Source organism: Rhopalosiphum padi, chromosome 2, assembly GCF_020882245.1.
Source record: "Rhopalosiphum padi isolate XX-2018 chromosome 2, ASM2088224v1, whole genome shotgun sequence".
NCBI lineage: Eukaryota > Metazoa > Arthropoda > Insecta > Hemiptera > Aphididae > Rhopalosiphum > Rhopalosiphum padi.
Genome location: NC_083598.1, coordinates 35548259 through 35620347, shown reverse-complemented (window position 1 = coordinate 35620347; position 72089 = coordinate 35548259). Strand labels below are relative to the sequence as shown.

General features: G+C 27.5%; 2 protein-coding genes across 2 annotated transcripts; both read right to left on the bottom strand.

Annotated features, from left to right (window-relative positions):
- Window positions 1-17433: 17433 nt before the first annotated feature.
- Window positions 17434-20271, bottom strand: LOC132920150 (putative uncharacterized protein DDB_G0282499). The gene is made up of 4 exons (XM_060982314.1): window positions 19832-20271; window positions 18544-18774; window positions 17678-18136; window positions 17434-17599 (listed from the first exon to the last, which is right to left on the bottom strand). Exons 1-4 carry the CDS (start codon window positions 20269-20271, stop codon window positions 17434-17436), a joined length of 1296 nt encoding a protein of 431 aa, XP_060838297.1.
- A 31384-nt stretch (window positions 20272-51655) lies between these two features.
- Window positions 51656-52867, bottom strand: LOC132920458 (cuticle protein 7-like). The gene is made up of 2 exons (XM_060982863.1): window positions 52725-52867; window positions 51656-52184 (listed from the first exon to the last, which is right to left on the bottom strand). The coding sequence occupies exons 1-2, from the start codon at window positions 52734-52736 to the stop codon at window positions 51798-51800; spliced, it is 399 nt and encodes a 132-aa protein (XP_060838846.1). The 5' UTR covers window positions 52737-52867; the 3' UTR covers window positions 51656-51797.
- Between the last annotated feature and the right edge of the window lie 19222 nt (window positions 52868-72089).

The window sequence follows — 72089 nt, the reverse complement described above, 5'->3', positions numbered from 1 at the left end:
TTAAACATACGCCTAGGTAATAATATTCCCGGTACGGACTTACGCACGGAGAATTCCCAGTCACACGTTCTATAAGTATGTGTGTGTGTGTGTGTGTGTTTGTATAGTGTTTGCACATCGGTGTGCAACCATCGCGGGACCGGTCGTCGGCGGTAACCAATGACCCAACACGGTCGTTTATCTTATTCAACCGAGACGGACACCTTACACGGTCGTCTTTGCGCGGATTTTGCATAAAATTCACTCTCGCCATCCGCTTTCTACGTAACCATACCCATCGTGCCACCACCACTCGTCTCCCTGCCCTTTCGGAGACCTTCTCGACGTACGACCAATTTCGTCTGCCGACCGTACGCTGCGGGAGGCGTCAGTGAGCGTATGTGCAAGTGTCTGAGTGTGCGTCGGCAAATTCTTCGCCCTTCGTGTTTTTTTTTTTTTTGCGACAAACATTCGACGACGGAACACCACTGCGTGGCTCAGCACAGCAGCGGAATCTACCAGTTTTCATTATGATATATAATATTATTATTATATTATTGTAAATTCTGACTGTTCTTCCTTGTATTTAATTCACATTATATCGTCGTTGTCATTACTGTGTACACGAAAAAATGCTGTACGTTTCATTTAATATCATGTACAAATAAACTTCCCGTCCACCCCGAAGACGTCACGCGAAAACAACTACGCGGCAACGATTATTATTATACATGTGTCTGTCGATTAGCCAGACCACGTAGTTTTATCTCTACGACACATCTCATCAGTTGCCTAGTTATTATGTTATACCGAACTCAAATAACGAAAAACACTGATGAAAAAAGAAAACAACGTATAATTATGATAATATATGTGAAGTAAAAATAAAACTTCAGAAGATGGCCGAATAAGACTAACTAGATTCAATAATGAAGATAAAAACTACTCGTTATATCTCATGAAATTGAAAAAAAAAACTATAAAGGTTTAAATAATGGATCAGATCAACACAGTCAGATAGTATTATAATGAATATATACGTATCAAAATAACATTATTCACTATACTTTGCAAACTCCTAAACATTGTTTGAAATGTAAATTGAAAAAAATATATAGTACATATTTTATTTGATGAATCAATAGATAGTGTTTTTTTAGAGAGAAATTTAGCATGTTCAATACTTCTATAATATGTTCTAAATAAAAAAATATTGTCCATATTGTAAATAATATATACATTACAATATTTACGGTAACTATTCGTTTTTTTTTTTTATAAGAAATCTGAAATACACAATATTATGTAGGTAATTCATTTTTTTTTTTTACAATAAACATGTGATAGAATAGTTAACACGAATTTGTTCATAAGAATTTGGCATCCATCAGCAGCAACACTTATTTGCTCAATACGATGATAAAATGATCGAAAAATATTCGTGTTGGTTTTTTAAAAAATGTATACACTGATAAATAAAATATATTATGTTATAAATCATTTTTTTTTTTTTTAGGTTTTAATTCGAGTGTAATATTGTACGAGAAACTATTGTACAGTTTTCAACGATTCTAATATACAAAAATCGCACTATGTATATAATAATATTTTAAAGTTAGTATTAAAAAAAAGGCTTCAAAATAAGTTTAAGATAGTTCAGTGCAAATATATACTTTGAACAAATTGTGGTAAACCATTCGATTTATTAGTATCTAGATTAGATACCGCAGAAAAATAAAATAAATGATATATACATTTTAAATGTAAAAATGTGAAATTACTGAGTACTGTACTGAATTGAGGGACTTAAAAGAGGGCGATAAAAGAAGGGAAACGAAAAAAAAAATAATCGTAAAAAAAACAATAAATACAAAAATGTACAATCGGGTTACGGGTTAGAACATTATTAGAAAAAAGTGCCCAAGTTGAATATAAAAAAAAAGTGGGTGTGACACTAGGGGTGACATTTCGATATTCATTTTAATTTCAAATGTGTTTCAGCAGTTACTTTTTACGAAAAATATCATTCATCTATAAAATTGAACTGTCAGAGTAAATTAAATCGAATATTGTAATAAAAAAATCTGATGAAAATCTACTTAGTGTAATGATATTACGATAGGTTCAATATTTATATTTTATTTATTATAAAGTAACGTTGATTACTTAAAGTATATCATACATTGTCATTTATAATATAATCATGTTTATATAATCTCATTTCAACTTTAAAATTAAATGAAGATATAACTAGCTGTATTTGAATTTATTAACTTTATTAATATTTAATTAATTACGTTTATTTTCCGATTTCCACGATTTATCTCGTTTGACAGAGTTTTTATATTATATCCGATTATGCTGATAAGAACAAAAAATTATATAATTTATATTAAAAAAAAATGTTATTTATGTACCATGAATACATACTTCAAACTTTTTTAATATCGTTTTCATTGAAACTTTTCGCGTGGGAAACGTATTTTTGTTTATATAATAGACCGCAGGAGTCACGTTGATAAAATAAAATAAACTTAGACTTTTGATGTAAATAAAGTAATCCATACTAAATTCTCATAACGGTACCAAATCATTTTACAATAACCACCGTAAATAGGGAGATAGATTTCATATTTAGTTTTTAAAAGGTTAAAATGATATTTTTGTGTTATAAACAGTTATAGTACCTTACAGTATCAGAAGTCGAATGATAATAAATAAAACGATTACCTAAAATGTTAGAATAACTTATCTATTCTGTAGATTGTTTTATTGCAGTTTATTATCGTATATGAATATTTAAATATATCGTCGAATGAACTGTAGCAAACACACAACAAATATTACATTATGTTAACTGTATTTTATTTTTACAGAAAACTTCGCACAATGTAATAATTACATGTTATGAAATGCTGGTTTTATTATTATTATTATTATATTTATTATTATTTATTTTTCAGCGACAATCATGCCAACCACAAGTTTTTAAATGGCGTACCATATGGCTTATCCGGAGATAGACCGCATCATGAAACCACACTACGTCGAAAACTCCAACTGGATGAAATTTGGTCCTTAATATATAGAGTTGCATAATTGTCTGGGGAGCTAGTAACCGACGACGACCAGGTGCGCCGAAGACATTTAAACTGTCAGACCAAAGGGATACCATAACACTATAATATATTCAATAGTTTTAGATTTGTAACAGTAGAAATAAACACTCGAAAATAAAGTCCCTTAAGTCGAGTTTGAAATCCATAACAGTGTTTACCTACATGTATTGACCATATATTATGTAGGTATTTAGCTTATTTTAGCGAGCATATTATAATTATCTATAGCTATTAACTTTCAGTGATTTATATTATACTATATGGGTATTTAATATTTTTTTAGAGTATAATATTATATAGATTATAAATTTCCGTATCGGTTTGTCTAAAAAAGCAGTTTGATAATAATTTAGCATAAATTCAAAATTAACTTGACATTTTAGTATTACATAATATTATATAATAATATAGGTAGAAATAATGAATGAGTGATACGGCTTTTAATTGTAACTTGTAAGGGGGTATTATAAAATATTATTAATTCATGTTTTAGTTTAAAATCTATATTTCCAATTTATTAAACGTATTAATTTATAATATTATTACTCATATTAGCTAATATCATTAGCAACCTAAGTGACTAAGATTATAAAACATCACGTAAAAACAAATGATTAGAGTCATGTCAATATAATATAGCGTGTACAATGTATCATGTGTGGTATTTATAATATATAGAATATAAAAAATGTTACATTACCACTACATTCAAAATATAATTATTTAATAATTATTCTTTTAGGTTTAAAAATAAAATAGTTTAAGCTCTCTCAATTATGTTTAATTTTATGGTCTATAAAATGAAAAAAAAAATATACATGACAGAGTGACTAATAATCAAAAATTATTTTAAGTTTCAAAAATTGTTTTGGTCCAAATGAAGGAGGTTCAAACTTTAAATAATACTTTCATAAAATTAATTCTAATCAAAATATTAGAAGAAAGGTAATACCTGTGTAATTTTATAGTATTCAAATTTAAAATTTAAAATTGTACACAGATTTTATTCTTTGAATTTTCAATACATTAATATAGTAACCATAGTAAACTTGCAAACATTTACGTGGTCATCAAACTACAAAGTTGTTGTTAAGTTGGCACGATAACCGGACGTGTAGTACGAATTTGATGCGTACGGTGACTGCATAAAGACTGTGAAGCACTATACATAATACTATAATAGAACATAATATAATATTATTGTACATCCGAATGGACGTTTTGAACGTTTGACATTTTGTCGCGGGGAAGTGACGCGGAATTCGATGAATACATTAACTAGGGGGGTGATAAAATAATAAAGTACGTGTACGCTCGTTAATCGCGCAATAAAGTACGTTAATACGACAAGGGGGCGAGGGGCAACATGTCCACGAGGGTTTTTGCTCGGTAAAGTATCGACTGGCGTATATTATAGCGGTATGTATGTATATATAATATATACATATAGTATGTTGCTGTAACGATCGCCTCGCACTGCGTGTACTAATGTACTATGTATATTTTATATTATATATTATTATATACAGTGACCGCTGTCCGTCTGTCGACCGGCAACAGCAATTAGTAGTGATACAAACACGCACGCGCTTTATACGTTTGAACGAGTAAAAGGAAAATTGGGAATTGCGATTAAACCGAAAACGACGAGCGGTTTCAAGTTTTGTAGGCAACTGACGATGGACCACAAAATGACGTCTACCCAATTATAATCATTGAATTATATTCTAGTTTACGTTTTGTAATGTAATATATATCCGCAGCGTCTCTGCGCAAAACAATAATTGGCTAATCGCTAGAGTCTGCCTATCGTATTTTCGTCACGCCAACGACAACAAATTCATTTTTGATCGTGTTTGCATGCACTATTATATTATTTGAATATCTATTATAATAATAACGACAACAATAATAATAATAATAATTATTATTATTATTATGAATATTAAAGTTGTAGTTGAAAATGGGGTGGTTTTTATATTTCCCTTTAAAACGTTCCGGAAACTATATAATATAACGAAAAATATACACACGAAAAACAACGATCGACCGCAAAAACAAACGGTTAAACAGGTAACTTATTGTATAATATAAGTCATGATATAACTAAAATATGCGTATTGTAAACTCTTGTTATAGATAATTATGTTTTGGAAGCAACTCATCAAATCCAGTAGGTACCTATATTACTTGCATTAGATTTAATATAGATTATACATTTATATACCGCATGATCATACATACTTACATAGTACATAGTACATACCATGATATACATATTTTAAACAGTACGTAATATTAGACTGCGAACTTTGGGTGGTGAATAAAATAAAATTAGACTTAACCAATCGAAATGGGAAAAAACATTTTTATAGTTTAATATTAATCTTGAATCAAATACGTACATAATTGTGGGGTTCACTCAAAGCCCATGTCACTTTTCGTATTTTATATAAAATTAATTATTTTTTTAGACTCTCAGTGGAGCGATAAATATATTGATTTCACAATGATAGTTGTTACTAAAATATGCAATTAACTAAATGTAAAAAATTTGTAATTTATTTTGATAAAATTTAGAGCTCATTTTATCAAATCTAATTTGAATGCTTAATTATTGAAAATGTACACATAATTTTAGTTATGTTTTTCAAGTCGATAAATACTTATTTACTCGGATCGTAATAATATAATAATAATATATTGTTCATTGTTAACCTGAATTAATACTGTGAATAATATAGTTTTCATTTCCCCAGAAAATAATTAGTAGCAAGCTAGTTACCTACCATATCTGTATAATGTTATAACAAAGAAAAACGATTGTAAGCCATTGCTGTTTGTTTATTATGGGTTGTTGTGATAACGGCCTAAACAATGCAACGTTTGCGTTTTATATAGTTGAAAACACCAGAATTATGAAATTATTCATTTCTCAAGAGTTGAATAACGCCGTCGTGTAATACAATATTAATTCAGAAATACTAAAAACAATACGAATGTCTAGTAAGACGTATGTATGCACGATAATTATTTGTGTATTATAATATGTAGGTATTTTGTATGTATATATATTATATATATTACCTACCAAAACGAAAAAAAATAAATCTGAGTTATTATTATAATATTAGGTACACTAACCCGTATGACGTACTATATATGTACGTCATCAGTAAAATATTTGAGTTCTAAGTATAATAGCATAATAGCAGTTTTTAAATTTTCTTTTCTATTAATATCAGAATTCAATATACGAATACAATAATTTAATTCTATACACTTTTGTTTTTCGTCTAGACATTTTTGGATGTTCGTAAAAATGGCTCCAACTTTGTTCAATCAATTGAAAAAAATATGTCAATATTTTGAAAACTAATTGCAAACAAGTCAATAATAAGTTTTAAAAACCATTGCTTAGGATGAAGAGTATCTGTACGTAGTCACTAGTCCCCCAAATTTTACCGATAGATTTGAAAAATGTGTCAATAATTTAAAAATAAATTGTCAATAACTAAAAGTTAGTTTTTTACATTTTAAAATCGATATATATATTTTTTTTAATGAATTTTTTTAGTTTTAAGTCATAAATTGTTCTTAACTTGTGATATTTTATTGACTCATTCTTAAATTATAATAAATAATATTATGCAATTATTTGTAATTAGTTTGCTAAACGTTTGCACATTTTTTAAATCAATCAGTTAATATTATAGTCGAGAAGCCAACTTTACGGATATTTACTTCTCGTCTGTTAACATCTACGATGTTCACGCATCACGTTATCTATATGACTATATATTATGACGAGAAAAGAAAAATATCCGTTTTTCGATGTCGTTCCGCTAGTTGCGACCGATAACAGAGTCGTAAACATAGTAGACTAGTGTCGGGAACATTGTAAAAATATAATTTAATACACGTATATTATATTATGATGGTTGCATCGGTGCATCGCACTATCAGCTATCGGGCGCATAAACAGCGGTGGGCGTATAATAATATAATCGGCATCCGCGCTCGTGTGACGGTCACACGCGACTGTGGTTATGTTATCTAAACAACTGGCGCCGGGCGAGGTGAACAAAAAAATGAAAAAGAAAAATCCACAGCCACATTCGAGATGAGGACCCGTTATCGGGGGGGTGAAAAAAAAATCTAACGCCTTTCGCGCGGTTATCTGGCGCAAGGCGCGCGAAAGAAAAATAACCTAAGCTAACCGAAAAATAATACTGCTCTGGGACGTAAATAACGAAATCCCCCAGCCGGAGTGGTTTTTTTTTCTCGGCGCGTAACGACTTTCCCTTCTACCCGTTTCTTTTTTTACAAGAATAAATACTTAGATACGTGTATACGCGTGCACGTATCTTTCTCGTTCGGTTTTTTTTTTTTTTTTTTACTCATTTATTTACAGCTCCGGCGAACGCGTGGTATTTTCAGTGCTATCCTGCGCAGACGATGCGCGTTAAAGCCCCCGAAGAACAAAAACCTATAGCGCGTGGTTATTAGAGTGAAATTTGCGCGAGGGTAAATAATAAATACTGTGGAAAACGACTGCTTTCTCCGGCAGCCGAAATCATTTTTTTTCACCCTTTACCCCCATCAAGCCCGCGCCTACGTATATTTTATATAATATAATATAATGTTCTACGAGAGACAAAAAAAAAAAAAAAGTAAAGAAATAACAGTGCCGGATATTAAAACCAGTATACATTACTATCACATGCAAGGTGTACACGCGCGGCAGATACCTAACTACGTTTTCCCCCCGGATTTCCGAGTATACAGCGCGTATAATACGCGTACGAACAGTGAATATTATTACGTTGCGACGTTGTAGTAATAAAAAATCCAAATCAATCGCACACCACACTACGTGTCTCAACCCGCGATCAAACGGAGCTAGTGCTGCATATTATTATAAGCAATTGCAGTGAGTTGTGAATATCGACGGAAAAATAAACTGAAACGTCCGTGTGATATGGATGGAAACGTAAGAACTTATATTAAAAGCAAATAAAATATTTTTCAGACAAACATGATGCTCGACGATGATTGTCATGATATTAATAAACACTACTCACTATCTAGAAAAGTATTGAGTATAGAAGTTTTTTAAAATAGATATTTTTTTTCATTATTTGAGATACTTACCTATTAAAAAACATTATTGAAAAAAAAAATTGTTTAACGTTTAATTTTATTTTAATTTTTAATTTTTTTTTCGCGTAGTTTTCTGAAAATGTATTTATTTGTAAACCAAATTTTGAATGAAAATGAATTTAATCAGTTATTAAGTATCTAAAGTTTTTGTTAGTGAAACAAATGGATTGGTTTGCAAATTCAAACGTTAAACATTTACAGTTTATAACTTATTTGTTCGATAATCAATATTACTATACATCAGAGTCTCAAAACAATATTTTGCTTTGTAATATGAAACTTGAAATTAATGTTAACAATGATATGATTAAATATTGTGATAATAAATAATACAAAATATATTTTTTCCTTAAATCTAGTTTTTAACATTTACTTTATATTATTCTGGAATATATTTCCTAAAATGTTAACCATTTTTGATTAAACAAGTGTTGCATTTTAAAATAAATAATAATCGACATGTAGACTTTGTTGTAAAATACATATAATATTATAATATAAAATATATTATTTGTTTCCAAGTTAAAAAATATTATATTCACATTATTATCAAGGTAATAGATTTTTCGATTTTATTTGATTACAATTTATTATTGTCAAAAGCTTCGATATTTTAACTTTTAAGTACCTAACAAAATATTAAATATTATAGAATTATTCATACATTTACTTATTTTTTTTTTTTATGTTAACTAAACATAAACAATGTTTTTATAACACTTTTATATTAATAAGTTTCAGTTTTATTATTCTTATGAAAACTTGAAGATACAGATAAGTTGCATTAGCCACCTTTAATAAATTTAAAATTCAAGAAAAAGTTTTAAAATTGATCGTAATTTATTACAAGATACCGGGAAATTGGACCCTTGACAGAACGATGTACCCGAATAGCCTATATAAAACGCCGTATTATGATTTTTTTTTTTTGTACTACTTGCTTCTTGTGAGTTATAAGCAAACATTGACTTAAATGAAAATAGTTTTAAATTTTTAATACTATACATTTTTAATCCATAATCGATGTAATTATATAGTTTTTACTTTAATTAAATATTTTGAACCAAATTAATTATTATTTATTTTATAATATTATAAATATACAAATTTAATTGTGATAATATATTTTGTAAAGCAACACATTGTATATCAGTGGATACAATATTATCCTTAATCGTGTTAATGTAATATATTTCTTATTAGTATTACTATTTACCTTCCATATACCATATGTCTAGTAGATAAAAAGATTTATTTAAGAAACATACGGTTAATATGTCTTACAATAGTACATGTCCTAATTTCTTGCACTAATTATATTAGCCAATTTTATTAAATAACTATATTATGACATATAACTTATTGAGTACTTGTTATTGTAAAATAAGAATTGAAAAAATAATTATAAAACCAATAGTTAATGGTTGAAGTGTACCAACGGTCAAAATCTACAATATTATAATAATTTTAACAATACGTCACTGTCACGCTAAAAACCAGCAGATAATTTCTTTCCTGTCACTTTTCAGTCTTGCATTTACCACTCATACGATTTTGATTTTCGTTTTGGTGGTTGATAAACACTGACATATAAAATAAACGTCAAGAAACTGAAATGTTTATCTTTGTTCAGTGCGTCGGCCATAGTTTCACGAGTTATATAAAATGTATTAAATCAAAAATATCAACAACAAAAACTGTTAAAACTACTATTTTCTATTGATTAAAAGTACTTTGCAAATTTATTGTACGATATAATAATACTATAAAATAATAAATAAATACTTATGAAATTTATCAATAATTATTTGGATTAAAATATACGTAGGTACTACGAAGTGGGTTATCTTCCAATAACTTATAACGAATATAAATTTTCGATTTATAATATTATAATACTATAAATTACGGTCGGGCTTGTGGTTTAATTAAATTCTGCAAAGCACAAACAGCAGTTCTATTCAATGTGGACATATTTAAAATGATACGATCGACGTGGGACGTCGCGGTTGCCCTGGATTTGATCCGACACGATGTCGTTCATGCAGGTTGGGCTGATATTGTTTCGGTGTGTATTATATTCATATTATAAATTATAATAGACAATTTTAAATTTGTATGACAAACATGAAGTTAACAATATTATTTATACACACGCATTCATAACACTTAAAACAATATTAAAGAGTGCGGCTCTCCTTACACATTTGCTCTATAAAAGCAGAAACACGTGTATCATAAAATAGTATGCGTAATCAGGCTCACGTTACACATGGAACAATTACAACGACCGAATGATGCGTATGATATTGTAGGTATTAGAGATAAATATTTTAATCTAATATTCCGATTGAAATTTTGTATTCATTTATTAATCAATTAATCGCACTGTTATGACGTATTAAAATTATTTTCGTAATGATTTTATTATTCTTCAAAGTGTTTAAACAATACGATTCGCGTTTGAAATCGATACATAGTACTACAGCAAGTATAACTGCAACTATATGTCTCGTGAAATAATTTGTATTTTTATTTTAACGACGGTACATTCAAAATTGAAAATTTAACTAAACGTTAGCTAAAACAGAGTGGTCATACAATATACAAAATATATGTAGTTTCCATATTTTTACACGACTCCCGTGGGAAAATCATTTACGACCATTACTTCTCGGAAAAGTTTTCATTAGTTAAAAATGAAGCGCAGTGCTGTGCGAATATAAATAACGACATAATAGTTATGTGCAACGTTACTATAATAATAGTATAATATAAATGAGTAAATTTTTTTTTCCTTTTTTCAGTTATGAATTATCACCACCAACCCTCCGTTGATAGGAGAATAATAATAATAAAAATAAAAAAAAAAAGCTCAAAACGAAAAGGAAAACATTATTATTAATACATTTTATATACATAATAATATAATGTATGGTTCACCACGAAAATCCATTTAGGATTTTCGCACCCCATTGACCTCCACGGGCATGTATCATACACCGGCACGGCGTCAACATCATTTGGATATTTTGACATATTGCTTACAGGGGCGCGAAAAAAAACAAGAACGCGCTACCCTTATAAGCGCGTTTATATAATGATATAATATAATGCGCACCGAGTGTTATAATATTTTATTACCGTGTCCGCGGGTTAACCTTAAAATTTCACTCACCGTTAATGTTATTTCTTTTAGTACTCTCGCCTTTTTATACGTACGTATATAACATTATTTTTTTTTTCAGACGACTTACCAACCCCTTGTCCGCAAATGCACTTACCGTGTTGACTGTTCCTCCTCCGCGCCAGTTCCTGAGTGACGCTATTCTCAACGGACACGCGGCGTGTTATTATATTATTATATGTACACTGTACAATGGTCGCGTCGTTATGACATGAAAGTAATACCGATAAATCACATCCAAAACAAATACTGGTGAGACGACCTATGTGTTTCTTATTTCCATATACTACCGTTTCCTGAGTTTAACACGAGCCATAACATTTTTCCGTATTTGCGTGTTTTCATTTAAATTGTTTATGAATTATTTTTGAATGCGCGAATCGTATGCGTAATACTTTTAAGCAATGATAGCTGTAGATAGATAGATAGATAATAATAAAAACGAAGAGTAGTTTTTTTGTAAAAAAAAAAGAAGATAAAACCTTGAATATTTTTAGTAAATAGATAATTGTTGTTTTATTATTTTTTAAACACTCGAAATAATGAACAATGGAGAAAATAGCAATTAACTAATTAATAAAGGTCAACTATTAATGACCAAGATAATTGAAGAATCCAATTATAAATGTACGGCAATAAAGGATCAATTAAGCAATTATATAGCTGTAATATATTATAACAATCGATCAATTTATAAAAAGACCAACTGATCAAAACGTAATTAGCTCGTTAAGCACATTTAACGTACCTATATTGTAAGTGGGCTGCAGAGTTGTACATGTTATATTATATGCAATGTAATGCATTATTGATGTCGGGAGTCTATAATAACACAAAACGTTTTCGCTGTTTGGTTCTTATCTAACCAATAATAATTGTCGTCGTGAACCGCAACGGTATATTTAAATAAGTTCAGTAAATGGCGCACACAATATAATATTATTATAGGTAGAGATGCCTTAAGAAATCACAGACGTCGTCTAATGAATACAAATTGAGTCGATTTGTATGAAAGACTAGACATTTTTCGTTTTCGACTATTGTTGTGTGCGAGTGTATCTCAGAGTACGGCGACACAGGCATTCGTTCAAGTCTCGAAGAATATAAATCGCACGCGCAAAAACCAAACAGAGAAATAACCTGCATACAACATGACGTCGTTATAAATTGTAATAATATAATACATTATATGTTATTATACATAGGTACTATGTGTGTTCCGTTCGCGGGCGAACTTGCATGTGCGGACACCGTTGTTGCAGTCGTCCAATTCCGGTACGATAAGACGTTAAAGGGTTACGAATTTCCGCAGTGCGGGAAGAGTGAGGTTCGTAGGGGAGGTCCGGCGAGCAACTTTCTTATCCGAACGATTTTACTCGCAAAATCTCTCCGAAAGCGAACGCATAATATCATATACACTTAGCAGTCGTCGACGGCGCGGCGACGGCACGTCGTTACTGGCGACGGGCCGACGGCCGCCGCGTTGGCGTTTGCTTACAAATTATTATCGTTATCATTGCTATTATACTTTTGTCCGGTGGTGACGCGGCGGCGGTGGTGGTGGCGGTGGACCGGGAAAGACAAAACAGCGGGATTTTTGCCGGGCGGCGACCGTCGACTGATTGATGATCTCCGCGAGGCGCCCGCTACCGATAAATCATTCCATCATGCGATGGTCCCGTGTCGGTAACACGCGCCAACGGGTTCGGCATTTTGGTATTCCGTCTAAGTTTTCGACACGAATCCCAATCTCAGCGAATAACATAGGTACTATGTGATTTTCCTAGACAATTGCATCACGATAGCATCACGTATTCACATATTACACTCGTATTAGTCGTATTCATGATACATATTATGCGGTCTAAACCATTATTAACTACATAAATATTATAATACAACGATAATCATAAAAATGTGTACACGAAAAGTTCCAACACGGAGAGAATTATTCGACTTTGCATTTAATTTCGTCGATCGGTCTCCGGTGATAAATTCGTCGGACAACGCATAATAATTCGTTATCTGTGGACAATGGACGGATTTTTTTTATTAAAATCGGTGATACACTGAGCCAGATGTCGTATATTCGACCTTCAATCTAACGAAGTGTCGTGATTTGTTTTAAAAAAAATGTTTGGCTTCGCATTGAAACACAAGTATAATATTTTTACAAATATAAATATATCAGTATTATTTCATTATAGTATTTTATTAATACTGAATAAGAAAAATTATTACTTTACTTATTTATTTTTCGATTTTTTGTTAATCATTTAACGTCGACTAACGGAAACATTACTTTTTGAAAAACATATTGCATATATAGTCGACCCAAAAAAACATTTTTTTTTTTTTTTTAAATTTAGAATGTACAATTTAATTTTAATGCAGATCGTACAAAATGTGTAAAATGCCTTGTAATTACGGGTACCACTGTTTTAGTAAATAGATAGGTATAGAATTCTGTAGAAAAATGTAGAGTTATACTACTCTTGTTAGAACATTATACATTATACATAATTTTAGGTTACAATTATTTTAATTTTTAATAAATCAATTCTAGTTATAGTTTGACCTAACAAAATATTATTTTTAAACAATAAAAAAAAAAAATTCCATACAGATATTATTCTATAATAATAATAATAAATCATTATTCGTGTTGCGGTCAAAGTGTTCCGATCCATACTTACACTGTTAAAATGTAAATGCCATATCGCGACAATCCGATCTCTACATCGGTCACATCAATCTTATCTACTCGTTAGCGGCGGCGTATACCGCGTTTGCATATCGCGTCCCGCGTGCAGTGCACCCATAACCGTATAATATAATATAATTTATAAATAATATATAATAATACATATATATTACATTGTACCGGCTGCTAACCGCGGCCGTCGGAATTTCGCATCACAATAATTTAAACAACGTATCCGAAGCGAATCGTGAGCCACGTCACTGTCGTCCCGCAGAAGCCGGAGCTGACAACGAGCCGTCCGTTCAATTGTCCTTTCACACCATCTAAGGTTTATTGTGCGCGTTCTTATAATATTATATATATTATTATTCTCCTATCATTGTGCGCACTATACTGCGGTGGCTGCAGCGGTAACATTATACACGCGGTATCACGCGCGCACATCGAACAGACACTTTTGCAAAGCGCGTGGACCTGCGGGGTGTAAATTGTGTAAATAATAAGCTTTAATCGGACGCGCTTCGTCCGGCCAGATCACCGCCGCCACCCGCGCGCGCGCTTAGGTAGATATATACGTTTAATATAATTGCGGAAATGTTATAATATAATATATAACAACGTTACGCCGCACAGCGTGTCTTATAATATCGCAATAAACGCGTTTGCTATATAATTGCCCTCGCCCGTCGACCGAAATTCGTGGTATTTTTTAATTCGTAATACGGTTTATTCGAACTAAATGCTTTTTAAATACAACAGAATAATAACATAATACTATTTACACTCGAAATGGGAATGATAGTTTGACGACCCCGTTCATACATCACGATTTCTTACGACCCGACGGTTCCACTATACTTACATTACGTATGTTTTACCTCACTAAATCCACACATAAATAATATGCGTTACTATGCCCCATTTCCTTTATATTAATATATTTCTGTATTTCTGCACAAACCACTGAACGCAAGTCACTAAATTTGAAATAATATATAGATAGTTTACTACAACATTATCGCTACTCGTGTGCGAATAATAAATGTGATGAATTTTTTTGATAATTTTTTTAGTTAGAAAAATTATATACAAATGACCTGGTTAAAAAAGAATAGATCCACAAACAAAACCGTACAATTTGCGACTGTCTACAATGATGTAAACTACATTTATTTGGAATACGACGGGTCGTTCATGTTGAGGCGATGAGCCATGCGCCATGTCAGTGTTTTGTTTCTGTATGTCTCTAAGTTTAAAATAATTTTAATCATAAGAAAGAAAAGTGTACATGATTGTAAAAAGTAAAAAAAATTACAATGTTCACTATGACAAATTATAGCAACGCTCTTTTTAAATGCTATTAAAATAACTTGTAATTTCAAATTGTTCGTTAACACACATTATTAGTTTAATAAAGATTGATTAAATTTTCAATTACTAATTCAAATTTTTTCACTCTTATGAAATGAAATATTTTTTAACGATAATACGTAAATAATTTAAACTTTTTGTAATGTACAAAAATAGAACGCTTAAATGATAAATGTATATTAAACTGACTATAAAGAACAAACTATGGCTAACTTCAATGATTTAGAATTAAGGAACGAGTATAATGTAGTAAGTACTACAGGTATATTATACTTAATGTTTATCTAATTATTTATAAACATTTTAATTGTTTTTTGTAATTATTATTATTAAAATTATTTAAACAACAATTTACTGTTTCGGTAATTACCTATTACTGAATTTATTTCTGATTCACTTGACTCGTATAAGACAAATACTGATTTTGTTTAGTATATTCATTTATTTTAAGAGTCGCAAGATTTTTTAATTAATATTAAAAATAAACTAACACAAACACGTTTGATTATCATACCGCACTAAATAAACTTTTCCATTATTAATATTTATAATAATATTATTTTCATTGTCACCGTCGTCATCGAGAAGTTATTCACTGTGCACAATTGCAAATGATAACGAACTCGTAAAAGTACTTTATTCACTCGTGCTCAGATGGTGCATAAAATGTATACTATGAATATTAAATTGGACGCTTAGTAAGTTACAAGATAATGGGTTTATCAATAATACGTATTAACCAATAGGGATGGCGTGGATAGCCCCGAACACAATAGCCGGATAACAAGTTCTACAATACTAACCACATTTAGCACTTTACTCATTAAATAATAATATTATTATTTTATCAACATACCTATTACCTATACGTATATAATGGTAAAATCTCTGTTTTATTGACTTATTTTTACCACGAGCCCAATTCATGCTTCAAGCAGCGGAATTGATTTTCATATCGACTATTATGTTTAACTTGGTAATTCATAATTTTGATTAGTAAGTTCATCTAATTTATAAATATATTTATCATCAAAATAACAACTTTGCTGTTTCAGATAACAAAATATTATATTATAATTGTATCACGACTCGAAGTGTTTACTGTAGTATTTACGGTAGTGTTATTATCATTTTGAAATAAACTGAGGTCAATACAATATTGTATTGTACGCGTCTACTGGATTGAGTACAATAACACAATATACTATATAATTAACTATAAAAATAAATAAATAACAATAAACATAATATACAAGGTGATTCTTTTATCATAAAACACTCATTATTTTAAAAAATATTCATGTTTTTGAAAACATTTTTTTACATAGTTTCAAGTTGTTAAAAACAACGTTTTTATTAAAAAATTATATTTTTAAATATTTTTTATCCTTATATTTTTTTAAAGTTTTTTTCTTTTTGAATAATAACATAGAACTTTAATTTCATATTCCAAATTAGAATAATTTTCTGAGTATTTTGATAAATAAAAATCGAATTTAGGGCAAGTAGCTTATGAGTTATACGTATTTAAAGTTTGGACAAGCGGAGTAGTGGAGAAAAATGTTGCGGGGTAACCCCGTATACTCCACTTCTCTTGTGTAAACTTTAAATACTTATAACTCATAAACTACTCACCCTAAATTACTTAACTCAGAAAGTTATTATGCTTTGAAATATGAAATTAAAACTCTATGTCATTTAAAAAAGTAAAAAACTTAAAAAAATATAAGGATAAAAAATATTTAAAAAATATAATTTTTTTAATAAAAACGTTGTTTTTTAACAACTTGAAACCATGTAAAAAAATGTTTTAAAAAACATGAATATTTTGTAAAATGATGAATGTTTTATGATAAAAGAATCATCATTTATTTATTATTAATTTGGTTAATAAACATTGTTTAAACCAGCTATAGTTTTAACATAACCAATACATTTTTCTCGTCCGGTTTCAAGCCAAGTAGTTCGCGTAGCTTTTTATTTCGTTTTAATAATAAAGAATTTTCTGTTGTATCGGTGTGTAATTTATGCTTTTTGAAGTGACTATTACCACATGTATCACAAAACGTATGATTGCTAGAAAATCAAAAAAATTAAAGGACACGAAAAATCAAATTAGTTTAATAATACTATAATATTCAATGTGTTACTGACACATTTTTCGATTTTTCAAAATCATTATTCATTTCCTGGGTCTGCGTGTGTTTATCCATTTGATAAGTGATTTGATTGACACCCTTGTCTAAAATTTTATTTCCAGTTGATTGTTTCGAATTCCCTATGCTTTGTCGTTTACAAATATGATCTGAACTATCACAAATGTGACTTTCCGAAGTTTTAAAGTTTTTAATATTAAGATTAGGCTCAGGATTTAGATACTTCAAATTATGATCATTTCGAAATTGATTTTGACTTGAAACTTCCTTGTTCCTTTTAAAATATTCTTTTTCTTCATTTATGTTTAACTGTTTTACATTAATCTTAGCATATTCATTTGAATTTAATGTTTTATAGTCTGGGTAATTTTTGGAATTGTTTTTTGTATACCAATCATTCGAGTTCTTACTAGAATTTTCGAATTCACTGATTTCTTTCCAAAATGTATCTAACATTCTAAAAAAAATATATTGTTTAGAAATGTAATACACACATAATCATAATTAAATTCTAGGTATGATAAAAATAATAGCAGAATTAGAAAATTAATGTGAAAGCTGCTTAATCCTTAATAACATTTAAAAGTAAATTATAATGACCACTTAAAAAAAATAAATTGCAACTACAACTACACGCATCAACTAATTGACCTGTTGTGTTCAAATCGATTATTAACTAATTATTTCTGGTGTTCCAATCCCCTGGGAAATTAGATTTCCAACATTGTTTTGTGAAGTTTAATAGATCAAGTTTGAGTAAGTATTTTAGCGATTAATAATGTTTAAATCTCAAAAGAAGTACTGACTTAAGCGTTATTTCACTCTTCAGTTAAAAATAAAAATAAATAAATAGGAAAACTTTACTTTCTCTGTTTATCTGAACTGGTATTACTATCTTTCAAGTAGTTATCCAATAAACACGGCTGACTCTGAACTCTAGGAACGTCATTGATTTTAGACTGATCAGAATGTACGTCTACTGTACTTAACGATGATTCCACTGGGTACCTGTAATATTTCACATCTTCGTCCCAATAGACATGATTCGAGTTTGACCGCACTATATTATTATCATTTATGTCTCTTGAGTCATAGCTGTATAATGATTAATGACAGTATTCAAATTAACAACTTGTTTATAATTTATAATGGATATTAATTAGGGTATTTCATTACAATGTAATTATAAATATATATTCTTATTGTTATTATTATGTTGATGATGATGAATGAAAGTAAACTATTAGGCTTAATATAAAAAACATAATTTTGTATTTCGTATTTGTGAATGATTAACTTGTAAATTAAGTCGTAATATTAAATTATAATTTATATATTTGTAATATTGTAATTTTAGTTACAAATTTACAATAATTATATAATAATAAAATTATATAATTTGTCGAGCTTTCAGAAATTAAAAAATAATACTAGACAATAATTATTCTTTATGTGTACTTTTTCCATATTATACATATAGCCAATTAAGTAATAAGATTATAAAATTAATTTAAAACTGTATTGTCTATTAAAAGGAACGTAATGATTACCATGGTTTATAAATGACCGGATATTGTTTGGCTTGATACTAATTTATTGACAACATCAATATTTATTAAACAATAATTAATTTTGTATAAGACTTTTAATCTCTTTTAATTTACCAATTTATAGTTAATAACAAATATAACAATAAAAACATGAAATTATAAAAACTATTACTTTTAATAAATTGTGATCACTTTGTTTTCAATTCGGTAACGATGAGACATTTTTATTGTGTAATACGATTTGGTTGGAAAGAATATGGAGACTTAAAGACCTTATGAAAAAACTAATATTTATAACAGGGTTTTAATTCGTAATAAGAAATAGCTTTCAAATTTCAATATATTTGAACATTAAAAAAAAGTATAAAATTGTATAGGTATCGCTTGATTGTTTACTTTTGGAAAACCCATGTACCTATTTTAATCAGATCTGAATGCTATTATTTTATATTATAAAATATAGATCACAGATATAATATAGTATTACTGAAAACAGTAAAATTATTTTACTCACTTTGGTGAAATTACATTAAAACACGCACACTATTTTTATTATTTGTTTTTAAGTATTTTAAATAAAAGTTATCTAGTGTTGATCATACCTGTATTCGTCTAGACCACTCGTCAAACGAGATCTCAACTTATATTCACTTAGTAAATTATCGTAATATTCATTGTTTTGTTTTGAAATCGAATCCCATTTTAGGAATTTGGAAACTTTGTCATTCATATTACTTTGATAGTTCGACATTTCAATAGTAGTGTGAGTGAAATCAATATTATCGTTGTATGTATCTTGCGAAATATTTTTTCCTAGTGTTTTCTGATCAATTTTGTTCGTTATTAAAGGAAATTCTAAACCACTCATATTCTTTAGCACCCAAGGTGTTGTTTCGCCATTCATTTTGTACATTTTTTGATCAAGATTTTCTAATTTGGTTTCGGGATATATGTTGAATATTTTATTGAATTCTGCGCAATTACATTTTCTATTATTATTAGTCATATTGGGCTTGGATGAATTGTTGTGCTGTCCTTCCATTTTTATAGTTCTACTTACCACAAATTTTTGATAAATTTTTAATAAAATTAAAATATGTGTACAAAAATTTTTAAAACTGAACTGATAATGTTGTTAATAAAATACACTTTAAGATTTCATGTATTACCGTTGTCAATGATACGTTGTGTTTATTTATATAGTAAATAATATGATAAATTTTTTTGATATTTTGCCCCCTTGACTGAATTAATATTGTTTTTATAGCTTTAATGAAAATCATGGACGTGTTTATGTTACTTTATAAAACGATTTAATACATTTATATATATTTACAATATCTACTTTAGTGAATTGATATTATTTATTGTGTAATTACTTGACATTGAGTAAACCTATTATGTTTTTTTAATTCATATATGTATATAATAAAATAACAGGATCTTCAATAAAAAGTAAAAACGTCCTTATCACACTTCACACTCTTATAAGCATACATTTTAACATTAATCTAACCTGACCTATTTTTTTTAAATACACAGAAAAAGGGATTTTCGATTATTCACGTTAAGAGTACGAATAAATGTTTTCGCATGATGTTATCTTTAGTCGTTTGCGCCTTCGGTTGGGCACATTCAGTTAGACGCTTACACTGTGTACTGACCCATGAAATCCTATCAAAATTGTTTTGCCAAGATGCGATTTATTACCGGTTTTCAGATGAGTAAAGTCGTTTTACAAAAGACGTTATATATTTTTGTTTTTTTTTTTTATTTGTTTACTTATTTTCTAAAAACAACACACTCGGCTAAGGTCCTCTGTAATTTAATCAGAAAATGGCTTCGTCTTATGTCTAAGTATTAGACTCTTGGAGAGCTTTTAAAATTTATTAAAAACAAAAGGCGCTTTTAACGGATACACGCCAATATATATATATATATATATATATGAGAAGCGTGTAGATGTTTAGTGGTAGAAAGAGAGCGGAGGAATGTGTCTTGTTTGTTTGATGAATGGGGGTCGTCTATTGTATCGACATGGTAAAGTGCTTTTTTGGATATATTTTGTTTTCCTTGAGGTTTTCCAAATTGCCGAGGTCTTTTGTCGCTTACATTAATGGTTGCCCTGGTTTGGTCTGCGATGGTAGATCCTTTAACCCTGTCTATCAAACTAACAGACTACCCAAAAATCACATATAATTAACTCATATAATGGTATCTAATAATAATTATATGTTATTACACGATCTCACGTTAAAAAATGTCATTGGCTTCAATTAAATAGATAGAAAAAAACGTAAGTTTAAATTTAACAATTTGATTTCAATTTAATTTGACAACACCAGAATCATGGGTACGATGTATAATATTTTATTACTCGACCGTTAAGTAAAATACATTTTTAAATTGGATATTTATTTTCTGACTATAATTTATCATCTATATGAATGATCTATAATATTACAAGTAGGTATAGGATTCATCGTTCCATACTTTTTTTGTTATTGTTAATGCACGATATTATATTTCACTAATTTAGTGAACTGTCTAAAAAATTATATACTGAGAATGAGAGAACTAATGATTGGTTATGTAGTTCAATTACGATAACATGACGTGGTAGTGTTGTAGTTATTTTTTTTACAAATATTAAATTATGTACACATTATAATTTTACAACTTTTTTCATTTATTAATATCTATATTGTTTAAAACATTTAGTTTAATTGATTATTTTTTTTTATGATTTATATCGCTTACATAACTTTTACCTAAAAATTATTTATAAGGCTATAAGTCTATAAATAATCAATAGTAATTGACTTTTTTTACCTATATTAAGTACGATATAATAGGTTTAAGACGCACGTTTGGAAACTAATTCTACAAAATAAAATAAACCATATATGCATGATGATATTATGAACTTGTTTAGATCATATTATCTCAAAATACCAATAGATATTTTAGTTATGTGCTTGAAGGCATATTAATGTGTCAGTAATATTATTGTACTAAATAACAAATTTTCACCTGGACACTTTATGGTCATCCGTTAATTATGAAACTTGGACAAGATTATTATAATTTTTCAAAATTCGTATTTAGACCTTTGACTGGCCGATAATGAATATACTACATAAGTTACTAAAATGACAAAGAACTTAAATTGATACTTATAGGACATCAAAGGTATGTTTGAAGGTTTTGGAGTGCGTTATTATATTTTATTTACGCACCGTCAATAACGGGTAATACTACTGTAGCATAACTTTTAGTTTAATGAAGAGTACCCTAATGACAATAGATATCATCAAAAATATATTTATTATAACAATATTATAGTGTTATTAATATATTTTTTCTAATATCTAGACTATTTATTTAAGCAAATTTGTTCAGAAATGTTTTAAAATAACTGGGAAGCGTTAATAAATTATAGATTTATGTATTTTAAAAAACAAATTATTTTTTGCTTGGTAAAAATGATAAAACTCAAAAACGAAATCATCTTAAGTAAATGTTGTGAGCCATACTCTATAAACAAATAGATGCACGATTAATAAGTTATAAAACTTTGCACAATGTAGAAAGACGTTTTAAAAATGTATCAAAAAAAAAATTATATTGTGTATTAAATAAAAAAAAAAACTGATCATTAAAAGTCATCCATTAGATGCGATATCGCTCATTTATTTGGTACAGGACTTATTTCTTAAGATTTTTCTTTGAGAGTCAACGACAGTGACGATGAAAAATGCCGAACACGTTGACAAAAATAAAGAATCTCGGACGCGCCTCCAGCACAAATGACCACATATTACATAATTCATAAAAATAAAATGTGCCTTCGGCTTTGTCCCGGGTATACTATATATTAAAGTTGATGTTATGTGTATATACACATTTTCCCCTAGTGACCTGAATGACCCATAACCGTATGACGTTTTTATGAAAAACGACGTTCCATTGAAAATATTAAAATTGTAGTAGGTAAAATTACTCTGATATATTTTATCAGATACCTAACTCGGACTTTCTGTTTTTGAGGTTTCGTCACAGGATATAGTATTACTATACTATTGCTTTTTTTTTTCTTTTTTTTTTTTGAAATTACATTTTTACAGTCAAATAACAAATGTAATGTCAACGAAACATTATTCTAAACAATAATTTATTGTATTCGAAGATTACTTCGGAAATATATATATATATATATATATATAATATAAATAACTACATAATAATGTCAACAAATATTCAATCGGCGTGATTTATACATTTATAATAGCTGATCCATTTACATAATAGGTACGTATAAACATTTTCATAAAAATATAAACATTGTTCTATCCGATAAATTTAGCTAAGTGGAGTGGGACTTTTAGTGTTCTGTTTCTATTCTGCGTATAAAAATAATATAATACTATAAACTATAGTCACTGTACATACAGTCGGTGAGTTATATTTTATATGATTTTTCTCGTAGATAAATTTCCGACCGGCCAACTCGGACTATGGCCGTTACAAACAAATTTATTTGCTCGTATTTCATTCGATATTATATTATACAAAAATACACGCACACACACGTCGTAGTATATACATTCGAAAGTCTCAAAAAACTTGTTATACAGCGAATAAGACAAATCTGGATGACGTGCCCGGTATTATTTATGATGGGCTGTAAAACAAAGGGACACGCCTGGACACGGTTCCTCTCTCTGACCGAAATTCCGGCCATTACTCTCCATCGCTTTTACTCTCTCGCTCGCTGTTTTTCTCTCGCGCGTGCCCTTATATCATCATACACGCGTGTCGTCCCTCTTATACCAACAGCCGTCACACTATTATATTATGAACTATTATATGGCGGCCCGCGCGCATCGTACTACGGCATAAAAACATTCGGCTCGTCCACTTAAGTTTATTTGTTTTTTCCTCGTCCCTCCGCGTTCCCTGCCCACCGGTTTCGGTCGTGGCGATTTCCTCGTGCCGAAAAATCCGACTGCGTTTATCATTACAGCTATTATATCATAATATGTATGTATACATATATATATATATACGTGCGTCTGTGCGTGTATACTTGTGCGGTGGTATACGATCTTTTGGGTTTACGACTTGTATATACAACGGCACTATATGAACGGCGATGATGATGGTGGCCGTCCTCTGTACACAGCCGCGGAATCCTTTCATATCACAGAAGCTTTTAACCTAACAACCGTATATATTTGTTCAATAACAATATTTCAATGCGAAGCACATCAAAACGTCAAGCTCCCGAATCGTAAGAGCTCTCGCGATATTACAGTGATCGAGCCAAACGGGCATTGTGTACGATAGATCGACGGAAAAAAAATAATCTTATTACACACCCCGATACATTTACAAATAGGGTACACTATAAAAATTGGGTACAGTGTAAAGCACGGTGCAAGCTTATACTATTGCAAATATTATTATGTTTATTTTATGTTTTGGTTTTACAGAAATAAAATCTCACGTATATTATTTCACGTTCCATTTTGAATCGTTTATTCAGACACGGAAAATAAATAGGGATGTACATCAATGTTGAAGTACCAACTTAGATGATACATATATTATATAAATAGTAATAATATTTTTTTTTATGTTAGGCGGGATACAGGTATATACTGAAATATATATCTCGAAGATTATAGTCAAGTTAGGTCATGACGTGTGTGTTGCTGAAATTCACCGGCGGCCACCCGTCCGGAAACCGGCAATGGAGCGGCTGTAAAATAATAATGATTATACCATAGTAACATGAATACCCGAAATATTGTTATTATTTGTCCATAAATACAGGTATATAGCGACAAGAAAAATGCGATTTGTACAATTATGTGACATTATAATATACCTACACTATGTATTTTGAAATAAAAATCTCATCGGGTCTAAGACATGATTTTTAACGAACGATCTTATTAAAAATAAAAAAGCGAACCTCGTATTTCCTCTACAATAAATGTTATAATAAAGTAGATAATATATATATGCGAGAGGTTAGGCATATACAACCTCTACGTCAATACCGTTGAAATTCGAATAATGCAAATGTTTATGGAGTCGTAACGACACGAAGAGGACGCGTCCAATTACAGAGTACATTATTATACGGTCTATATACGTAAGTCCCGTCGACGTCCCGGGCGGGGGACGGAAAATCGGCCGCGTACGCTCCCCCTCCACCCACGCACACACACACACACACACACACACCGGACCGGTGGCAGTTGATACCATCGCACGGCCGAATATACGCGATGCACAACGACAGAAGGGCGGAGACATGGTGTTACGCCGTTATTTCCGGTATATTTATATTCAATTAAAAACGAAAAATTTCGCCTCCGTAATTGTTATATTGTCAATGTCTTGTTATTAGTTTATTATTACCGTAGTTGACGTGTCGACCTGAACTGACAAACAAACTACTCTGAGTGGTTTCCGCGAGATAACGATATTGTAATAACTACAACAACAACAATAATAATAATTATTATTACAATATTGTTGCGTATAATACACACCTTTATATTATTATTATAATAACGACTTGCGCCGACTTAAGGGAGAAGAAAAATTACAATATAATGTATATTATTTGAGAATTATAAATGTGTATAATACCTATGTATATATAATTACAAATATTGTATACATAACATAATACTATATTATAATACTACTGTGGCGATGGTGTTTATTATTATAGTCTCCGCGGAAAACGCCATTGTATTTTTATATTTGACAGTAATTATATTTATATTTTTATTATTCTGCCGACAACCAGCTTTCCGTGATACCTGTGGACATTCCGTCGGCCCGCCGTCCCTTCCAACTATAGTATCTATAGCGGGCTGTGTGACAAGTATACTGTAGACGTTCTCGTCCCCCTAAGGATAAAAGCCAAATAATAATTATCATTATTATCACCAAAATCATCGTCATCATCATTGCAATGGCATACGCGATAATATTAAAACCTTCGCGGACGTCTGTGCTATGTCCCGGAAAATAGTGAACAAACAAAACGCCAGTTTTCCCAAACCACCGTACGATTTAATATTATATTATTTTTATTAACATTATAATACATCATATTGTCAATACATTATGCTATTTAAAATGATATACATTTGTATTTTAATATAATATTATACGTATCGAATACTGATACAGTAATTTAATTCTGTTTTGTATACATTTTTGATTCAAAATGGTACGCGCCACGACATCTGTTGGACAAAGTTTGGTGTTCACCCAAAACGTTTTATACCGAAACGTGAACGGCGAATATTTCTACTAATTTACTACGGTGATTTTTTTTCCATTTATCTCCAGTTAAACTAACCGTATTAAATGCGATATTAATAGTTAATTGATTAATCTCTCCAGTTAAGATAAAAATTAATATATGAAAATCGACTGTTTTACAAATTATTACGCATATGTTAGTATTATATAACTATAATACAACTAACACAAGTATAAGTACAATCACTACACTCTACAGGAATACAGTACTGCTTAATTAAAATATATTCTATAACGTTAAAGATGTTGAAAATCATATTTAATTAATACGAAATAAGTACTATCAATTTAATTTAATTTTAACAAAACAATTTTAGAATAGCAATTATAAAACAGTGTTTAAAATTATTATTGAATTGTGTAACTGAAACTGATGATATATGTTCTTGACGGTTTTGTACGCTAAGTACATTAATTGTAATAATTTAATAACTAACTATAGATGTTAAAATAATAATAATTATTATATGAATATAAAGTATGGTTAACAAAGTCAGTTAATTAATATTACGGCATTGATTATAAATACTAGAGTATACTATAGTATTTATTTTATAATCAATGATATAATATTACCTATATAGTAGTGTTCCATACAATACACTATACAGAAACCTTCTTTGTCATATTCATAAATATTATATTATAATCTATGACTATTTGATAAACATAAGACACACAATTTTTATTTTAGTATACCAATTTGAAATCAAACTCGCCAACAAAAGGCCTAAAGGTTACAATTTCGATATGACATACATTCGGACCGTTCAGTTCTAAAGTTTTGGTTTTCAAGCAAATACCTATTTGCTTTGAAAGAATTATTCAAGTTTTTATAATTTCATATACTTAATACGACCTTTATCTATTTCACGAATTAACGGGTGTAATATATTAATCTCATACATACACTATTCTTAACTCTAAAGTTCAACATAACAACCATAATCTGTTGGCTGCTATACATATTTTATATACTTTAAAAATCTTGAGATATTTATATAATATTATATTATACATGTCATGTTGTCTAAATTTACTTATGCACATTAAACAATATAATCGTTTATGAATTAAATTATTTTATTGATAAATTAAGTTATTATTTACGCCATCAATAGATTGACTCAAATTAAATGCTTTTATTCATGAAAAAACTGCTCTACACTCTTTTGTATTATTTAGATGTATTGGGCAGTCTATCTTTCTTTCAATATATATATATATATATATATATATTCTTGTACAGTTAAATTATTTATGTATAGATTATGTTTGTCATGTGGTTGTCATGACTTATCCATATTTGTATTATTTTTTGTTATATTATATTCGGTTAGTCAGATGAAAAGATCATCCCATTATAAGTTAAAAACTGTTATTCTAAGGTGTTAATAAAATTGATTTAAATTATTATTTATAGGTATTAAATCAGTGTCAAATCGTAAGTTCCAATCTCGGCGATTAGAATGCTTGTGAAATAAGCAAAAGCAAAATGTGTTATATTAAATCAGCTTTAAGATCCGTATATTATCTTTATCCATTTGTTAATCATAGTTTCCTAAATATAAAAATAATACTATCTTTCATCATGAGAAAAATATTATTTCGTCTGGATTGTATTATACAAAACATTAGAAAACTGTAGAATGCTAATCAAGAGCCTGCTAATTTTAAATAGTAATCAAGTATTATAAACATAAATGTAATTTATTTTGCATAACTAAGACGCCGTGTCACAATTTTATATCATAATATTTTATACCTTTCATATGGGTATATTATAAAATAACTAAATTAGATTTATTATTTTAATATGTTTCTACTAACTGGTATTAACAATTTTAATATAATATATCATATTAGAGGATGCAATAATTTTTTTTTTTTTCAAATCTGTAGTCACTATATTATTATATAAATCATAAGTAATTTTTTGAATATCTCATTTTGTAATATTACGAGTAAAGTCCTTTATAGATAGTTACGGTTTTTTGTCACATTATATTATATTATTTTAAAAATTGTAAATTTATTGTGGTTTAAATTTGAGTGTTTTAAATCCGATGAAAGCTAATACTTATTATAATACCCAACACAATTATATTTTTCCAATAAACTTATTTAAATAAGTACATGGATAATAAATAAAAGTATAGTTAAGAATTTATGTTATATCGTAACTTTAATTTTATTGATATTATATAGTTGAAACAATTGTACAATTTACTACAAAATAAATATATTTTAAAATTGAAAGTTTTTAAAATGTATACAATATAAATACATATACAAATATTTATATATTTTTTTTATATTATTCATAATTCATTGGACGCGTATCTTTGAATAATGTAATTTGCAATATTTTATAAGTTTGTTGGTAATTTAAATAATAGACCTGAACTCAAATATTGTATATGTTAGCAAAGGACAATATTAATGAATGATAAAAAATATAAATTAATATTCATAACGACTATCATAATAATGAATTCCGCCCCAAAATTACGATTTGTTTATTTTAAATAATTAATACACGATAAGAGCAAATGATAGAATGGCCGAGAGAATTAATATGGCATGCTTATTAGTTATTACAATGTAATTATCATGAACTAATAATTAATGAATTTATATATCATATAATGAGCCTAAAAGTATCAATAATTTATATAAAAGCCTATACATATTATGTAATTAATATAGTAATACAATTTATATAACGGTGAGAATTATATTATAATTTCAACAAAAAAAATGAAATTGAAAGAGTTAATCCAGTTTTATATGTAATATTATGTAGTATATATTGTATACAGATTTAAGTAGAAAATATATTAGTGGCAAAACATTAATGTGATACATATATAATTCCCATTGCGTTTATATGTAAATTATTTGTACCCATTCGATATCAGTACCACACACGGGACTGTATTTATTATTTTTAAACAAATCTTTGTATACGTAATAAGAATTTTATTTAAAAAATATATGAATAATAATAATGTCATATTATGCGAAAAATTATTTGAACATATTTATAAGTAAAAATTGCAATTATAAATTACGTTATATTATATAGAATTAGTTGGGTTATTCAAGTGTTAAGAAAAATCTGATACATTAAAATTTAAAAAAAATATAACATTTTAATTAATTCTGTGATCTCATAACATTTTTATCTAAATGTATCAACTTGTTTAAGTTGAATAATAATAAACTAATATAATATTTTATAATTTAAAATGTAATTATTAATTTCTACATTAATAGAAAATAATAATACAATAATTTAACAGTGTTGTCCTAAAAAAATACCTTATAAAGATACTATATCTTATTTAACCCTTAAAAACAAAATACCTAATCACCTGAAAAAACAGCTGTGTTATGATATTGGTTAGATAGATTTTAATTTTAATTCATTAAAATAACTTACCTGTGTATTAATTGAAATGATTTTTAATGTTGGATTTTATCAGCTCAATTTTATAAAAAATGAAAAATATATTTTTAAATTTTATTAGATATTGCCTAATGAAGTTTATAGCATGATATAAAAGGTTATTGGAATGTTAAAATCCGCTTCAATTAGAATTTAATCAACTTGTAAATCATAATCAGTTTTCCTAATTAAAATCCTTTCCAATTGAAGTCCTACAACTTTGATAGGGGTATTATCTTTTATGTAGTTTTGAGTGGATTTAAAACAGTGACCATATTATAATGTTCATTCAAAAAAATGTGCTTTTCGCGTATGCAAGTGACCCGATTCAATATAATATTATAACCATTAATTTATACGGTTGATAAAATGACATAAAATACATACACTGAAACGTATAATTATATTTTTTAAATTATTACAACAAAATGACTAAAATCATTACTTTTCGTTTAAAAATCAAATTTTAAATTAAAATAACAATAAAAACACCGTGTTTATGTTACAGTAAGGACAACTTAAGATAAACTTTGTATTAAATTTACAATCCTTTTTGAACATTTTATGCATTATTAACTATGAAATTAACATTTGTTTTGTTACTTCGAAGAATTTTGTTAAAATTTGAACTTCAAATGTTTGTAAATCAAAATTTACTATAGCCAAGTATATTAAATTAGCTATACTAAAAACTAATGCATTACATTTCTTAACATTTTTACACAGAAAACAATGTTTTATCGATATTTGTAGAAACAAATTTAAAAATTAAAATATTTACAAAAGTTAAAAGAAAATCCAAATATTTAGAGCATAATTGTGTAAGAAATAATAATACAAACATTTGATGGAATCCCTATTACTTTCGATTATTTATTTTTAAATTACAAGAAAATATAAAAAAAATCCAGGAGAATCAGTTATTTTACGACTGGATATCCTATGTTGAAATTTAAATTTCCATTCTCGTAAAAAATTAATGACTTTCTGGTAAACTTTTTTTTCTAGTATTAATTTTTTTATTAGTTACGAATGAATATGTATAATACATTTTGAATTCAATTTATATGCATTATAATTGAAAAGAATTTTTTTTATAAATTTCTTAACAAAATAATTTGAAAGTCATGCGTGGCACTATGAATGTCAATCAAAATTATGATTTTAAACGCTTATAAAAAATATTATAACGCATATTCGATATTTTTTAATTTGTAAATTAACAATTAATTAAAAAATTTATATTAAATTGGCAAACTTTTTTTTCAAGAAAATTCGTAGGTTAGACATATAAAATATGAAAATTAGTAGTTCAAATAATTCATAGAATATATTTTAACATTTATAGTACGTTATGGTTTACAAATGTATTAAAATGTCCCATATAAGTTTAGATTTTATTAGTTTAAGAGTTATAAAAAAATCAGTTAAATGTTATTTCAAAAATATATATTTGTAATGAGTGATTTAAAAACAAATGTTGACAATATTGAATATTCAAACGTAAAATATCAATTTCCTCGCAGAGTTTTTTTTTTTATATTTTGTTATTATTCAAAAATTATACTATTTCTTAAATCATGATTTTTACACACAATAAAGTTTTTAAAATATTTAGACAATTTTATGACTTTTAATTATTGGCATTTGAAATTTTTGAATTTTATAAGTATTGATAAACACATGTCACGCATCAGGACACTTTTTAGTCAGAATTATTATGGGTAGTAGTATGATCAGGTTAGGTAAATAAATAAAATTAATGGATTTATCACAATATTAAAAATTATAATTCTTGGAGTACGAAAATGAAATAAGATTTGTTATACAAACATTTTGTATTAGGTATATTAAATACTTGAACTTACATATTTTTTTTAACTCTATAATGAATTTATATTAAAAATATTGAAACACATTCATAACAATTTATAATAACAACACTTAATTTTAGAAAGAGTTTATTATTATTTTTAATTACATTTCATATGAACTATACGATTCAATAATGATATTCACTACTTTTAAAACTAGATACATCAGAGTAAAATTAAATTATCCTTGACTGAATTCTTTAATTGTTGTTTCGTAATTAGGTATTTCAATTAAAAACTTTAGTTTGTATTAAAATATCTGTTCCTGAACTTAAATTAACCATCTTATAATTAATTTTAATTTTCTTGGAAATTTTGATGACAATAAATGTATAATATAAGTTACAATGTTGTAAAACAATTCATTTCATTCATTTATATGGAAGTAATTTTCCGTTCTGTATTAAAACTGTTTTCTTTTGATTTTATGTTTAATTATACGATAGTAGTATTAAATGAGACCATTCTATAATTAAAATACGCTGTTCAAACAATAATCGTAAGTTTATCTATGGTAAATTAAACTGTATAATTTATCTATTTGTTTCAAAATGCTAAACGTAATATTTTTTTGTATTTTATGCATTGCATCTGATTAAAATGTATGAAACTTGTTCCCAGTTGAAATTAACAAAAGGAATACATATCATTGGTATAATATGTCTAACATTGGTGGATAGAGAAATTAGATTCAAACCGTAAATTTTAATCAAAATGTAAATTCGACTTGGGAAATCATGTTTACAGACATAAGTGTCTAGTGTTGAAAAAGAAAAAGCTTTTTCCGGTAACGTTATTAGACACAGAACAAATCAGTAGAAAATGTATATTTATATATAGATGAATAACGTTCTACTCGATGTAACTTCCAGAACTGTGGTCTTATCCCCAATAACGAGTTGCCTCTTAAACAAATTAATACATAATTCAAAAGGATTTGTAAAGGGTCACAGAATAATTGAATTGAACTTGGGGCCTTTTCCAAGAAAATTAAGTCTACGCATCTATAGTTTTTACAAGGCGATATATATATATATATATATACACTTTCTCGTGTATATATATATATAATTTATTTATACACGTACTCCATCAAACGAAATGCCCCGGGGAATAGAAAGGCAATGGGCCAGACCTTACCACTCGGGTTTGGGATTTGGAATTAAAAGTCAAAAACAATATTGTCCTGGTGCCGTTTGTAACTGAGTTTTGTGAAAATTGTACCAGGAAAAAGGTCCTTATTGAACACGTTATACCCACGAGTTCATAAGGTCCGAGTGTATTATTATATTCTACATTTGTATGGACTTATAGATTGATTTAAAATCAATAAATGTTATTACTTTTATAATTATGATTAAGTTATTAATTAATAGATTTTATTTTTATTGGGTATCTACCTATATTAATATCCTAAGAAACCTTCTTTGCTTGTATTTTTTTAATTTAAAATTTATTTTTTGTCTACCAAATAACATAACATGGTACTGCAGCATGATATAATATTAATTATATGAGTAGGTACAATCCTAATTAAAATACCATTATAATAATATAGTATGTCTACAGTCTATACCTAATATAATGTGAACAATAAGATACATTATTATATTTTTATTTAAAAAATTATTAAATGTAAAAATACAAATTAGTTACATTAATATTATAAATTATATTTAATAAAATAATATTTAGGTATTCACATTTTTATTTAATATAAATTATAAATGTATAATATCGTAGCCTAATATTCAACACGTTTAAAAATAGTTAAATATTTATTTATTTTTTTAATAATTTCATTTAAACACGATAATATTATATTCAAATACTTTTAATAAAATAATATAATTAGCACATATTATCTTAAGTTACAAGAAAAATTATTTATGATTGGTAAAGTTAAAAATATCACCATATGCTTACACTATTTCGGATATAACATTTTATTTGTTTTTGTCTCAATTAGTTTATATTTGTATTATTTAATAATTCATATTGTGTTATCATTCTTAATGTTTTTATAATGTTTCAATAAGATTATTTTTAAGATACAGTGAAACTACTGGAACTTCAATAAGTCAAAAACCTTTATAGGTCAAAATAAATGCTATTCCCTGGCGAAAACCTCGATTACTCAAAACTAATACTATAGATCTATCGGAGTTCCGAATAGAGATAGATAATGACGGATAATTTAACCTATTTAACCTAAATGTATTATTATATTTTTCATTTGATTTATATTCACTACATTTGGTATTATTAGTTGCGATCAATCATTCAATCGGTTACACGAGCACAATGGTATCAAATGTAAAAATGTATTTAATCACATTTTTATCATACATTTTTAATAATAATTTTAAAATAATAATAATAACAAAACTCACTGTAATTATAACTATAATAACTATTATAACTATATAATAATTAAAAACTATAATATATGTACAAAGCACATGCATTTAAAAAACTCTAAAGGTTGAAATTTTTTGCTAAAACCTTTATTACTCGAAAACTTTAGTAAGTTAAAATAAGTAAAAATTAATATGTATTATGATCAATTTTTGTGGTAAATATAATCGTATTTTAAAATAATTTAAATTAAAAAATATAAAATAATAATACATAAAACATAGGTCATTTTTTCCTTTTAATACTATAATAAATTAAAATTATTATTATTAAAGGTAAAAGTTATTTACTAACCTTATATAAATTATGAAATTATTTAATTAAAAACGTTTATGTATATTGTGGTATCAGAAAACAAAATACTATTTTTTTTTTTTTTTTAATAATACTTGTAATTTTTTTTTTTTGTTCATTGAAAAAATTTTGATTTTTGAACAATAGTCAATATTTTATGCTATCGATATGTCGACTGTCAGCATTTAAACCTGTCAACGTTTCATACCACATCCACTAAAATTTATATTATCTATTCAATATTTTATCTAAATCGTTTTTCAGATTTTTAATCTTGAAAATTTCTTTTATTATTTTTTAAGACCTGTTGAAATGCATGCCAAACGATTTTATTATAAATTTATAAATATAAGTTTGTTATTTCAAAACAAAATATTAATATTATTACGTGACACGGACACACAGTTGATAAAAAAAAGTATTGAAATATCGCAATGTCTCCAACTACAAGTTACAGTAAATAGTTTATATAGCGTTCAGTAATTAAATTATATCTCTACTATATAGAATAGTAAGTATGATATAAGCAAATACAGTGCGTAATATCCTTGTGGCAAAAATAAGCTTGGTCGGGTATAAGGTCGGTCATAATTATTATTCATCGGTGTATAATAATGTATTATGCGGCATATCGTTAATTATCGCTAAAGGCCAGGTGTAGTGACAGTTTTGCTGTTTATTACATTAAAGTATTAAACCATCGTGTTGTTCAGAAACATTAATTACACGGCAATAATGTAATTTATTTTGTGTGTGTTTGTAAAAAACGTCAATGGAAAATGGATCATCGAATTGCTTAAACGATTAATATCATTTATATTAAACAGTCAATATATTTAAACAATTGTATTTGTGTTAAGCGTTCCCAGGTAGTTTTTTTCATGAGTTTGTACAAAAATACTAATTTTCCACTCTGATGGAAACAATATTGGATAAATAAGTCGTATTTTAGTCCACGAGTCCCGACTGTTTATGAAATACTACACAAAATATGATTATATATTATCATAACGAATCTTGAACTGCATCAATTTAGTATTCACGTAAATTCCACACAACTTATTGTTATTAACTGAGCGAAATATATTTTAATATTTACGTTTTCGTTATTATTTCATACTGATATGCAAAACCAATGGTGTGAGAATCATACATACAAAACATATTTTGTTGGTAGGAGTAAGTCAGCTTAGTGCACTTATCGTAAAATATCACGCAGAAAGTTTGATAAACTTTGGTATTTAAGGATAACTTTTAAAAACAATACGCCAAATGAGCATAATATTTAAACAAACAATAATTTACAGTGATATTATGTTACAATAATATAAGGGTAACAATTTTTAGAAGCTTAAAACAAAAAAAAAATAATTAAAATGTCCATAAATTGTATTTATTTAGAGCTTAGACTAGACAATTAAAATACTATATGTATAAAATAATAAAACATAATATACCTAACAAAAACTAATTAGATTAAGATAAAAGATATTTTTATGTAATGGAAAAATAATAAATATTGAAAAACTGCCGAAAACTTTTACGAAATCATAATTATAATATGCAACAAAATACACCGTTAGAAATTTATCTCCCCACGACAAACCGATAAATCTTTTTATGTCTAATACAATTCACTAATTAGTAGTTCAGACTAAACGTTTACTTCGTTCCCTTTGAACGTCACGACCAAAAATCATCTGACCCTTTGGAGGATAGTCTTTGATAATGAATGTTCTAATGTCTGCCGGGAATAATGTACCCTTGAGAATGATATTTAATTAATTTTCATTGCTGTCAAGCTGCTTCAGACGGAAACTCATGCACAATTTACCAAAGCTGAAATTAAGCACATATTGATGATAATTAGAGAGTTTTAATAATGTACTGATCAAATTCTAGAAACTATAACTATACAAAACAAAATCAGCTAAATAAATTACATTCAGAAAATAGTAAATAAAAGTCATAATATATAAATAGTAAAATATCTACTATGAGTACTGATGCATATATTATATATTACCCTATTTTATTATTTTTTTTTTTTACAATTTAATATGCTACTAAATGCGATTTATTATAGTTTGTTTTTGCATGAAAAATTATTTAAATCACTCAGATATATATTTTTGTATGCTTTTATGATTTCTCTTAGAGCTTTTTTTTAAATTAATTACTAACTTTTAGTATTCCATTAAAAGGATTATGATGTTAATATTTCATTATTTTCTGAGTGTTTCGAGAAAATATGCCAGATTAGCAGTTCAAAGTTTTCATTTGGGATTTTAATACTAAATTAATTTTGCGGAATGAATAATGAAAGTTCAACACATTAATGATAGTTAGAGATAAATATTTTTTTTCGTTGTATATTTCATATTTTTTTTTTGCCTTAAAACAATTACATATTTAGTAAAAGTATGACTATTCAAGTATAGAAATAATATAAATTTAAAATCGTAAAATATCGAAAACGAGATAACCATAATAGGTATTGGCATTTTTATTCAAAATATATTTTGTCACTAGACAATGAATCTTAATTATCCTCAATTTGTTTGATTTTTTATTATGTCTTAATTGTATTAATACACGAATAATAAAAATTCTATGGAAAAACATATAACAATGACGGCGACCTTAATATTTTAAAATGTGCTTAGAACATAATGATTTGATATTTTTTATTTATAATAATTAATTAAAAAAATTATCAAATGTAAGGTATTTAAATATATATATATATATATTTATATTTTTTTGATATTAATTAATTTGTTAGTTATCTTTTACCTACCAACTCACAATAAATTAAAATTGTAAACTTCTTTTTATGCCACTCACTTGTCTTATGCTTATATATATCATAGTTATATTATTTTATATCATCATAGTTATAGGAAGAATAAGTAGATATAAATATTCACCGTTTATATATTTGATATGCAGAGTAGTGGATCCACATTTCACGAAATACCTTTGTGCCACTATAGTACTGTTCCCCACTCATCTAAACTGTAAATACATATGACTAATAATTATTTTCTATTATCGTTTGAATATTTTATTGAAAAATATGAAATTTAAAATGTAGGTGGTTATTCAAAAAATAAAAATTTGAAAAATGATAACGAAAAAATGTGTTAAAAAAAACTGAACTACAATGACACACAATTATATAAAAAATATATTTTCAAAATGTTTAAACCTTTTAAAGCAATTAGTGTATTCAATTAAAGTAAATTAAATGGATCGCCTTATAATATAGTATGCACAATACTTAATAAAATGAGTCTTTAGTGATTTAAGATGTATGATTACATCTTACATTTTTTTTACGTTTGACTGGTCAAACTGTTAAATTAAAGTACGAGCTTTTCAGGTGGAACCGGGACGGAAGGTCGGCTTATTATAATTATAATATAATATTTTAACGCAAAAAAAAAGACGAAAACGGCCATATTATATTCAAAGCCAGTTTTTCCGATGGGCTCTGTATTAAAGCTGCTTGGCTAATGAGTTGAAAAGGTCGGATTAATTATGAATAGTAAGTGAGTGGAAAAAGATAGTGCGGGTACTCACGCTATTTACCTATACATATTGTTTTTACATATTACAAAGAGATCGTGTCTTAGTATGAGATATTATTTGGTGCGATTATTAATGCTCGAATTAAATGTAAATTAATCACTAATTTATACATTTTTACTAAACAAAAACGTTTCCAAATTTTTAATGGTTTGACTACAACAGTCGGAAGTAAGGCTGTACCATAGACATTTTACTGTACAAACGGATCAAATCTTCGAGAGTTGAAATGTGGCCGTTATTATACATAATATATCAAAATGTATAGCGATAAATTACCAGTATCGTATGATATTGCTCGGTAATTTTATAGTGTGGCAAAACTTTTACGTTCGAGCACGAGTTTCGTTATGACCAAACGGCCGCAATAGAAAACAATAATAACAATAATAATAGTAATACATATCGAGCCCTCTGTTTTACGTATAATATACAACAACAACAATAATAATAATAATAATAATATATATCTATATGGTAATAAAATGGAAACAAACGGCCGACGTAGTAATGCGTTTTGTCTGTTTGGCGGCGGCGGCGGTGGTGGCGATATAATAATAATAATAATATACGCGCTGCAGTGACATTATTGGAAACGTTCACATCCCCGAAGAATAACACCATATGTCCGTGTGATATCATATTGTGCTCTACAAAGCGATGCTCGTCGCGCAAGCCCGACGGTGGTTTTATTCGCACGACCCGTGTCCATCGCGTCCGTTCGCTATCGATTCGCTCGTATATATTTCGTTCGTACACTATCATCTCCAATGTTTAACGCGATATTCGTGAACGCGTAATAACAATATCATTAATTACGATACGAAAATAATATTATTATTTCATAATAATATTTTCGTCGCGCCGCCCATCTTTCTCGGTTAAATTTAATAAAAATCCGCGCAGAACGTAAACACACGCAATACTATTTTATTATAATTATTTATTTTATATTTTTATCGCACTCGAAACCAATTCTAAATGTATATATTTTTTAAGAAAATAATATAAAGGTACATTACGTAATAATATTTTTTGAATTTTATCGCAATATTGCAGTAAATCTAGATTTGTTTCTACGCTTATTTTTTTCCAAGTTTTAGATCAAATATTAACTAGACGGTTTTATCAGTAAAACAATAATACAAATTTATTTTATTTTTATCCAACCATCTGGTACCTAACCTAAGTCTTTACAACTAAAAATCTTCGAAATATTGTATTTTGAAAACAAATTTTCTGTTTTTAGTAAACTTTAGTAGATTTCCATTTATTTACGACCTAATATAATCATATAATATTTACTTTGATGAGTTATTTAATAAAAGAAATGATTAAATTAAAAAAATAAAAATTACAAACTGATCAAAAACAACATTCACGGAATTTCTATATTATATATGTTTTCAGAACTTATAATTCTTATTAAAATTAGTGTTTGTTTGATGTAAATTTAAATCAAATAATAAAAAATACTAAGAAGAAATATCACAACAACAAAAAAATATGCAACGAACAAAATAATTATAATATTACAACATGTAGTATGTATGGCACTTGGCAGGCGGCAGCACAGTTAAAAATCAATAATAATAAATTAATAAATAATTATATAATTATCTCAGTATAGAAAAAAATGTATAACTTATTTATATTTATGTGTTAATATTAAATACGACAAACTATAAACCGATGAAAAACGTATATTTTTTACAATATTGGATTTAATAGTCTTATGTTGATTGTTGTATACTGAATGGTAATTAATTTGTAACAACTTTTTCATATTCTTATAGTTCTCAAAGTTGGTGTTCAAATCGTTGTTCATTGGATTAATAATGGATTTATTAAATATTAAATTAACGATTAATAATATTGTAATTGGTAACAATTTTTTATTCTTTTCTTTGCTATAGATTATCGACACATTCGACACTAAAAATCATTATTGTTTGCTTAAAATTTGTTAAATTTTTGTCCTCGTTATAAATTCGTGTACATGAATTTGGTTTGACACTTTACTGAGTTTTCGAAATCTATATTTCTTATAATAATTAACCTCGAAATTTAAAAACCGTAAAAACAGAACGGATGGAAAAAATCATAATCAGACATCGTAATACATTTGCCTGCATTATTAAAATCAATCAATACCACACGCATATCGAATTTTAATAATAATATTATAGTGAATTTAGTTTAGTGTACATTTTAGGTTATTATTAATTTTTGTAAATTGTGTATGGGCGTGTGTGTGCGATAGGCAGAGAGAAGGAGAGAGAGAGAGACGCATACGCCCAAGTGTGACTTGTACATAAATATGTAAAATGTATCTTTGAGTAATGGATTAGTAATACGGTCGTGTCGTTACGTAGTAATTAGTATTGCGGCTTACTTTTACAGTGTAATACTGTGATATGTAACATACGCATTACATAATATATATGTTTATACGCCGTGAGATTTAGTTTTAAGTCATTGGCGGTGTTTCAGCATCGCGATATTCACGTAGGGTGGAGTGTACCTGCGGTTGAAAATAAATAATTAAAACGCTTTTCACCGTCCCCTCTCGGTAACTTGTGTGACATCTTGTTTATCAGCGTACGGCCTTACGACACACACGTCGCGAACGCTGGTGTAATATTAAACATAACGCGTACAACACATAGATATTTAGCTTAGGGCGTTGACTCCTCGGAGACCGTCCACGTTTCCTACTCTCGACGAAAGATTCTGTATATGATTCAAAGGTTGTATTATGTATACGATATATATTATATTTATATATATATATATATATGTACATAGATCTCGACAATGTTTTTACATGTTTTTAATTGGAAACGTCCGGTATTTATCTTACCTAGTTATTATACCGAGTGATGCGTACAATATTTTTTACAATAATAATATGACAAAGGTAAATAATTGTTGCAAGCTTTTAAAACTCAAAGGTCCGTTAGAGACGTGATCAGTTCCGGTACGTACAGAGTTGCTACACTTGCTACTGCAGTGTGACATGATGGTAAAATAATTATCATTTATGGCTCAATATTTTACGATATGTGTAATTTGCTATAGATAACGGACCCGTATACAGATGAATCAATACATCGATATATGTGCAGCGCACATCATTTTTTTAAAGGTATCGACCAACACTTGGTCGAGGCGTTTCGTCGTTTTATTCTCATTGTCGGTTTCAACGATTTCCTAAACGGGTTTGGAAAAGGAACTACACGCACTCGCGTGTAGACTGTATTGCCTATCTATTATTACGGTTTGTGTAGTACGTGAACTTACAATAATATTATTATTTATTTTTATAGCGGCTGAATTTGATTAAAATATAATGTATTTCAAACATAAAATATTAAACGTTAATAATTTTAATAGTTTTAAAATATTTATCATATTATCAATACAAAGTCAACGGTTGTTTTATACAATATTACACGTTTAGAAGCAGCGAATTGATTCAATATGGAGTTAGATACCAAAACATGATGTTTAAGTAGGTACTATTATTTTAAATTACTCGAAAATTGTGTAGACACAAAGACAAAGTTGTTAAGTTTGAAACACAAAATATGTTATAATGTATTCATAAAGGCAAACCAAACATGATAATTGTACGCCAATATTAAACGGAGAACTGTTTGTTGAACTTAACTGGCGTATGGATATTATATTATATCCTAATATTTTGTTTATAACTTGAAATTTCTATACACGCTGTTTATTTTTCTAAATTCATAAATTTGACGATTTTGTTCAGTAATATATTTCGTACGTTTACATTTTGTCAATGCATTCATGAGCAAATCGATTGCAACTAAATTATATTGTCAGAATACGTTTCCAGAATTAGATGATTTAATTAAATGAACAAACAATCAATCGTCCATCTCAATGTAAACAGCACTGCAGATTGTTTGATATGTCTCTTAGGGTTTCATGATCATGACAGAAGTAAAATAAACCTTAATTTATACTATGGTCACTACCCCCCAAAACATCGTTTCCCCCTTAGTAGCAATATATACAGATTCGTCGCAAAATCAATCTAATCAATTGAATTGCGTTGAAATACCAAGTTAACAGGATATACATTTAACTTATTTGCTATGGTATAAGAATACGGACGCACATTGGAACGATGTGATCCCTATAATAATATACTATATATGTACATGTGTGTGTGTGTGTGTGTGTGTGTGTGTGTGTGTGTGTGTGTGTGTGTGTGTGTGTGTGTAACTGAAAATGAATTATTGAAAGTATAACTTTTAGTTACCGAATACGGTAGTGTTGTAGTAAGTAAACAGATGTGATGTAGAAATAAATATATATAAAAAAAACACACTGGAAAAAGAGACAAAACCAATAAATGTCTCGACCAATATAATCAAAATATGTACAAGCCAAGCTAAAAGTTTTGGGTTTGTTCAAAGTTCAAATAAACATGACCACAAAGTTCCATCGGTCCATGCATAATATATTATTACGTACGGGAGGTTAGGGTTTGCTTTGAAATTGCCAACTAAACCATTATATTTATTTTTCACATTATTATTTTATTTTTATTTTTTTAGCTATTTTACTATACTTAAATATAAATTGATTTTTTTTTTAATCTTAAAATCGTTTATTTTACAGGATAAAAAAACATGGTCTGAAAGAAATTAATTTCCCTTGGATATATTATTATTTATTATGTTTGTTGGATCGGATATTTAAAGAAAATATTAACATAAGTAGTAAGTTTGTGTATTATATTATATAATATCTAGTAGATAATGTATGCAACTTATTGAGGTCTGAAACAATTTTCAAGTGTAAATTAAATTTGGACGCGAGTGCTGCATTTGGGTTCAAACGAACGTAATAATAGTATAAACAAACCAATCTGATTACGAGATATGTTGTAGAAATGTGTAGAATAATAACCATGATTTATTTCATTATTTGACGCAGAACTAGAGTGTATTATGCCACATATAAATGACCGTAGAAAAATATTATATAATATTTATTTAGAAAAATTATTTCATTTGTTTGATGGACCATTGAACGTGGGTGGGATTTAATAAATAATATAGCGCCAGTATAGTTTTATTGGGTATATTGTTGTGGACGAGCAACCGAAAAGAGACTTTTACGGACTTCGGGCGACCATATAATATTATAACGATGATCTTAGCGTTTGATAAAACAGAATCGAAGAAAACTAATTTACCCTTCGACCTGGTGTAGAAGAATCTTTATTGTTTCGAATCGAAATGGTTTTATATGTTTTATTAGCTATAAAACGCACTAGTTATAACTAGTATAAAGTTATAACATAATATAAATACGGCGGTTGGCATATTATGTATCACGACCAGGACAACGCGCCATAAAAACGAAAAATGAGGTTAATATCAGTTTTCAATATTATGTTCTATTGCATAATACCTATATAGTTACTACAAAATATAATATTATGTTGCGGTTAAGCCAATAAAATAAATATAAATTGTTTTTCTGCAAAATAATATAATATAATTAATATTTAATTTATTTTAATTATTATACTTATAACTCTATATTATACACTTATTATTATACGGTTAAAATGTTTTTGCTGGTTACTGCAATTTTTTTTAACAAATATACATTTTTTCGACTGAGTACTATTTTTTGTATCCCCGATTTCACGTGAGATCTCGTTTACTTTTATTCTTACTAAAATTTTTAGTTGGAATTTTTGTAAGGTACCTGCTATTACCCCTATAGCTACCAATAACTATATAATTATATAATAATTTTTTTGATACATTTTTTGTAATCGTAATTTTTAAAATCATTTATATGATTCATTGCTTTTGTGTACAGCGAAACAAATATCAAGTAGCTCATATATTATTATTTTTTTATTCAGCCAGTAGGTACATACATTGTGGACATTAACGCGTAAAAATGTTAATAATTGCAATTTGCAAATAACAGTCTAAAATAGGCTTAGTCAGTTAGTAGTTCTGCAATAAAACACTGTACAATAGTACGATTTGTGACAAGGACATCGCACTTCAATGATTGTATTAGGATATACGTCTGTACGATGATATTATGAATAACATTAATAGTGAGGTTCAGAGTTTAATACTGCAATTACGTTTTAAAGGGATGAGTATATATTATATAGTATTTAATTGAATTTGTTATTGTGGTATAGACCGCTGTACCATAGGATTTGAGACATTTTACGCGATCATTCGTAAGTATTACGCAATTAAAATTAGCTTAAACTTTTAGCGTCAAAGTTTATGGTTAATATATAATAGTAAATCTCTTATTGTTAACTAGAAACGGTGGAATTGTAATATTATTTTCTTAGATCAAGTTCTTCAAATAAGAAAAAGATATACATATTGAGTCGTTTGTTTGTAACTTTTGCCCATATATTTTGTTTCAACTAATATCGTTATGTTATTTCTATTTTCCAAGTACAATTATCGTCAATCATCGTATCATTCGTATCGTTTGAAATATATAATATTATTATAATATTGAAGCAGTGATTTTTATCATGCATAATATTATATACTTGTATATGAATATAATATTATTAAATATATGTAAATAATATAATAGCCGTTGATTAAAAGACAAAAACTATATAATTAATTTTTATCTTTTCACTTATTTTACTAATTTTACTGAATTATTAGTGTTTTAAAAATATTACCAAGATTTTATGTACCAAGTATGGCGTTATAATACAGCGACATCTCAGTGGAGACATATGAATTGCCTAAAGTTATTGTATACGGCGCTTGTGTTATTGATACAATTCTGTTTTGAATGATTATCTAATAAAAAGTGCAGTGAGGAACCGACGAAACGTTACAATAGATTTGAACAATCTTTCATTTTTTTTACAAATAATTCAAATATATTCGTTGGAAATAATACAAGAGTTAATCAATAAAGACATGAAAAATAATATCACATTTGATATTATAAATTATAATAACATTATGATGTGCACAACGAGCGTTGTAATTCATACTGATAATTTTGACAGTTTTTTTTTTGTTTCATTGATGGTTAATATATCACCTGCACTCGATTAATTCAGTACAATAAAGTTGTTCTCGCGACGTGTTGTATTTCGTTCGAATGAAGTTTACTACTAAATCGCAAGAAAGATTTCGTGAATGTCGAACAACGTTGATAATACAATCCGCTAGATGTCGGGGCACTATTCGTATGCGGTAAAAACTAAATGATAATTAATTTTAATAATATTATATTGTTTCTATTAATAATAATTAGACGAGTCCACAAGTGGAATGTAACCAATTTCTGTCGATGATTATGACACATGAACAAAACCCAAAACACAACACACATTTTTGCACCTTACCGTTTCCTTTCGTCATAAAAGTTGCCGGCAGAAAACCTTTTTTATAACGATGACATTACTATAATTATAATAGTTTTATATTATTGTATAGAGGTGGCCATTTCACGATTCTGAAAATATATTATGATAAAGTTTTGGACTAGAAATTGTAAATACTAGAAATAGGTACCGCCATTAGATACTCGTACATTACATTGGAAGGTAATGATAAAATTAAATTTAAGAGCAATTATAAATCACTAAGTTAAAAAAAAGGAATAAATATAGCAACACTGACTGTTATAATTGTGCTCATGGAAATGTCTATAAAACTGTTAATCAGTCAGCATAAGTTTTTTATCGTTTACGGTTTGTAATATTAAACCATAATTTGTAAGACTGCGACTGACAAAATTGTCGAAAATATGTCCTCCTTCAAGTACCACCGAGACTATAGATCTGCAATATTTGAGTTATTTGACACTAGTTTTTTATAGGTAACCTTATTTCTGCTAAAAACGTTTCTTTATTAGAACAATTAAATGATAAAAAAAATCATTATAAAACGAATAGTATTAATAACAATAAGTTTAGAGTTAGGATGTTGATAACTTTTGCATTTTTTTTCCTTTAATTCTATACAATGCTATTCTAGCTAATAATTTGATTCATGCTCTCTTGATACAGAATATTCTAATTTTATTTTGCATTTTTTTGTTTTTTTAACGTCATTTTTTATAGTTTTTGTACAATGTGGAGCAATTTTAGATTTTAGAGCAAGTGTTAAACTCAAGTTTGGAAACAAATTTAATTTATTTAAAATCTAATTTAATTTATATTTTACTTTTTAATTTATTTTTAATAATTTGATGTAATGCTTAAAATGTAATTGTATACTATTGTTTATTATTTTATTAATATTATAATCTATAATTCATATTTTAAATTACTATTACACCCATTATCACGCCTATATCTCTAATGACCATTTTTAAGGTCATTTTTTGAAGCTTTTAAGGCATTTTTGCATTTTTTTTAGGTCATTTTTGTATGTTTTTTAGGTCATCAACATCCTAACACTAATAACAAAAGTAATAAATAATATGCTCCTCATCAGAATCTATAAGACAACAATGTGAATAATATTAAATTCGCTAAAAATGGCGGCGATAACAAATTTCCCTCGGCGGTCGCAAAAACATCAGTGTTTTTTTCGTGCCTCTGCATGCGCACTATTTTTTACAATTATATAGAAACACAATAAGAAAATTATAGCAATATTTTGTACCTACCCATTTACTGCTAAAACCATTCAGTAAAATTCCGACAGTTTTCTTACGGAAAATCCCCATCACCAATAACATTATTATGTATAATACCTACAATGCAGTATACTGTATACATTCCGACAATGCAATAGGGCTGACCCGTCGTTTTTAGTTATATTATATACTCGAAGGTATTTTATTATTTACGTAGGCGGATTACGTCTCTGACTGCGGACGGTATTATAATAATATTATTTTCGTGTGCTTTAGTAGAACGTCTCGAGATAATTAAGAAATAAATCTGCATTGCAACAAACCAGTTTATTTGTGGGGGATACTGTACTATATATTATACAGGGTGTAACAGATAAACTTGACAAAAAAAAAAATTAAATTATGCTACTTAAACGTATGACAAAAATTATTAATATTATATGATGAGTAAATAATTTAAGAAATATACCCATGCCAGCATATTCTCAAAAAACATATTTTTAAAAATGTTATTACGTTCCAAATTAATTTAATCAAAAAATATTGATATTTTAAAAAAATTCTAAAAATAAACTATTTGACTTAGATAAATCTTTTCACCATAAAAATTGTTCTCATAGTTAGATTCACAAATTGACTATTTTAAATTTATCCAAAAAATTTAAATCAAATTTTATTTTATTTTTATTTTCAGTACTAAAAAATAAACTCAAAAAAATGTAATTATACGTGTAGCGCTAGGGCTCTTAATGATCAATCGGTCGGCGCTGGTGTTGCCATCACATGTGATCGTAATATTTTTACCTAACCGACGACTATAAAAGACAATCCAATGAGTTATTAATAGTGATGGGCACTATCGAATAGTATTGTATTTATCGACAGGCCGGAATTCGTACGGTGACCCGGTTAAAGCTGCAGTAGCTTACGTAATAGGTACCTACGTTTAATAATATTATTATATTGCACACGCATTTTAGTCGATGCTCCGTACGGATAATGACGTTGCAAAACCGTGTGAGATAACTACCCACACTGCATATATTTCATTAAAATTATACCATACCATTATATTATACGTACTTACACTTATCGTTCTGTAACGTGCACATGAAATCTTTGCAAGCGAAACGCTCACGATACGTGTTAGATTATTATTAGGATCGCGGGCGCAACTAACTGCAGCGAGAACAAAAAAACTAAATAATATGTTCGACGCTCCGTAACTGTTTAGGTATAGTTTTCTATATTATAATAATATGGTGGCTTTTTCGTAGTAGTAAGTATAATATTGTACGTTCCGTTGTTTTCAAATTACCTACCAAATGAATGGTTCGCGACGATACCAATTATTTCATTTTAATAACGACGCAGGCCTATCATAATATGTTTGTGATTTAACCCGCACATTAACAGATAATTTATACGAAATTTAGTTTCTAACACTGTGATGGCGAACGTCTACCTATAAGAATTAAATTGTTTATTTGAAATTAAATTAATCTCGGCTGATTTTTTATTATCGAGTGGGAAACATTTAACGGTTCTTATTCACTATGCATGTTTACTTTTCATTTTTATTCGTATTTATATAAATATGGGTTATTTTATGTTGTTATTATGTATGTTAAGCATGCATATCTTTTTTAACTCATGACTCGTGAGAACTTATCCATGCTAATGTGTATCTACGTACGTGTAAACGTTATAAAGTAAAAAAAAAATACAATATATTTTTTATTTTCAAAAATAATAATATAATAATATAAATTTGCTGAAAACTGTACAAGAAATTTTAATTATAATTTAGTTCAAAACTTTATTTGAATATTTAAATTCATTAGTAATTTTCATTAAAACATAATTTCTGATATATTATATTTTATGGACAATATAAAATATAATTTTTCTTCATTAAATTCATTGATATTTTTACAATATTAAAAGCATTTGATGATAGGTACATGCTTAATAATGAATTTTAATAAACTACTAAGGTTCTTATGGTTTCGGGAATTTTTATTTTTTATTATACAAATACGACGGAGTAAAACTTCAATTATATAATATATTAATATTTAGTTAAATAACGACTAGTATATTTTCGAAATACGTTTTATACAACTTCGTAACTCGTGACTCTTAATTGACCAATAAAATACATACATAACATAATATTATACACACTTAATGACTCAATTGGTTCAAGATTATTTCAATATTTCTTTATTGTATTATTTTGATAACTAAATGGAATAAAAATACTTGTGTAGGTACAGTGCACATCGTTATTAATATCATTATCGTCTGAACGGTATCGTACAATACAATTATATCATATTTTATCGTACAGTATCATTCGCTGAGACTGGAGAATTGTTTAATCGTTGAGGTTACGTGTAGATACCAGCTACTATATATTATGCATATTTCGTGTATCTTTTTATTCAAAATGAAGAACCCATTGATAGAACAATATAATGTACGAACAGTTTCATTTTAAATATTATATTATTTAATAATACGGAGCAAACGATCAAAATTCTTGAATACTAGAATGACCATTTAATAATAGAAAAAACAATATATTGCACCACTACGATTATATTGAATTACAACCTTCATACAATTTATGCACGTATAATGTTTTGCCGGATAGTACCCGAGGCGCATATAAATTGATTTTGTTATTTTACTCACTCTCCTATTTTCAGCAATTTGAAGTCTATACAAAATAATAAATACGTATTAAGTTTCCGTGAGTAGCTCTGCTATAATACTCTTATTTTTGACCTGATTATTTTCAAATGTTACAATCGAACGCTCAGGAGTAATTAATTCATTTTTCTAACAACTTCCGTCATACGAATAATGAAAAATCAATTTGTTTGTCTTGTATTTAAAATGAATAGATTCACCCACTAAAAATGCGATTGATTACAGTAACGTTTATTGAATTTATATTACACATTACCCTCATAACTTTCAATCACAGAGGACAATAAAAAAGATATTCAAAGTTAATCGTTTGAATTTAGTTTTGTATTTTGATTAGATTTCAATAATATCTTATTTCATAAAATGTTGAAATTTTTAAAATTCAACTTCACACTATATATTTATCTTAATTGGAAATGATTATATTAAAAAGCTTAAATCTAAAATTTCTTGGTTAAAAGGGTTTCTTCAAGGAAAACATTGATTGCTTTAATTAATTATAACCAAGCGTGAAGTATATTCTTAAAGATGTATTTAAATTTTTTGTAATATTAACATTTTCATGATGTAAGTTATTTTTTTTTATTTTCAACATGATTATTAGGTTTAATGGAAAAATGCAACACTAAACAAATTATAAACATTTACGGATTACGGTCAATGCAACAAATTACTAACTAGTGGTTATTAATTGTAGGAAGATGGAATAATAATAATTAATATTATATTACGTTGTAACAATAATAATAATAATAATAAATCTAATAATACGACCGTAACTCGTTCCAGTAATTAATATTGTACAATATCCATTAATGTTGCATTATTATAATATATAATAAGCTGCATCAGTCTAGCTCACCGACGCGATAGTTTTCGTCATATTGACTCAATGTTGTTAAAATTCCTTTTATTTAGGAATCCGTTCAATTCCTCGTTCCTATAAGAAAGGAACTCGTTCTTTTTCTCGTTCCTCTAAAAAAGTATCTGGTTCCTAGTTACCTTAGTTTACATTAATACCTACTTAATAAGATTATTTTATGATTCTAAATATTTTAATTTTAAGTACAATTATCAATTAATATTTAAAAAAAATTATTTCAATTATATCCCAAATAATCAATTATTACCATAATCATTAATCACTAGACACTAATCAGAACACTAAGTCATATGTGAATAAAAAATTGGTAGGCTCATCTATTATATATTATATATTATATAGATTAAAAACATGATTAGTAAACGAAATTTTTCTCCCAAATGTTTTGTTAAAATATTTCCGAGAAGAACAAAAGAATTATAATATTTACGTTCCTATTCCTAAAAACAAGGAATTAATTCACGTTCTTATTCCTTTAAAAAATAATGGAATTCATTCATTCATTCGTTCCTCAAAAAAAGAATCAATTCCAGGAATCGTTCCTTAACAACATTGTATATTGTACCGTCGCGGGAAAAGAGTAGATAACAACAAGAAGTGAAAAAACGAGGCATCGCCGCTACAGATTATATAGATTATAGATTATCTATATATTTTTTTTTGCTGTTTGAATTGACGACGTCGTGGGGACAGCTTACGCATTACTTCGACGACGCCAAATTATCGATATATTAATATAATAAAATATTGTCTTGTCGGGAAATTACACAATGAGTGGCAGGTAAAATATTATGTAGAGCGAGCGACAATTGTCCGCTTATTATTTAGTGAATATTATAATACTCATAATAGTCTAATATTGAATCAATCGGCAGGTACCAATGTTCAAATAACAAAACAAAAAATAAATTAACAAAATCATGAAATCATGAAATCAAATCTGTGATTTTTGTGCATGTGAGTGTAAAGGTATGTTTTTCCACTGCGTTCTAACGGTCCCGACTTATTGCCCCGTCAAGACGCGATAATATTTTCCATGTAGCGTTTAGACACCACTCTTATTTTTATTTTCCACAAGGAAATATCCAATCATAATAAAATATTATAAATCACACCTCAGAACATACGATATACCTCAAAGCAATTCTTAGTGTTTTAGTCTACCATAATATAGATAATAAAATATAATATCGTGTTTTATAGTAACAATGGTTAATGTTTTATTCGTAAAAAAGAAAAAAAAATTTACATGACGTGCAAAACAAATAATCCGTAGCATCGACTACACGACGGTTTGGTAACACATTTTTTCGTATGATTGGCAAATTTTATAAATTTCAATAAAACTTGTACGACGAATGATCGTATGACGGTTGTAGTGATTCGTGGTGATGGTAGTCCGAGGTATCGGAGTACTCGCCGTGGTGGTGGGGTGCGTCGATCTTCTTGACAACGGCGTTGAAACCGTGTTCGTGGTCAGCTGTGTACTCGACCACGCGGGTGGAACCGTCGGGTTCCACGAGACTGTACGATCCTTTGACGTTGCCGTGACCGTCACTAATCTCGTGTTGGCTCTTGATGTCGTGCGTGTGAAGGTCTTTCACACCGTACTCGAAATGATACGGCTTAGGTGCGTGATCGTAGTGGTCGGCATCGTAACTTTTGTACTCGATGGGCGGATAAGCAAAGGCCAAGTGTCCGAACAAAGCGACAAAGATTATAAACTAGAATGTTCAACAATACGTTTTTTTATCAAGCCGATAATATAAAATTAATATACATTGAATACATTATATTATACAAGAAGCAAGGCAATCACTGAAAACAAATTTTGGGGGTGGGGAAAGGGGGTCCAGACCCCTTGGACCCCCCTCAGATACGGCCATGACAAGAAGTATACTGTGTGATGATAAATATTTTTCGTATAAAAGAAAATTTGTATCAACTATCTGGCATCGACTGACTAAATCAGAACCTCCATATTATATAGTTAAAATTATCTAATTAATTGATTAATTTGGTTATTACAGACAAAATATTTACCAAATTTCACACAAAATATTTTTATTTATCACTATGATATTATACTATTTTATGTAATGTTTATTAAATATTATATTTTTATGAATATACAAATAAATGGATATTAAATAAAATTAATATACATATTGTGTCGTAAAATATAGTCAAAATTAAAATGCTAATATTGTATTCCTCTAAATTTAGTAAATAATATATTAATGTATAGGTGTATATAATCTTACCTTAGTGGCCATTTTGAATGTTCAGTAGATACCTTACACTTTTACAAACGTGATGTTTTAAGATAAATTTGTTTTCACAAAAAATAAAATAAGTACACTGATGATTATTGAAACATTGTTTACGGTATTTATACTCTGGAACTGTATATAAATCCCTACTATATAAGATTTTTCACGTAGATAAATTAAGTAAGAAATGAATCGAGTTACATCAACTCATTAAGAAATAATAATAATTATTCACGAAATGCCCATCTTTATATTGTTTATTAGTATACATATTATTATATAATTAATTACATATGTAATTAAAATAAAACAAATATTACGAAAAATGAGAGCATACACATAATATTATATATTACAATATAGCATATGTTTTGACTTAGGTGTATTATATAATAATATAGCGCATACCATCATTCAGAGGGTATAACAATGTTTGTAAATAATTAAAATAAAATAATATATTAATATATTACAATAGTTTTGTTAAATAATTTTAAGTTTTATTTTATTTTTTGATAATTATTAACGATTTAGAAAGAATGTTCATCCTAGTTTTAGATATTTCACGTGATCAATTTTCTTGTAAGCTAAATTATTTTTATTTATTTTTAAAATCTCTTTGGTAGCCGTAAAAGTAATCGAGGCATTCCCTAATCCTTTGTATGGTTACTTGATTAATAGGAAATTGTGACATGCGTGAATAAGTACTCTATCTATCTTACTAATAATGCAGGTTTAAACATACTACCTAGTAATTATGTTAAATTAATTCGTCTTAGACATTTTAGATTAGATATTTAAATTGCATAGTACATCTGCACGATGACTCAGCGAAAAACTGTTCTATCTCAGCACAGCTAATTGACACCTTTGGATTTTCTAACGAAAAAAACTGAAGATTTTCATAAAAATATGTATAATATATTATATACTATTTAATACTTAAATATAGATGTACAAGATATTTGATAACATGTTTTCCATTCCAATCTCGGAAGAACATTTTATTGGTGTCCTAATATGTATAGTTGCCTGTAAGTCTTTACATTACCTTAGTTCATTTTAAAACTAATATTAATAATTGTTAAATTAGATATGATTTAAAGGCATGAGATATAACATTTGATAGTATCCCTGTGTAGGCTTATCAGTTATCACACATAAGCGTAGACGTGTGAAAGACTAGTAAATTGCGTAAGACAAACGGCGATATTATAAACGAAATTCGAGTATAGTGAGTAAGATATAAGCTTTAATTTAATATTTTCACAATTATTTATACGGGAATCACGCATTCTCGCCTTATGGTATTGAATTTCAGCACATTTAACCTCCAGGGATGAAAGTGCTGGTATCGAGGGGTTTGTACTCGACTCTCTACACATACTACTATACTAGGGTTGAAAATAATGATTCATAAAACCCATGTTCCTTATTATATTATATAAAATTAAATTAAGATATAATAATAATAGAACGCAAACCGTTGATTAATTTCATTTAATTTTAACTTTAAATATCACAGTAAGAACACGGCTCTGTTCACAAATTAAATATCAATAAATCATTCTGAGATATAGCAATAATATTCTTATAATTTATAAACAAAAAATTATAATCGATATAAATTCAACACTGACAAAAATATCTATAATTAAAACTTATAACTATTACACCTTGTATTATATGTAATAATATTTTTCTAACACGTTTCTAGTGTAACATATAATGAATAATAAGAAGTAGGTAGGAGCTAATAGTTTTTTGATAAAACAAAATAATATAGATCTCCGACAAATCAAATTTTTACGTATATATTTAATCAATATTTAAACTTACATACATTTAACATTTTCTTAGGCAAAACATAAAATTGCAAAATAAAATAAAAATAATAACCTTAATAGGTATTAATATATTAATATAATTATATGGTAAATTTATAAGTATTAAGTGTAACCATATTAGGTACGTGTGGGTTGTATACTATTGTGTGTGATAATATTAATGAGTCAAAATAAAATGTAGTGGGCCTGTGTGAACCACAATTTACTTGTCTTTAAACAAAATGGCTTATTATATATAAGACAACCACCATGCTTTTATTTTTTGTAAATATATAATTCATACTTAAAAGCTATGTATAAATATCATGAATTATAAAGTCAATATTTTTGTCCACTATGCATAAATGCATAATGACTTATATTAGAGTACCATAATTAACCATATACCATATAATTAATTTAACGTTTATAAGTTTAACTGTTGAATTAAACCTGTTGCATTAACCAATGTGACATTATAATTAATTATTTGACTACCATGTCACATTAATAACTACTCTATTATAATGTATATACGAGAACATTTGTTTTACAATACTTATTCATAAAGGCAACAACATGATATGGAACTCGATTGCTGTTATTCATCTATGTCAATACAAAATAGTAAATTAATACAAATAATTAATGCAGTAGGTACTTAGAAGTTGGAAATTAAAAGTATTTAAACGTTTAAGCCAATTTTTACTGTAAAATTTTATTCAGGTTTTATTTTCATACGAGCTGTCAAAAAATTGCAATTTATTATTTAATTTCAATATTTTATCTATATAGGTAATGATTAGGGATAGGATGTTGGTGACTTACATTTTTTTCTTTGTTAATCTTAACTAAAAATGAGTTAATTTTTTTTTATCCAGAATATACTTATTTATTTTTGTTTTTTAACGCCATTTGTATAATGTGGTGCACTTTTCAAATTTTATATTTTAAAGAAAATTTATGTTTAATAAATGTAATTTACATAATTTTTAATTATTTTAGTTACTTTTTTTTTTCAGTGTAAATTAAACTTAAAATTGAAATGTATGTTATTGTCTATTAATTTTGAACTCATATTTTGAATTAATCTGATACATATTATCATTCTATATAACTATATCGGCTATATTTGTAAATCTGTAATGATAATTATTATTTTTAAATTTTTTTTTTTCACTTATTTAAGTAGATTTTTGTTTGTAATTTTTAGGTCATAAACATCTTTATTTGTCTGTTTGTATCGCAAGGCAATTCATAAACATCCTAATAGTAATAACTATTCAACGTTCTTAATTATTTATGTTATCAATACATGCTATGACAAACAATCTACAGGGCGACGATTCAAATTTTATTCTGAGGATATTTCACAAGGGTGTACTGAACGTACTTCATCTTATTCAAAAGTAGTTTTGCCAACAGATGGCACTGTATATTCCTTAAATTAATATATATTTCAAAATTGTCTACGTTTCAACGGCTAAGAACCAAAAATCAAATGCATGTCTTCATTTTTTTTATTATTATGTAACCATTTGATATAATTTTCATAGTTTATCGAGATCATGTTTTTTTCATAATTATATTCGACTTACATCACAGTTTGCCAGCTATCTATATTATAGAATTAATTAAATTTATACCTACGTATACATCATATAAATTATTTCATTGAACATTTAAAAGATAATATACCTACAATATACAATCAAATATCTATCACTTTGGAATATCAAATAAATATCGATATCGATAGCATAACATATTAACCTAATCTACAGGACCAGTTTGTTATTTGAAATTTGCATATTATGTCGACTGGATGACGTTATATAGCGCACCTACAACTATGATACATAATAATATTATATCGTTTAATAGTGGGCAATGGCATATAAACGTGTGGAATTGCTTTTAATTATTATTAAGTACTAAGTCAATTATTAATTTAATATTAGATCAAACCCAAAATTAAAATATTAATTTTAGAAAAGTTAAATTCAATACCTTTAAAACCTTCACATAACGTAATGGTTTTAGTACTTTTGACCAGCATATCGAACATTTGACGTTTTAACATTATTATGGTTTTAGTGAATTTTTATTTTTATAATAACTAAAATTGTCATGTTTCTGTTTTTGTTTATCTTTTGTATATTAACGAAAATAATTGTTGTCTTTGGTTTACAAGTTACATTAGTTACAATATTATATGAGACACAATTGACGACTGATGTATTAAAACGTTGAATTGGAATACAAATGAGTATAATAACACGCTTCATTACGTAAATATAATATGATTTAGGACTTAGTATTCAATTAAACGAAGCTTTTAAAAATCTACAATTGATCAAAAATGTAAGACAATTAATGAAGTATTTAGCAGAGGAGTCATTTTAAATTAGGTACCTACCTACACATACATCTAAAAACATGTTATACTTATTATAATAAATTATATTAAAAGGCTTTGTAACCGACATGGGATATCTTTATTTTTTACCTATGTTAAAATCGGGTACCTCATGATATTTATTTTGTATGCTCAATAAGAATAACATAGCTACTCTCGTTAGTGCAGTATTTCGATACAAGTGAAAGCACACCGTTTGATCTCTTTTTTAAATTAATATCGACTATTAATCCCGTTTTTAATTCACTTGAATACATAATATTATACTTATTATTATTATTATTATTTTAAGAGGTCAAATTGTTAGTATTATACTTAGTAGGGAAACACCGTTGTCCGATTTGAATCGGCTTCCGAGGAATTTGCGCCCAGAAGACACAAGACCGGTAATTAAAAATCACAATAACGATAAAAATAATAATAATAATAACTGGATCTTTGACGCTATTGTACAGTAAAAATACAAAGGTATTGTTTTTATTATTAGTTTCCTTTTTAATTCGTATAAACTTTTATCATTAAGAATTGAATGAATTTGTTTTTTTTTGTTATGCATTTCATGATTAAGTATCGCTGTTTTCGAAATTCGACTATTTAAAAAAGTATAGAATAATGCTAACTAAGTAATTTATTTTAATTTTATAAAATACACAATACTTTAATGTTATGGAGAAGATATTATACATAGTATTCTTAACAAAAAATGTTTTATCTAGATTTGATTGTGACTGATCACAAATTTAAAATAAAAAATATTATTTCCTCCAACCTATCAGGTATAAAAAAAAAAAAATAATCAATACATTTTTAGCTTCACTCAGAATTTAATAATATGCATTATTACTAATTTTGTACTATAATGTCTATTTGCGTTGCTCTAGCTTAGCTTAAAATATGTGAACCATAAATAAATATTGGAAGTAATAATGTTTCATAAATTCACAATAAACAATAATTTTCTAAGAAAATTAGCTTTGCTTTGAAAACACTTAAAATTAATAATTGCCAAAACTGATGTTTGATATACAGGCCCTATATACTCAATAATTAAAAATCCATTTCTCTTGAGCTTATTCACGGTAAAAATTAGATGAAAACTCTTTGATAAAATCATCTATTATTATTGTTGTATGTAAGTCGATACGATAATTAATAATTATATTATCTTGAGTTAATTGGCTTTTGTATTATTATTTGAAACGTCATTCATGATGTTGTTTTATTATAATTTCATCTAATGTGAGCTAAGATTCCTTTCACTTATATTTTTTATTTTTTTTTATTTTATTATGTTTCTAATGTTTCTATTGAGATAATTTGTGAATTGCATTAAAATCAAATCAAAATCGTCATGATTCATTACATACTAGTATGATAGATAAGAGCTTTTTTTTTTATAGGTATAACCATCATATTTACATCTCGACACAAAGCAAATATCAAAATATTTTTACATTGTAATAAAAACATCTGTTATGAAAACGACAAAACTCTAAAATAATTTTTTGCAGAAATAAAAATAAAAATATTTATCTTACTTCGTGTATCACAAGATTGCGTTATAGATTTTAATGACTTTTGTGGCTTACTTCAGATATCAATTCTTTTTTTTTTGTGTGTGTTTTGTGAATAATGAAATAATAGTAACATTATATAAGTATTTTTAATTTAATATGGTTTTATACGAGTTTGACAGTTTATTTTATAACGATCGTGAATTGGTGTTATGTGCACATACCTATATATAGTTAAGCACCTACATGTAAGTCAAGTTTGTTAGCTCGTACGAATTTAAAATGTTGGGCGATAAAGTGTATCGGAATTCTATAAAGCACTCTCAACACTCATAAATTGCAATACAATCCGAGCTTACTGTCAAGACATAATGTTTTAAACTCAAATACGTCAGATTTCCTGATAAATGTTGGTATATGTATAAATTGAGCATATTATGTTTGAAATATTCTATTCGTCCTGTACGCGTGCCAACCAATGTTATTTCAACTATAAAGCATCCTATAAAACATTATTTTACTTTAAAAATTAATATCGGTACAAACGTGTATCGTAAGTTATTTCATATGTATTATACTCGTTTTATATAAGTTTATATAGTGTACTATATATAGACACACAGATTTGAATGTCATAAAATACATAAAATATCCACTGTACAATATTTTTTTTTTTTTTTAAATAATTTTACTTCGTTTGGAGTTGAACATCGATTGTTATTAATTTGTTTTTTTTTGTGAACGTTCAATAAAACATTTAATTTATTTATCTGTGTTTATTATTTTATTTAAATTCCGGTTTGTTAATATGTACTTGAACATTTTTTTTAAAAAAAGGTAAATCCTACGCATTTAAGCTTTTAATTTACTATAAAAACTAATATTATATAATTCGTATTTTATTGCTTTACTTAAATTTACTATATTACATTAACGGTTATAATTCAAAAACTTCTGTGAAATAAATCATTTTTATTTAACCAATATTTACAGATAACGTGTAATTTGCTTTAAATTTAATTTTCAAATTTAAATACAATTTGTGCTTTTTGTTTTGATTTTTCTCCCTAAAACACAACTATAAGCTTAAAACTTAACATCAATTTTTATTAATATATCATTGTTAGATTTTATTTTATTTTAATTACATTTTCTGAGTGTATAATTTTAAATTATTAATCAGAAAAGAAAAGAAATGTATGATATGCTATTTTAATTTTTTTTTTTATAAATATAATATGATACATACTTAAATAAATCCAGTGAACTGTGGTCTTCGGCCTTTTGGTTTGATTTACACATTTCCAAAAATTCGTTTACATATTATAAGGTTGAGACAAACGCATTGTCTTGTCATGGTTGTTGTTTTTCTACAGCGTTATGTAAATATTGGTTTTCTTATTCATCTTGTGTCTTTATATAATTATTTTTACTTTATAATGTCGTTGCGATTTGTAGTATATAGCTATTATTATTAACTATTGGAACTGTTCCGTGACATTTCACACCTTTAAAATCGTTCAGAAAATATTCAAAAACATTTTTAAACTGTATTTACATTATATTTTAATTTTATTTTATATCTCTATTCAATTCAATTGTAGAATTAACAAAAGTATTTACTAAAATATTTATATATAGCCATATAAGTATATAATCAAAACAATTTTTATAGTAGAATTTATAATGAAATTGAAGCTCTTAAAAACTTCTATTATTAATTTACTTCTATTCAATTGTATTTGAAATATACAGTATACACAGCTTCTTAATATTTTCTGACTTTCTGTATTCTATTCGAATAATTTCTTAAATGTAGATACCTAATTAGTTAACCTACTAGACCTCTATAGAGTATATTAAAATAATATTGAAATATGGAATGTAATATTATATGTATATTGTAAATATGACTAAATATAAGCTTTTTATTTATAACGAATTATGTATTTTATTTTTATAATTGGTAGTGTTATAAATTACTTATAATAATATTAATATTCAATTTATTTCGTAACAGTGTACGGTAACGGTATTTTTTGAATAGATATTTATTGTTATCATAACATTATTGACATTGTTTGATTAATCCACTATTGATATTAAAATATCAAAATAATAATATGTATTTACTTTATACTTTTGTAATAAATAAACTTGATTATATTTAAGTAAACATAAATGCTTTATTAACGTTAAATTTGTTTTAGCAGTTTTAAAAGTCGTATCAACTTTATATCAAAGCTTTAATTTATTCGGGATACATAATAAGGTATAATTATTCAACTGATCATAATATTCAGTTTTTAATTTCACTTTTATCCACTAAAATATTGAGTACAACTCATCTATAATAAAATAAAAAAGGTAAATTTTTATCGATAATTCCTTGTTTTATCAGCACTAAATTTATCCGCATATCCATTTTATAATAATGGTTTAATAAATAATAATTAACAACTTTTTAAAACATTTACTTTGATAAATATATAGCTGTAACATTATTTTTTTATTTTAAATTTTAGTAATCAATATAGATTACATACTTGGAAAAAATGTTTGTATGTAATGACATCATTATATGCATAATAATATATTTGCGTAATCGTTAAAAAATATTGAACGGTAGTGTTGTTTTAATACAATTTTCCAATCAAAATTATTGATTTGTATTGGAAAAAATATTATAAAACTGACGGGTATATTGCTATTTTCTTTTTTAAATACGTAATAATAAATAAGTTTTGTAAATTCTGAAACTTGAAATTAATATATTATACGGAAAACGTATAATATTATATTAAACAAATAAACGGTTTTCGCAATATTCAATTTTTATTTTGTATTCTTGTATCTTCCCAATTGTTAATAAAAAGATTCACTCAAATAAAATTATTTTTATGAAATTTAAAATTATATTATTAACAATATAATAGTTTGAAAAAAATGTATTTGATCAACTATTATTTAAAAAAAACTTTGACATACAAATGTATTATTTATTATTTTATTATGTACAATTTGATTTCCTCGTTTATTAATTATTTTTGATTAAAAGGTTTTATACGCGCAATTCATATTTATTTTATAGTACATATCATTTAAAAAAAATTGTTAATTATAAACTCATGATTAAACCATTTTAACTATAAATTTAATATGTACTTAAATTTGGCTCAAAAATGCTGTCGGAAAAACGAACTTTTTTATTTTGGCACTGCGATGGGCTTACCCAATAAAAATAATTTTTTTTCAGTACAAATTAAATATATCCTAGATAGCAATAATAATATTTCACGTTGATAAATAAATACATAAACACTATTAAATTATTTAAATTACTATAGTTTAATGATATCATGATTTTAAAATAAAACACCAATGCATCATAATATAGGTATCATATATATGCGCACGTATATTTTACGTATAACATCTAACGGCTACAAAAGTTGTGTTCATAATATTGAAAAAATATGAATACAGTTTGCAGACTAGATGTAGAGATAGAGCTTAATGTTTTGATAGAGTGACACACAAGAGACTTCAATTTTGTGTTATTTATTTATGTATTCTTCTCATTCCACTTTTTCCAAGGGTCTTACATCAAAGAGAACATTACAGTACGCATATCATATAGTAATAATATATGAACCATTTACCAATCGAGAACTCAAATGGCAACCCGACCTAAGTATCGGCGTAAAAGAGCGATTATACCCTTTTCCAAGGCGGTGCACGAACGCACAGTATATAATATGTGTTATATACATTTATATTATATAGAATATTACTGCCTAACCTTAATAACAAATGTATTTATTGGTTTAATTTTGTAGTTTGGGTGCACGTATACTCATATACTTATGTCATAATATAGGTATAGGTATCAGTTACCTATATTTTGGCGGAAAAACGTCTCATCAATATTTGATAAGACGTGGTAATTTTATTTTTATTATAGCCCGCTTGGAATCTAATATTTGTCTGCAGTTTGGATGGATGGACGGGATTTCGTATAAAAACCTTTCCGTTTTTCGTCGTAAAAACGAGAGAGACAGAACGAGCTTGTGAATTTTTACGGCCCGCGGAATCGTAAAAAAGAATCGTTGCCGCGTTTCCAATCTCTGGATTAGACGCACAGGTATAGGTATACCGGCCGTTGCTCTGGAAAAATAAAGATTTCATACATCAATAAAAAAGATATGACAATCCAACTGAAATTCATAAATCACTCGAGTTTCGTGTACCATACATATGCCAAACGAGCGTCGTTATTCGTCCGGTATATACGTGGACGGAACACCGTGCAGACCAGCTGACTCGTCAGATTGCGAGGCTACTGAGTACTGGCTTGTATATTCTGTATACTATGTGCATTGCGTTGCCGATCATGTTTGCTTCGAAGTTTTTTCGTATTTTCAAGCTTTCCAGATAATTATTATAAAAATCGAATAAAATCGTATTTTGATTATTGTCTGTGTGACAATGAAATAAAATCGTAATCACGTATTGCCGTTGTCGATAGTAAATCGATGATTGGCGGCAAACGCGCGCTCCATTATTATTATATTGCGAAAATATTCCAATTAGATCGTCGGCGGGTAAACGCTCGACGCTTTTAGAATATAATACTAACCGTACCTATAAATTGTATGAGTTTAATACATAGTACGTATATTAATTTGGCACTTAGGGAACTTTTTTATTTTATATATTTCATATGAAATGCCGTGTCCGTCTCGTTAAAGTGTCGGTCGTATTATGCATTTCCATTAGTATTTTGGTCTTCGAAATGCATATAATGTGTATAATGTATATATAGATTGCACCGTTTATTACAATACGTAGTTATTGCGAGAATTTAGTTTAACATAGCCGATGAACAAGTGAACAATCGAAAATTAATTCACCGCAACACAAATAATATATACGCATTGAATTGTATGCTCTTTAAAAGTAATTTCTATTAGCATACCTATATAAGGAACCTACACCTACGTTATTAGTTATTATTGTACGAATAGTCATGCAGAACGGAAATGTATTGACAAAGTAAATAGTTAAAAGTCATGTTGATTAGAATTTAAATTCATGTCTATTCTTCAAAAATAAACTTTCGACAAGACTTACGTTTAGATTTGCTTTTACAGGTTTTTGAATGTACCACATAGTACCAATAATATAGTGCCCATTTAATCTGTAACTTTTTTTTTTATTGTACCAATTATATTAGGTTTTATAGATCTTATTTTAGTAAATATTTAAGCTATATAATATCAATTTTAATCATAAAATAAACATAAATTATACAAATATTGAGTTCAATAATTATCTATAATCAATAAAAAAAATAATAATTAATAAGCAATTATTTAATAATATTTTTAATTAGAAATCATGTTTAGCTTGTTTATTTATTTATATTAATAAGTTATTTCATTTATTATACTATTATACATTATATGATTGCAATACAATTACACAACACTTTAGAGATTGTTTTCGCTGAGTTGATCAGACAAGTGCGTATAGTAAACTAAACAATTTTTTTTTACCGATTTTATTCTATGTTAGAAATTTGTTTTTCAGTTAGTTAATTTTTTATTCGGGCTACAGAGTTAATAAATATTACAATTTTCAGATAAACTTTTTTAAAAATGTTATTATTTTTTTAGTTTATAGAAATGGTGATGTATTCTTGTGTTTGATAAGTAGAATAACGATAAGATTATACTTATACGCATACGAAATTTACGCATTTATTTATCTTAGTCTTAAAACCATTAATTAATTGACAAGATAAATGAATCGAATCGACTTCGCGACTAATCAAAAATAATAACTTTTATTCAATTCGCAAATTTAATGTTCGAATCAAATATAATCGGAATCTACGACATCCTAACTATGCGCGCATGACTTTTGCTCGAATGAACTTATAAAACTATATAGTATATTATAGTCTATTATATTATATTGACTTAAAAATATCCCGGAGGACTTGTGCCCCTATAGCTCACTATAACTGACTCTACGGGAAGATTGAGGATATACGATTCTGTATCAGCGCAACAGATTTTCTATGCTCCTATAATTATAGATACCTACCGCGTGCAAACGTTGTTGTGCATTTAATAATTACACATTATTATCGTTGCGGTGCGCGAGTGCACAGAGTGTGATAATACTACATAATACGTATTATAAAAGTAGCGGCATGCTGCGGCAGGTTCATTAGGCGAAAAAATAAAAGGAATAATAATAATATTCAGAGGCCGCGCGTCTGTCACCACGTCTCCGCGTACGATTTATACCGTTTATATAATATATATATATATTATAGCTGCGTATATATTATAATAATATTAATATTATTATTATTATTATTATTATTGTGTATCGATTTAAACCTCTGCCTGTCTGCAGCTCATACTACATATATATAGTGTTGCGTCACGCGTGTATATTAAACGGTCGGACGCCAGACGTCGGCAGCTTGTTAAAAGCTGCGCGAAAATGACGCAACGCACCCGTCGCCCCGTAGTCGTTCATTATCGGTTATCGCCCGTATTTATTACACACACACACACACACACTCATTGGCGTGGTGTGAACTGCGATTTAAACGGGTTTGATCACGCCGTTCATTTGGGTCGACAGTGATCTCTGGCACCGATACCGCCGGCCTTACCGTGCTGCTTGCTGCTGCTGCTGCCCGAGTGTGGTCGTAAGACGTGTATTGTGCACGTATTACACGCGTGTGAAGGTACCTTCGTCGTGAAAAGTGAAACTGGAGAGCAAAAAAAAAAAAAACAAACAAACAAACTCGAGCGCTCATTAGGCACCGCAGCCGCGTTACGAACGGCTGTTGTCGTAATAGATGAAAATAAAAATAATTACAATAATGATTATTTTAATAATAATAATAAAATACGGTAATGATTTTGCGCGAGCACGACCTTTGGTCGACCCGCGCAAGAGTGTGCCTCGCGGACCTTCGCCCGTGAACCAGATCGCGGACGGACAAGCTACCGCTGCGATCTGGACTCGAGAATACATATTATAATACGCGAGCCTAACCGATCGCGGGTTGGGAAATCATATACCTACGGCGTTTTCGTCGATTTTATTTCAAACTCCGTCATATTAATAGTCACAAAAACCGCGTTTCTAACGCGTAGGCACCTATATAATATCGTATATACTGAACTACCGTAGTATTATTATTATTGTTCGTTAATAAAGACGTCATGAATGTTAAATAGTACCGTTGGGCTCTACAGTGCAGGTGGGTAAACGCGTGTGTCGTACTGCCCATGCTTTGCCCCGTGTTGTAACTAAACACTGTGATAATAATATATTCTTTACAGCGCGTATCGATGTCCGATACAGCATAAGCTGGAGTCGAGTTCATATCCAAAAATAGTCGCTATGACACTATATTGACTTAATTTTTAGTTAATAGGTCTTTGGGGTTTCATTTACGCGACGTCACTGTAATAGTGGCTTGCTATTTTAGACCACGACAGAAATGAACAACTTACTCATGTACAAAAAATTTTATTTTTAATTAAATAAACACTTTTTCGATTATAATTGGAGAGCTGATAACGATACATGCAGTTCATGGTCTCTGCTAATTGTATTAAAAATATAGTCGATACTCTATTATTTCAAATATTTTAAATATGAACTTTTTGCTTAAAAGAAATAAATAAGATGCAAACTAAATAAACGAAAGTTGGGTTTTAAACTTTTTATTGTGTTTCACCAACAATATTTTTCAAGTGCGTTCGTTTGGGTCTGCTTTTGAAGTATTAAATATACGTAAAATAACACTACTACTATGATTTATGTGGTTAACTAAGGAAAAACACAATAGTTGACTGATTTCTTATCGTCTCTGTATTTTACTATATATTTTTATTTAGCTAATTTGTTAAACGTTACGACTTTTTTTGTTGGTATATTCGTAAATAGTTTGAGAAACAAATTTCATTCAATTTATCATCTGGTTTCTTTTTAAATGTCATATCTGAATCATTCTGTAAATTACAGGTAACGATAATACAAACAAAATTAATGTATCACTGGTTTATTATTATTTAACTCCTACGTGAACAGCTAAACCAATATATCATCATATTAAATTAAATGTTTTTTTATAAACGCATACCATTAACATTTTGAAATGCCATTTCAAGAAATCCGAATACCTAATTAAAAATAGTTCTTAAAATGTATGGTTTATTACTTAATGATAGTTTAATAGCTACTATACATTTTCTATAATATATTCCTATTATTAAGTATTACAAAAAATCTTAACAATTTGGGAATGTAATCACTAAGTTTTTTAATAGTTTCAAAAATCAAATTTTAAATAACTTCATTATTGAAAAAAAAAGTATGTAAATATGATTGGTGAATAACCTTGTATACTATTATTATCACAGGGCTACAATTAATGGTACACTACTATATATATTTAAATAAATCTATATCATATCATAATAAGATAATACATATTAAGTAGGTACCAACTACCTTTACTATATAAGTTTACAATTTACTATTACAAATTATGTCATTATGTATTTATGTAGATTGTATGTACATATAGAATAACCATTTATATTGATTGCGGTGATTTAAAATTAATACTTATAGCTATATGGAATTGAAAACTTTATTTAAAAAAATAATTCGCTTCTATAACGACTATAGAAATTTAATTAAAAATGTATTCGTATAACAGTATGCGTGCATGTCAATAATTGTGTGCTTTCAAAATATTAAATTGTTTGTGTGTATAATATAATTATTAGGTATATAATATATAGGTTTATTTCGAATTACATATGATATCAATTATCAAGTATAATGTAATAGTACATTATATTTTAATGTAAATGGAAAACTGTTTTAAAAATGATAATTCATTAAATATGTTTATTATCACATCAAATATAGCATATCTTTATCCTTGATATTGTTTTTTTAATATGATTAATAATAATGTCTACTAGTTTTTTCTTCTTATATATTATAAATAAACTGTTCACGAGATTTTTCTATTCGATTTTCTTTAAAGCCATGTACGTATTACATGGTTAATATTTTATGTCATACTTATATAATATAATACTATAACCATCATACCGTTATAATTCCACATATTTATAATTATAAAGTTTTTCGACTAATCTTTATATATTTTTTTATAATCGAAATGTACGTTATTTACGTTTCTACTTACGAGCGGTACCATTGTGTAAACTATTGTTCTAACTAACTTTGCTAATAAATATTTGTCTAATGTTCAAATTGATGATTAATGTACTTCTTCCTTATCGCTGCTCGGTGGTCTGAGACATTATCTTAGGAAGCACAACTCAAAGGAAATCCCCAGACGATCTTCAAACCCCGTACTGTTAATATAATAATATATTATTTTGCTAAGATACGGTGCAAATGGTGCAATTGTACCTAATAAAAATCACGAAATGATTTAATACAATCTGTGATTTATTTATCAAAATAATATTTTGAAATAATTTTACAAAATCAATGCAATCGCAAAAGATTACTTGTAACAATATTTGAACAATTATGAAATATTAATATCCAAATAATTTTGATTCGTTATTTATTAATACCAATAAAATAAAAAGAAAGTTGAGCAGTTTTTTTCTAGCCAAACATAATGTATTACTATTGTATAGAAAAAAAAAATATGTTATAATCACAGAACAACATATAGCCACAATTGTTTTATATAAGATTTTACCTACTCATAAATTAAAAATATTTTGAGAATTATGAAATAATAAATACAATAATATAATAATATAGAAACGAATAGATTCTTAGTTATTAAAATGTTTATACTAAGGATAATAATTATTGAAAATTATTTTAAAAAATATATAAAATATGTCTGATATTAAATATTGGATCCAGTATTTATTGTGATTGAACTATTTTAACAACTTATAAATGTGTATTAATTAATTATTATCATTTTAAAATCATCAAAGCCCCATTATTACCCAATCCATTATCACTAACTTATCATCCTTAGTACTAAAAGTTATAAATAACTGAAAACTACATTTTTGAAATTTGATTCTGATATGTCAATAATTTCAAAAAAAATCATTCATTCAATAATTGTAGAATAGAGAAGTGTCATCTGAACAACTTAAGTCGGTATATCCACGAATAATATACCTACAACAATTTAAAAGATTTTTAACATTGCATGATTAAAGAAAAAAATAAGAAAAAAATGTTTTAGTAAATCACTCTGTATATACTATAATTTTATTTTGAATAATTGTTTATGATCCCTTACAAAATGTGCTTAAAAATTCTCCTAACAGTAAACGAATTATTCAAAAGTATAATATACATACCTATGCAATAATTTACGTAATATTTATTATTTTTAATTTTATTTCATAGCAGTATACATTATTTTATGAATATTGTATAGTTTTATATAATTAATTTTATTTTAAAAACACAATAAAATTAATATTTTTTGTTTCACAATTGATATTTTAGGTGGCCAGCTTATTTAAATATACGTTATAGAGTATTTTATTAATTCTAAACATGTCGATACAATCATCAATGTGTAAATAATTAAAATAAGAATACTTTTAACTTTTAAATATTAAAATTAATCAATTAATTATAAATTTGGTTATCTATGACATCTAAAATTATTTCGGTATATTTAATGCTATGTTTTTTTGTTACTTGTTCTCTGAAATAAAAATATACCTTCATTAGAATTAATTTTAACACGTTTTAAAAAATTTAACAATTATTTAATGTCTTGGAACAGAAAAACGAAATATTCTACTCGTTGTTAGAGATGACTTTCTCCGAGATTTTATTCTTCAAGTATAATAGATAAGTATGTAATTAAATTAGTGTTTTCATTTTATTTTATGCAAACATAAAAATATTATATACATAAAAAATCACATCGATTTTAATTAAAACGTCATTGTATTTTACGAATGTAACTATTGTACCTATATATTAAAATATATTTGTCATTTTTTTACAATTTTTTTCCTATTCACTTTGTACATTTTCTGTTTCTTTTAAATCCCAAGTTACAGCCACGTACCAATAACGAGTATGATATACGTGGCTGTAGAATAGTATTTATATTACGTGTCGTCTCCCGATCAAATTGATCTTTTATAGGAATTAATTATTTATTATGACGGTGATCGAAAGGTTTTTATAATTGAGTCAATAACATTTTATTCGTGTATAGAACACTCTCCAAACATATAATATAATATAAAGTAACGTATTATACTCTACTCAGCTTTGTCTTTAACTTTTCGAGAATATCAGCCGTGGGTGGGGTGAAGCCTGCAGCCCAGTACTATCGTCGCGTTTCTATACACAATATATCGTTGTTTTATTATATTTATTGTGTAAACAGAGTATACCATCGTATACAACGTGCCAAAGCAGTTGAAAGTAAAACTAGAACGCCCTCGAGTCATTGACGTCCGCAATCGTAATTATTTTTGTTTTCTTTATTGACAAGGTGCAATTATTATTACCGCCTGTATAGAACTGCGAGGCGTACAACAGGTAATCCGATATATTATATCATATATATATATATATATATATATATATATATATATATATATATATATAGATATATATATATATAGAGAGAGAGAGTGAGAGAGTGAGAGAGCTGAAGCGAACGATTCTGGACGTGCGAAGATGACGGCCACGGAACCAACGATGTATTAAGTAGATTATTCTATTCAACACTACGTACCTATCTACGCAGACACCGTTGCAAACGAAAACGCTATATAAAGCACAATGCTTAATGCTTAATCATATTTTTTATGATTATAGAGGCTTTAATGTCAACATTACCCATACACGATCGTTTTTTCTGAATAAAAACGAATAATATATTTTTAGATTTTGAACGGAGTGATGAATGTATTGATTTTAAATTATGTGTTTTTGACTTTTTGTTGTGTGTGTGTCGGTCATCATGATGTTTTGGAACAGTAATAGTGCTTTGATTTTGGACTTCAGCCCCTCTTTGAAAAAGAAAATGAATCTAGTTGATACTTTTGGGTATCAAAAGTAAACAATTTCCAGTTGTAGTCAAAAGCATCAGGAAAAACCCTAAGAAAGTAACGGAAAAACGGGAATATTTACATATAAGTAGGCATAACCAGTTTTCGACTAAATCGATTTTTTTATTTTGCTGTAACTCAAAAACGAAACATTGTAAATACTTGAAATTTTCACCAAATATTTATATTAATGTTATATATTTACGATTAAATTTTCAAAACATTTTGACGTTTTTAAAGCTATTTATAGACAATTGAAATTTTCGAATTTTATAAGTTTTTTTTGAAATGCCTATAAAAAAATGTGATACTTATTCCAAAAAATCTTTAAAATTTAAAACAAAGTTTAATACAATATTTTCAAAGAATATTGAAGTTGAAAATTCATAAAATTTTTGTGATTTATTTACCTTAAGTTAAAAATCCAATACAAGGTTCTCCATAAATTTTTCTTCAAATAACTGTAAAAAAAAGTTCTAGCGTCAATATAGAAAAAATATTATGAGCGTAGAACATTTAATTTTTTACAAAATCGCGTAAAATAGCGATAGGTATATTATAATTTAAATATAGGTAATTATATAATATATCCTAGACTTATAAATCATCTCCGTTCATAATCGTTTTTCGTTTACTATGATACCTGTTATTGTCTTATTGAATTCAAATTTAACACATCCATTACAGTGACCTATTATACAGCAGAGAGTTACCCACTTGACCACTCTTTTTTTAAATTAAAGCCATAAAAATTTCGGGATCGCTTAGGCAGATTGGTGTTGTATTATCTGCAGTCATCGCCGTCAACTCTTCGGGCGTTCAGTATGGCGTCTTTCGTTCGGTGTCGGGCAAAATCAATTTTTATCGAATTCGGATCATTGTCGTCATTATATGAACGTATTGCAGCTTGCACAAGTTATTGATAGTATCGTGTGGTACTAGCCATGTAATAATTATTAATAATATCCTACCAAATAATAATTACTATACCGAACTCACCGCGGCAGGCGCCTCCGATAAGAAAACGAGCGATTCGTCTAGATCGATATGTATATATTTTATCGGTCCGGTCTAAGTACTCAAATCTCGGCGATGTCCCTTAAACCCCCTCTGACATCGGAAACATTAACGCATCCGAGCACGTGGCGAGCGGTCGGCAGGTCAACGGTTAAAATGGCAACGCACGCGGTGGCGGCGAGGGCGGGAGAAAAGGCCTCCGGGCGTTTGTACCTCCATCGTGATGTATACTATGACGTTTATAGTTTTATACATAATAATAATATACTGCACCGCACTCGTGGTCGGATGGCACGACGGTATTCTGAATAATATTATTATAACGCGGCTCGGTGGTCTAATGGATCGTAATTATAGCGGGCGAAACTATATAAGTTTCGGGCTTGTTCGGTCCTACCACTATATATAATATACACATTGTACGCGTACACACA

Coding starts and splice junctions, on each gene's coding strand:
- LOC132920150 (XM_060982314.1), bottom strand. CDS start 20,271: ATGGAAGGACAGCACAACAATTCATCCAAGCCCAATATGACTAATAAT. Junction 18,775..19,831: donor AGTGGTCTAGACGAATACAG/GTATGATCAACA, acceptor ATCATTATACAG/CTATGACTCAAGAGACATAA. Junction 17,600..17,677: donor TTTGAAAAATCGAAAAATGT/GTCAGTAACACA, acceptor TTGATTTTCTAG/CAATCATACGTTTTGTGATA.